Source organism: Halichoerus grypus, chromosome 3 (assembly GCF_964656455.1).
Source record: "Halichoerus grypus chromosome 3, mHalGry1.hap1.1, whole genome shotgun sequence".
In the NCBI taxonomy this organism is placed as follows: Eukaryota; Metazoa; Chordata; class Mammalia; order Carnivora; family Phocidae; genus Halichoerus; species Halichoerus grypus.
The window spans coordinates 2964086-3033643 of NC_135714.1; the positions used below are offsets into that span (position 1 = coordinate 2964086).

The following is a 69558-nucleotide window of genomic DNA, read 5'->3' on the forward strand; positions in this document are numbered from 1 at the left end:
AGGGAGACCAGCTTTGGTGATGAAGTTTCCGGGGACATCTTCCAATACTTCCGTCAGCCCATCTCCGTCCTTCTGTGGTGTGTCTGTCACCGACAGCACAGACCGTTCTCACCTGCCCTCGTGGTCACCGTGCATCCACATCTGTACCTGGCCCACGTGCGCCAATGTCTGCCCGCCAGTCCCTCTCCCCTCGCCTGGAGCTCCAGCGCCCGCCGGAGCCTCTCACCTTTTCCTCTCCTACTTCCTGACTTCTTCCTCCCACTTCCTCTGTCACCATCTCTGTGTGCTTTGCTCTGGGCAACATCTCTGCATCCCTTTTGCTTTTCACCAATTCCCTCCCTAGCTCTGTCCACTCTGCCAGTTCTGTTTTTCCAATTCTAGGTCTCACGTCTCCTATTTTCAGAATTTCGTTTTCGTTCATCAGTGTGGATCACTTCTCCCTGGTCACACATTCTACACCATCTTTCAGTTCTTTATATAAAACAAATTTATTCTCGGCCTGATGCCTCTGCTGTTGCAGTCTTCGTGGATCTGATTCTGCAGATTTTAAATGTAGCAGCTCGCCCTCGGGTATTATGTTTCCATTGTAATTTTATATTAATTGTAACTTACTATGAAGAACATTTCTGAGGCCTGGGTGTGCAGACTTGCTGTCCCTGCTGCGAGGTGGCGTCTGTCCCCGTGTCCCATTTCACAAGTGCTGGCTCACGTAGGGGTATCTGTCCCAACCTGTGACCCTGCGTGGGCCCTGAGTTTGCTTCTTGTCTTCCAGTTACATGGGGCCCCTCAAAGCTCATCTCTAGGATGCCCGAGATGGGCAGAGGTCTCCTGGGTGAGGCCCGCCTTCTGTGCTGCTTACTGTCATGGACTCACCATTTCTGGCCATGCAGCCTTTCACTTTTTTTTCCTACTAGCTCAGAAAAGCATCTTAAGAGATGAAGCACATTAAAAATGTCTACAATACCTATTTCGTTCATCCAGCATCTTAATTGTTCTGCACCAGGACATTTTCTCCAGACATCTAGATTGTTATATTGCCAGAGGGGGTCCTTTAATTTCGAGCAAAGAAACATTCACCAATGCATTGAACAGAAAGCATTCATTGAGCACATACTGTATACTGGGCACTGGGACTGATGCTGTACCAGTGAAGGGACACGCAGAAGGAGGACAAGCTCCCACAGGTAGCCCTGAGTCCCTGGGCCACAGCTTTTTCTTCCATCCAGGGCTGTGACAGCAGTGACAGGTGGATCGTGGGCAAGCCCCCTTGGAGAAGACTCAGCAGCTGGCTGCAGAAGGAGGCCCGCAGCTGAGCTGCGTGAAGAGCTGCCGGCCTCTGCCTCAGGTCAGGGGACTCTGGGTCATGCCCATGGCATTTGCTGGTGTATCCTGGAAGTTACAGCCATTGCTCACGGGGAGGTCTCCCTGCAGGAAAGCCCCGCTCTGCTGTAGAAGCCGACAGAAGGAGGGGCAGGGGTGCGGTCCATGGAAATCTGAGAAGTTTTCAAAAATTCTAATCTTCTAATTCACCCTCTGAGAACCGCAGGTGATTTATGGACCCTCGTTGAGCACGGCAATAACTGGAAGGGCCTGAAGTCATGACCAACAATTAAGAGGCTGCCACTGATCCCACGAAACAGCAAGTGGGCCCTTACAGGGCTCTTAAGATGGGTCGTGGGGGATCATCACCCTCTCTCTGGAGACCCTGGGCCCCCCACCAACCAGCAGGCAACACCGGGCTCGTGTGGGTGTGGCAGCAGGGTGGGCTGGTGGCGCCCGGGCTCCCAGGGGCGGGATTTGGGCGCAGACCCCCCAGCGGCCCTGGGCCAGGCCCAGAGCCTCTGCCTCCTCCAGGGTGGCCGGGAAGACCCTGGGAGTGATGCATGCACCTGGAAGGTGGCGGGCGCTCGACAGGTTGTAGCTCGGGTTACTGTTAAACAGATGATGGATGGGGGCATGGGGTGCCTATAAAGCACGGCCCACGGTTCCAACTCCGCTGATGGCATCATATCCCAGCACATCACATCCTATTATTATTATTAACGCGAACACAAGCTGCAGCCTGGACGAGGCGGAAACGAGCCAGAGGAAGACCGGCCGCCTCTCCTCGGCCTCGACAGCCCCGCTCGGCAGCCTGACGGGGAAGATAAAGCCCCGATGGCCTCGTGCTGGGCCGCCGGGGCCGGCTCCAGGCTTAGTTAACCTGTTTTTATCTCCCATAAATCCTCGTAAGCTACTTTAAGGCTCATCAGGCCTTCAATTGCCATTTAAGTGTTTTTTCTGCACTAACTGCTTCTTGTTAAATAGTTTGACATTTATGCGTCTAGACTTTGGTTGTTTGGATATTGATTTGGTCCAGAATGATAATGGAGGAGAAAGGCAGGGTTTGGCAGGAGCTGTATATCTCCGCGAGGCAGATTGCTTCTTTATTTGCCCGTGCTGGAAGCCGAGGAGGGGCACACCCTCCCGAAGGGCTCCCCACCTCTTCAGGACGGGGGAGCCGGCTAAGCACCAGAGCTGCAGGGGCAGCTCTGGGGGAGGGGGCGGGGGGGGGCTTCCTTCTCTCGGGAGGCCTCAGGTGCCAGAGTCACAGGTGGGATTGCGGCGGGCACCTCAAGGGAAGGTGAAACCAGCTTAGCTTGTTTGCAACCTCCTAAGCTTGCCAGGCCCCTTTCATGCCCTGTACCTTTGTCCATGCTGTACCCTCAGACTAGAGTGCCTTTCTTTCTTCCATCTTGTAAACTCCTACTCATCCCTCAAGACCCCAAGCAGACGCTCCCTTCTCAGCTGGGCTTCCCAGTGATGCACGTGGGGATGCACCGGTATAGACCTGCAGAGGCCTCCGAATTGTTGTTAGAGGTCAGCCAGACCCTGCTTGTCAGCATGTAGGTGAAGAGGGCCACTCAGGAGTTCTGGGATGCAGCTGGACCCGAGAGGAGGGTCTCCAGCTCCTGGCCAGACCTCTCCGCCACCATGTTCTCTGTACACCCCACATGCTTACACCAGGTGTGGCAATCCTCAAGATCCAAGCTCCTGCTGCAGAAACCACCCAGGGAGCTTGTGGCCAGAGAGTGAGTCTCCGATCAATACCCAGGAACCGCATGGAGCCACCAGCCGGGCGGCCTGGGTGAGTCATGGCTCCAGGAGGGTGAGGGAAGCCCCAGCGCCTTGGCAGGCTGGCCCCTTGCCCCTTCCCCTCTTCCCCACCTCTGCCCGCGTCCCTGATGTCCTCATTCCTGCTGTAACTCTTTTGAAAAAATTTTTAAACACAGAAGGCAAGGGAAAAAAATTCCAGCCATGTTCCCAACTCCCAGAATCCACCAATGTTCCCGTTTTATCATTTTTATTTAGACTGATTGAAATCAAGGGGATAAGAGCCACAGACGAAGCTTGCGCGTCTCCTGCCCATGGTGCACCCCGCACTCCGTGGCCTCTCTCCCCCAAGTTCACCTTCTTCTTCTCCGTTACAGGCATTTGTAAGCAGTTTACCGTGTTACATCATGTGTTTAAAAATGTACGTAAAATGTTGAACGTGTTTTTACCGTTCTATAGCATTTCATCATATGAATGCGCCTCCGTTCTGTCTGTCCATTCCATATGATGGGCGTACAGGCTGCTCCAAGCGAGGCCACCACAAGGTGTGTGGGTCCCAGCCTCTCGGGGCGATCCCCAGAAGGGAGGCTGGGACCCCGCTCCTCCTTGGGTTCCCGGGGGAACTGATCTAACAGACGCCTGGACATCTTTGTCACTAAATACATGGATTTCCTCTTCGCCGTGTATCTTCTGCCTATTTTCTTCTGGTCGTTCGCCTTTCTCCTCCCTGAGTTAGGCAGTAATTTATGTGTCCTGGATATTAGTCTTCTGTCTGATGGATACGCTACAGATGTCTTCTTCTGTCTGCTGCCTGATTTTTATCTTTGTTTCTGTGTCTTTGTCCGACAGTTAATTTAAATCTTGATGGAAGCCAACCTACCACTGTTGCGTTTACCAGTAGTTCTACTTGTCTCCAGCTCGGGATTTTCCTGCCCTGGGGTCCTGAGCCTCGTCCGCCTCCCTCAAGTCCCTGCGTTTCCCACACTAAGACTTTTGATCCAGCTAGAAGTTTTGCATCAGGCATGGCTCTAATTTTTGCTAAAACCACTTTACATTTCTAGGACAAATCTTGCTGGATTTACTTTGCTAATTCTCCATGTGAGGTTTTGGGCACGGATGTATAAATTTGGCCAGTAGTTACCTGCTTTTGTATAGACTGTTGGTACGTTTGGCATCAGGGAGTATCAGCCTGCAAACGGGGCTGTGGCTTCTGTTTTTCCTCTCCAAGTCTGCCTGAGGTAGAGACTTTCTGCTCCTTGAAGGTGTGTTAAAGCTCACATTTGAAGGTCCAGGGGCTACTCAGCCTTTTCCCCGCTGAAGGTTTTCTGTTTCCCCTAAAATAAAATTTGGCAGCATGTTTTTCTGGAAAAAGCCATTCCTACAGATTTTTCAAATATATTCGTATAAAGTTGTTTCTAACATTTTCTTAGGACTTCACAGTAGCTCTTGCACGTATGGTAATATCTTCTCCTTTCCACGATGTTTATCTGTGCCCTCTCTCCTTTTTCTCGTAAGCAATCTTGGTCAAGATGGGTTTAAATTTCCAAAGAATCATATTTTAGATTTTGACGCTATTTACATGACCTCTGATTTTTAATTGTTTTATTCTTGCTGTTGGCAGAGCAGTGTCGTGGTCAGGGCCCTGGGTTCTGGACTGAAGGCAGCTCTTCTACTTCTGCCGCTGTGTGACCTTCATCAGATCACTGAACCTCTCTGTGCTGCATCCGTAGAGTCAGGAAAACAGTGCCCACGTCACAGGCTATTGTGAAAAAATAAATGAAGTAATATGTGTAAAGGGCTAGAAGTATTCTGTCAACATTTAAAAACCTTCGCAAATTAAGACGAGGGCATTTCCTGAACCAACATTGATTATCTACAAAATCCATGCAAACAGCACACTCGGGATGAGCTGTTTTAAATGTCCTCCTTAACATCAGGAACGAGGCAAGAGTGTTTACCCAAGTCAGCACGATTTGCAGGTCCCAGTAGCTCAGGAAGGCAAGACAAAATATAGATGATACAACTGGGGCAGCGAGGGCGTGGGGGTGCGGGGGGATTCCAGGTTGTCACTATGGTCATTGGACATGACTGTTCTCTACAGAAAGTCCCAAATAATCTATGGATACATTATTAGAATAAATAAGAGATTAGCAAAGTTTCTGAATATGAGATTAATCTATTTTTAAATGCATTACTTTAAGGCAGGAGCAAACAAATAGTCTAATTTTTATAATAGCAACAGCAAAAACAGAACACCTAGCAATAAATCCTAAAAAGGACAGGAAAGACCCCTGCAGAAAAAGTCACTAAACATTACTGACAGAACTTGGGAAAACCTAAGTAAATGGGGAGGTGCACCATATTCATGGAGACAAAAACTCGTGAACCTCAAGATGTCAGTTCTCCCTAAACTGATGGACAGACTGTGATTCCAACCACATTTCTCTGGGTCTGTGTGCCTTAATAAACTGATTCTAAGGTGTTTGTGGAAAAGCAGCATCCAAGAATAGCCAAGGCGCTCTCCTGAAGAACCTCAGAGAGAGAGACTTGCCCTGCAGATATCAGAAAATGTTATAAAGTTACAGTAATCAAACCCTCCGAGCATTTGCCCCAGAGAACTGAAAACAAACATTGTGTACAGAAAGTTGTATGTGAATGGTCTTCGCAACATTCTTCATGTTGGCCAAACACACATCAACAGGGATGGGTGAACGAGATGCGTTCATGCGCACAACGGAATCTTACTCAGCCATAGAAAGGAGGGAGCTCTGACACCTGCTACCATTTGGACAACCCCGCAAACAGGATGCCGAGGGAGGGAAGCGGGTCCCGGAGGCCACCTGCACGACTGCGTTGACGGAATTGTCCACAACAGGCCGGTGCACGGAGGCGGCAAGTAAATTTGGGCTGCCAGGGGTTGGAGGTGGGGCAGGAATGGGGAGTGAGCGCTAATGGGTTCAGGGTTTCTTTTGGGGATGATCAACTGTTCTGAAATTGATCGTGGTGATGGTCAGATTACTCTGAGAGTATACTAAAAGCCATTGGATCACATATCTTAAATGGGCGAATTTTATGGTACGTGTGTTATATCCGCATTCTTTGGAAAAAGGCCCTATTGGTACGGAATTAGGCAAACGGACCAGAGCAGGCTCCGGAGGGCAGGTCCTTGAAGGACTCACTCACCAGGCAGCGTGCTCACACCTGGGCCTGGTGATGCAACAGATGTTCGTTGAATGAATGCATGTGTGTACACCTGTGTGAATGAATGAAGGAGCAAGGCCAGAGTTGTTTAGCGTCTGCGCATCCAGCCAGTGGGTACGTGGAGAAGCTGGAGTTTGAGTTCTGGTCACTCTGGCCTCTCAAGCCCACCCCCTCCAGACCCACCGAGGAGGGGGGAGAGCAGGTGAGGGAGGGGGGAGGGAGGAGGCGAGGGGCCGGTCTGGGAAGATGGTGATGGCGGAAGCTCACCCACGGTGATGCCAGAGGGGCCGGACTCGAGACTGGATGGCGAGGGGACCCAGAGTGGATGGTCTCACACCAGCGCCAGCAGCAGACGTGCAGGTGGCCCTTGGAAGCAGCTGGGACACGATGGGGACAGTGGGACTACCTCCTGCGGTGACGGTCAGGCTGGGGCTTCTGGGGTTTACTGAACCTCCCCTCCGCTTCCCCCCAAGCCGCCCCCCAGACAAAGAGCCCCCAGAACACATGACGTCAGAGCTCGGGGGGCCTCGGGGAGCAGCAGTTCTGACCTGATATGCAGTAAGGTGAGAGCCTTGAGGCAACCTGTAATGAAACCGTTCTTCCCTCACCCCTCCCTGCCGGGGACCCTCTGCGCCAGGTCTCCTTCGTTAGCAAACCACAAGGGAAAGATCGGTGGTGGTATCTGGCTTCCTCCATTGGTGGGAGGGAGCAGTGCTCAGGAAGGCCCGGGGACGCGGTCGCATGATTTAGGAGGATGGAGCATTTATGCTTCTGATGCAGGGGGGCCCTCCCCACACAGCCTGAAAACGAGTTATTTTTGGCAGGTGCCAGGAAAAGCACTGGGGAGGCCCTGCGGTTCGCCTCCGGGGGCAGATGGGCCCAAGCGCTACCTCTCACCCTCCAGAGACCTTGGCTGGTTCTCTTGACCCCTGTGCCTCAGTTTCCCTATCCTGGGCTCGTGCAGCCCCAACTCCTGCCCAGGTCTCCCTCCAGTTGGCCAGGCCACCTCTGGGGTGTGATTTTCCCAGTGGATTTTCACCTGGCAGCCCCGTGTGCCGAGGTCCTGCTGTGGGGGGTGTGTGGGGCTGCGGATGGATTTGACTCTGGAACATCTCCACGTGGAAGCTGGAGAGAGGCGGAATTACGTCGATGGCCACACGTGCAGCACCCGCCCCTCCCCCACGCCCACTCTATGCTCCCTGTGCAGCCACTGTCAGGGCAGGTGTCCCCTTTTGGAAGGGACTTGTCACATTAGAATCACAGCATCCTGGGACCTCTCGGACACTCTGTATCAACGTCCTCATGTAGCGAGAGGAATCTGCTCTGGGTCTGCCTCACACCTGGACCCTGCAGTCTGCACCAGCCTCCCCGGGCTGCCCCCTCCCACTTCCCCTGGCTCTTGCCCTGCGCCCAGCCCCCGCTGTGTCTCCCAGCACCACATCTCCATGGTGGGCTCGAGTCTGATCCAATCATAGGATCATCAATAAATCTTCTCTGACCCCCGTAGATCCCTCCCTGGTAAACACGCCTTACCAAGAGCAGGCCCACTCGGGAGTCCACCCGGAGGGATGCGTTCCTCTGGCCGCTCACTTTGGTAGGTTCGTTCAGCACTAACTAAGCAGCGGGCCTGCCCCAGGAAGCGAGGACACAGAGAATGCAGCACTCCCTACCTCCTACCGCTGTGCGCCACGGTGCATGCAGAGGGCGCTACCCGCCACGGCACCATGAAACATGCTGCACACGAGCCTGCGTGACGAGGAGCTAGCCCGCAATGCCACACAGAGAGCCTGGCCGGAGGGGATGTTTAGGTGGGTGGGAGTTTGACGGATGTGTAGGAGTTCGTTAGAAGTACCCGAAAAATAAGGAACCGCATGAGGAATGGCAGGAAAATGCCCTGCATCCTGTATGAACTCCCTGCGGCCGCTGTAACAAACACCAACAAACACCAACAAACCTGGTGTCTTCAAACAACGCAGATTTATTATCTCGAAGTTCTGGAGGTTAGAAGCCTGAAATGGTCTCACGGGGCTACAGAGTGTCGGCAGGGCTGGTTCCTTCTCCTGAGGAGAAATCACTCCTGTCTCTTCACCTTCCCATCATCATCGGTGCTCTGTGACGTGAGGGAAGTCGGGGTTCCCATGTCAGCTGGCCAGCAATGGGGACCCCCCACCCCGGGTCACTCTCCCTTTCCTGGGCACTCCAGCCACCCACAAATGCTCACCCAGCTCCTGGCTCAGCCCACCGCAGCCTGGGGACCATGTTTCCTCTCTCCCCCCACCACCCCCCGGGCTCAGCCTCTTCACCCCAAACTCCACCAGCAGCAGGCAAGCAGAGAGCTGTCGGATTTGACCCAGCCCTTACCTGCCTCCTCCCAGCTTCCCTGAGCCTCGGCCTCCCTTTCCTGCCAAGCCCTACAGTCCAATGAAACCCCTGTGCACGGTCCTACCCGGGACCCCCAGCAGGGCTGGGCATGAGCTCCTGCTCACCGGACGCTCCTCTCTGGGCCTGGGCTTCCTGCTGGCCTTTCCTTAACCTGCACATGTGCGCGCCGGCGCCCAGGAGGTGCTCAGCAAACACCTGCCGGGGCAGGAGGAGAAGCAGGAAGGGGAGAATTGGGGAGGGGAGAAGCAGGGAGGGCCCTGGGGCCGGCGCCCTTGGCTCCGGGGAGGAATAGGCACTGCCGTGGTCCTCCCGTCTGGGACCGAGTCCCCACTGAGTTCGGAGGTGAAGGAGGCCCATCCCATTTCCCTGTTGCCTGGGGACCTTTGTGCTCCCTCACCCCAGAGGGAGCAGCAGTTTGGGGCACCCCAAGGCCCCAGCACCCCAACGTGTGTGGGTGGGGCCCTGCCCTCTGACGAACACTGTGTGGACAGGCCCCACGTGGCTGTCTGCCGTGGTGTTCTCGCGCTGATGGCTCTCCACAGGCCGGAGTGCGCTGCGCTGGGGTCTGCTCTCCTGTGACATCCGGACGCCTCCCCCTGCCCAAGAGGGAGGTGGGGGTGGGCGTGTGGGGTGTGAGGAGCCCAGAGGGGGGCGAGGGAGGCTCGTGGCAGGGGGTGGCCGGGGTGCTGGAGGCCTGGCGCTCCCACACTGTGGGGTCACAGCACCCTCCTTCTCTGCAGGTGGGGAACACTTACTGCCACACCCGCCACAGCTGAATGGAGCATCCCCCCGAATGCTCGTGGCCATCCCCATTCGGAGGCTGTTCAGGGTCAGGGACTCTTGCTCGACCTTGTAGGTTGGCCATGGGCGAGCACGAAGCCGAGAGCCTTCACCACTGTTCCTTCCTGACACACTGGGTTCCCACCTCCTGCTCCCAAAGGGCTCGTCCCGCAGAGGGGGGCCCATCCCACAAGGCCTCCTGCTCCCCCACAGCCCAAAGCCAGCTCTGTGGGTGTAGTTAGCACCTGACCACCACACTGCCCTCAGATAACACTCCCTTCTGTCCTTTGCCCCCGGAGGGGTCAAGCTCTCTGACGCCTGTGTTGTTGGCTGTCAGGTTGGGGACAACAAGGCCCCTCCTCCTAATCAGGGCAGGAGCAACCATCTACTAGTGTGGGGCTCCGGCCTCATATACATATTCCCTCGTTAACCCTCACGGTGCAAGGAAGGAGCTGAGCCACTCCCCTGAGGTCCCACAGAGCTAGGAAGTGGGCAGCTGAGGAGCCGACTCGTGGATTCTCAGGCCCATGGGTTGAAGGACGGTCGCCCAGGGGACAATCCAGGCACTGACCCATGCGATCAGCAGGGAGAAGGGGTGGCAGACCTAAGTGTGGGGGTGAGACGTCCCCTCCCCGCCAAGGCCAGACCCTGGGGTCTATGGAGCCCACCCAGAGCCTCTGTCCCTGGCCCATGAGAGACCTGCCAAAGCCCGCATGCTCTTCTCCATCCAGACCTCGTAAATGACATTGCCCCATGTCCCACTGTCCCCACCTTGCTCACCTTCCAGACGGTGGCTCCTCGTGTGCTCAGGGGTGTGCGGACACAAGAGCTGGGACAGGCGGTGAGGGGTGGCTCTGGGCTGGCGCAGGCTGGGTCCCCGGAGAAAGGCTGCATTCGTCCTACCTGCCAAGACATGGTCTCTTCTGATATCTCCATGAGAAAACAGCCTTTGCATGGCTACCATCTGGGGCTGCTCCAGCTTGGTGAGTCCACGAGGCAGAGCCTCAGGCCCCAGGGGAGGGTCCCCGCAGGGTGCACGCTGCGGAGGGGAGCTGGCTTCTCTCGCCCCAGAGATGGCCTGTGCATAAAGCTCCCTGCCGCCCACGCTCTGTCCCCTGCTGACAGCCTGCGGCGGGTAGAAGTGATTCTGGATGCCTCCTACGCCGGACCCCAGGAGCGGCCGTTCTCCAGCGGGCCTGGGCAGGTGCCGTCTAGCAGTAGGAAGGGTGCCCAGCCCCACCCTCCCCCTTGGGGTGGTCTACGGAGCAGCGCTCTGCCTCAGATGGGAGATGTAGCTTGTGTATTTTGTTTTCCAAAACATCACTGCAGCGTCCTCTCTGGTGCTCTGGAGTCGGAGCCCCCGCCCGAGGGGCCGCCCAGGGACCCCAACTCTGGCCACCATTTCCTTTCTCCAGCAGCAAGGACAAGCGCCCAGATGGTGGCAGATAGCACCATCCCGGGACGGCAGCGCCAGGGGCTCCAGAAGTTTGGGAGCCCCTTAATTTACTGAAACAGCCGTGGACAAAAATCTGCAGGTGCTCCGAGTAGAGCTCGTCTGCTTTCTGGAGAACCGGGGTTACTCGCCACCTGCCCACGGGGTCTCCCAGACATGTGGTCGTCCAGGCACCCTCCGGGGGCATCCCAGGCTGACATCAGCCCTCTCTGACAGGTACAGGCGCCACCCGGCCCACTTTACAGGACAGGACACTCAGGTGCAGAGACGCCAAGTGACCATGCAGCTAGCAGACGTGGGGGAACCGGGCCGAGCCAGGTGGGCGGGTGGGCAGCAGGGGCAGGGGTGTGGCTCTCTCTGTCACCCTCCACCGGCCTCCTCCTCCTCGAGGCACTGAGATGATGCTTGAGACACAGGTTCTCTCCACGTCCTGGCCGAGGGGTGTTCAAGCAGGGGCTCAGCTAACGGCCTGAGGTCCAAGCCTCCTGCCCCTTTAGAATGAGGACACAGAGTCTCAGAAAGCATGGGAGCGAGAGGGAGGGTGGGCTGGGCCTGATCCAGACGCTCTTGGCAGAGACAGACTCAAGTGATGATTCCAGAAGGCCTGGCCTGAGGATTCCAGAAGCTCCCCAGCTCTGAGTCAGGCCTGCTTCCCTGATTCCAAGACTCCAGGGCTGTGGAGAGTACTTTGGGTTCCAAAGCCCAGATCTTGTCTCTTTCCCCAATATGTGGCCTGCAGAAAGTGAGCTGGTCTCCCTGACCTCGATTTCCCCATCTGTAAGGTGGGAATTGCCCACCGCAGGTTAATGAGTGCCTGGCTCCTGGGAAAGGGCCCACGCACCTGGCACCCAGCTCCAGGGAGGCCTTGGGGCCACATCCCCTGCTTTAGCAGTGTCCCCTCCCACGGGCCTCTGCCCCAGACCCGCATGCCGCCTGCTGGTGCCCTAAGAATTAGGCACCCCTTCCTGCCTCCATGTTCTTGGGAGGCAGGGTTTTATTTAAGTCTTTGTTCCCCAAGAGTTGCCCTTTCAGGTTTTAATCCAGTAGATCTGGGCGTGCAGAGGAAGTCTGCTTCCTATTTTGAGAGCCGTGGTGCAGGCTGGAGGCCGGGGAGCGTTCTGGTCAGTGGTCAGGAGGCATTCCTGCTCTGCCGCTCATGGCCGGTAGGCAGCTGGTTTTGAAGTGTGTGGGGAGGGCCAGGAGACAGGGCATAGGGCCCCAGGCACTGCTGGGGGTAAGCACCAGGCATGATTCCCGGCCACCTCTTGCCCCGGGCCGGACTCCATGCCTCTCTGAGACCAATGACAGGGGCCAGGGACACACTCAGGTCTCAGCGTGTCCAGGTACCAGCTCAGCCTCCTCACAGGGCCCCCATTCCTCTCTGCAGTCCCCAGAGAGTCACAGGAGCTCAGCCGGGTTGGCACAGCTGGTGAGCGTCCAAGCAGGTGTGCAAACCCTCCACAAGTCCCGTGCTTTCCCGCACCCCGCTGCTGGGGACAGTGATCTGCCGAATGCCCATCTCCCGGGGTTCCCTCTGTGGTGTGCAAGAAGGGGTTCCGTGGTCAGTGGGCAGAGATCACTGGGTTGGAGGGAGCTGGTTTCCTTACTGCAGGACTTCTCAGAGCCTTTAACAGAATAAGGTGCACCGGGAATCTCTGAGATAATATCCCAAACTTCCTTGACCAAGGGCCCCTTTGCTCCACAGGGCACCTCAGAGGCCGGCTCCTCCACGGCACATGGCACATGCTTCGGGAATGAAGGGAGAAAACCCAGCCCTGCAGGCTGAGCCAGGCAGATCCATTTTCTTCTGGAAGATGCTGCCCCTTCCTCTCAGCCTGGGCCTCCACAGACTGCATTTCACACCTCGGCAACTTCTCCCCAGGGCCCTTCCCCACTTGTCCCTGGTGGGCTCTGCGGTGCCTTCAATAACCACGCTGTGCCTCCTCCTCTGGGAAGCCCTCCTTGAATCCCCCACCCCAGTCCAGGCCTAGAGGCTCACACCCTCTTTTGTCTGGTGCCTTCATCTCATACTGACATTGGTCGCAGCGCCTTTCCCCTGTCCTTCCTGGTGACCACCCTGTCCTCCCATCTTAATGGTCACCTTGTCCTCAGCTTCCAGCATGACACTGGGAACCACAGGCTTGCAAATGAGCTGGGAGAGGACAGCCAGAGGGATGTTTAGAGGCACGCTGAAGTCACACAGGTGGGAGACCCACCGCCAGGTGTCCAGGAGGGAGCCCGGGCGGGTTTTTCTCTGTCACCGCCCCTGGGGGTACGTTCCTTGGTGAAAACACTGAAATGGTTCATCCCTTAAAATACTTCCTTTGGGGGCACCTGGGTGGCTCAGTCGTTAAGCGTCTGCCTTCAGCTCAGGTCGTGATCCGGGGGTCCTGGGATCGAGCCCCACATCGGGCTCTCTGCTCAGCGGGAAGCCTGCTTCTCCCTCTCCCACTCCCCCTGCTTGTGTTCCCTCTCTCGCTGTGTCTCTGTCAAATAAATAAATAAAATCTTAAAAAAAAAAAAAATACTTCCTTTGCCTTGTCTCTTTCTAGGTGAAATGAGTCCCCACCTCACGCTGAGCACACAGGCCTGCTGCCGACTTCTGTCTCCCAAGTGTTTCAAGAGCCCCGGGAGCAAAAGGAGCCACGCCGGCCACGAGTATTGTAAACGGCCGTTATTATAGGAACTGCCCCAAGGCCGAGGCGAAGATGAGAAATCGGAGTAATTTACGTTCTGTACACATTGAGAGTCAAGAGGAGAGGTCCCACGGGGTTCCTTCCTGCCCCCCGCCAGGGGAGCCCGGCTGCACACTCATCATCGCAGACCAGGGAGCAGGACCCCAACGCAGGTGGCGTGACCAAGGCCCTCCACTGTGAACTGGGAATAGACACCCCGGCCCAGCCCTGTCCAGTCGCAGCAGAGGCCTGGGGCTCTGGCCACATGTGGGAAAGGGGCTTTCTCAAAGGGGAAATCATGAAAACCCAGGGTGCCACAGACGGTCAGCACTCTCCAAAATGCCCTGTGAAGTAGTGAGCTCCCCGTGGCAGGCTGGGGGGCCACCTGTCAAGGACGTGGCAGCACCCTGCCCCTCCACCCACCGGCGACCGGGCCTCCTTCTCCCCTGGAATTGTGGCGGCGCCGGAGCCGGTGGGTCGGGAAGCAGCGGGGCCCCGGGGCCCTGGGGGCCCCGGGCGCGGGCTGACGCTGATGTGCTCGGGCAGCCGAGAACAGCGGCAGACAACTTTCTCGGCCTTTCCGAGTAATGAGTCCGCTCTGACGGCTCCACCTCCCCCAAGTGCAGCCCCCAAGCCGCCCGCCTCGGGGGGGCCAGTGGTCAGCCTGTCTGGCTGCACATATTTGACCCCGGTCCTCCCTAAACCTTTTCTCACACCTCCAGAGCAGACCTCTGACCCACGCCTGGAGAATTTCATCAGTGCCTCCACGGGCTGTTTATCTTACATATTAATTCTGGCAACGTGGGCTTGGCCTGGAGACCCCCTGACCCCTGATTCTGGGGCGACAGCGGCCACCGCGCTCTCTGTTCAAGCTTCTCTGCCATCACTCACTGGGGAGGCTTCTCCGCCAAGCCGCACGGGCCGTAACCAGCGGTGGGGGCTCCCTGCCTTCCTTCTGTCTGGGGGTGCCTGCTCGGGGCCGGGCCGTGTGCCAGGAGCCCTGCTGTAAGAAATTCTGCACATCTGGGCTGGTGGACCGAAGGCTCTGAAACCTGCCGGTTCCTCCTGCTACATTTTATGCTTGAATTGAGCTGGACCAGGGTGCTGTTTGATTCTGGGTCGAATCTGAGTGCCCTCCATCCCAAATGCCTCTTCGAAACTCTGAGCAGCATCGGATGCAGTTGGATCCGATGGGGCCGAGAGAGGCAGGGAAAGCTTCACCGGGAGCCCCTCCCCTGGTTATGGGGGCTGAGACGGAGCCCCGGCAGCAGGATGAAGCTGCACCCAGCCCACACTCACCGAGTGTCTTAGAGCAGGTCACACGTCAGCTGTAAGGGGGGTGGGGTGGTGGTGTCTACGGGTAGGACCATTGTTGGGGGCGAGCAGCCTCTGACGTGAGCCACACCTGGATCGAGAAGCCCTCCCCACCTGCAGATCATGCTCATCACCTTGTCCCCAACACCGGGCACATAGTAGGTCCTCAATAGACATTTGCTGAATGCAGTCATTAACCACCTACTTTCCCTTTCACCCATTTCTCTGGCCCCAGTGAGAGGTCACCCTGCTTTTCCTCTGAATAATTGATGTTTGAAATCTTGTAGGCACCGTGAATCACACAACAGCCCTATTTTCATCTTTGGTTTGAAGTCCAGGCTGGAATTTCCAACACGCGTCACACGAGTGTCCTGGGGCTCCTGGGGGGCATTCCGTGCCTTATCCTTACCTCTGACTTCATGTCGTGTTTCTCTTCTATTTTCCCTTTGCCCAGATTCCCTCACTTTTAATTCTATCCTGCCTTATGACTGTGTCTCTCTAAGCTATCTCGGATGCTCTGGGATATGGGATAGGATATTTTTTCAATACCCCATGAACAAATTCTCAAGAGCGACTGCATCTCAATTATAACCTCATAATAAAGGAAAAATAAATGTAAGCCGGGGTTGCCGAGGTGTGCATGCTATCTTCTCTCAGCCTCAGAAGGCTGCGGCAGAACCTGCCCCATGTGGGACATCACACCCTTGGGGTCCAGCACGTTCCTAGCTCACTGGAGGGCCTACTGCGTGCCAGACCCTCAGTGACCATTTGATTGGGTGGATACGATGCCAATTGGATGAAGGAAGAAACGGAGACTTGGAGAATTCAAAGGTGACCCCCCATGGGATGGAGGGGTTGGGATTTGACCCGGAATCTCATCCAGGCCTGAACCCTTGCTCCTGCGCCATAGTTTCCGAGCGTAGTGGGCGCCCAGGTCCGGAGCCCGGCACCAGCGCCACGTTGGCCTGGATCTTCTAAGTCTCCGTCTAGGCTTTTCGTGTGATGCGTTCCTGCTCCGTCACCCTCAGACAGGCCCGATGAAAGGGTGTCCTGCTGCGCTTGACCACAGAGACAGACCCGCTGGTGCAGAGGGGAGGTGGCTCCGAGCCTGGCCTGCCCAGAGAGCAGGTGACTCTGCACAGCCCCGCGCGGCCACTTCACATTTTTGCCGTTGTCTTCCTTTGCTGGACGTTGGGTTTGGGAGTTTTTTAAGCTGTTTTTTGTTATTTGCTAAACAATGCCCTGCTGTCCCCACCGCCATCGAGCGGTCCTCATGCTACGTTTTGGGCACCACCGTGGGGTCTGTTCTGGGTCCTGCGGCTCCCCAGGGCCGTCGCTCGGAGATACCCAGCAAACAGGTGCGCAGCCGGGCCCCGAGTGTCCAGCCAGAGGCTTGAGGAGGCAGCAGCTCCGGAGCAAGGCCTCGGAGCCGTGTTGTGCCCCTGAAAGGGCCTACCTGGGCACATCCCCCATCCCACCACTGGCTGTGCCCCCAAAGCCCTGCCTACACCCGGCAAATCCTGTCCTCTAACGAGACAGCTGCCCCCCAGTGACAGCCCATTTCCATGTACAAATCAATTTGTCTCCACTGAGGGGAGAGAATTGCAAAGCAAACAAATTATGCACGCCCACCGCGCTCCGGGCACGCGGGCTGGGGGCTGAGGTCGGAGGGATTTTCCTTCCGCCCCTTCCCTCACAAAGCACCCCCCACCGCCCCCCTGGTGGCGCGATGCGATGCTCCTTAGCTCCCGAGGGATAACCCCCAAATTCTTTTTCCCTCAAACCATCTGCGGCCATGGAAGTGGGACGGAAGACAGGCCGCTCGGCACTTGGTAGGGGTCTGTGCTCGTGTCCTGTGGTGGCTGCAACAGATTACCATCGACTGAAATGCCTCATTCCCGGCCCGGAGGTCAGGAGCCCAAAATCAAGGTGTGGACAGGGCCTCCTTGCTCCCCCTGACAGCTCCAGGGAGAAACTGTCCATGCATCCTGCAGCTTCCGGCTGAGCTGGCGTCCTCCGTTTCCTGATGGCCACATCACTGGGTCCCTGCCTCCAGTGTCCCACGGCCTCCCTCCCCACCACGTATGTGTGTCTTGTCCTCTTCCTAGAAGGACCCCAGTCATTGGATTCGGGCCCAGCCTACTCCAGTGGGACCTCATCTTAGCTTGACTACATCTGCAAAGACCTTATTCTAAATAAGGCCATATTCACAGGTCCCAGGGCTTTTGGGAGGGCATGATTCAGCCCACAATAAGATCCAACTGCAGTCACCATCACCGCAGACCCCCTTCGTGGAGACTCAGTGGGTGCTGGCACCTGCCAGGGCTCCCAGGCACCGTCCCATCTGGGTCCCCAAGGAGGGAGCACTGGCACACACAGATGAGGGAACATGCCAGGAGTGAGCTCGGCCCTGCCTCCGTCCAGAACTGGACGTCTGCTGGCGTGCCGTGATGAGAACTCAGACTGCACGGTGTCGGTCCGGCCCCACCCAGGTCCTGGGGGAGAGGATGCGCTCACACAGGGCAGCTGGCCCCCAGTACCCCCAGCTCATTGTCGAAAGGCCGCAGGGGCTGTCCACACTTTCCCTCACTTAACCCAGAGAAGGAGAATTTTCTCATCATCCCATTTTCCAGATGAGTAACTGGAGGCTGGAGAGAGTTTAAGTAACTTGCCCCAGGTGCTTGAGGAGGAGGCGAGGAAGCTGGACTCCCACTCAGGCATCTGAATCAGAGGGGGATGCATCCTCCATGCATCAAAGGGCCTCTCATTCAGCGGGACCCCTGGAGCCCCGCAAGCCCCTCCACCCTGACATTGCATAGCAGTGTCCGGCTGCTTCATTGGGTGTTTCTCTCCCTGCAGTGTGCCGGCATCCTTGGGAACTGCCCAGAGAAGCCTCCGTCTCGGGGTTAAAGCGGACTGACAATGAGGTGCAGAAGTCCCACACAGAATAGGGGGAGAAGCCATGTCTGCTGTCATTCCACATTGGGATTGTCCTTTGCCGAAGTTCCAAGAAGAACAAGGAGGAAAACCCAGGTGACACCCGAGGACAGAAGCAGAAGTGAGAGGTACCAATGAGGGGCTCGTTTCCAGTAGGGGCCACACACAGTAACTGCTCTGGAAGGGCAGCCAGATGATGGTGTGGGTTGAATTGTGTCCCCCCTACCCCCCACCCCCCCGCCAAATGCTGTAGTCCTAACCCCTAGGACTTGTGCTTGTGACCTTCTTTGGCAGTAGGATTCTGCAGGTATAGTTAGGATGAGGTCACACCGGAGCAGGGTGGGCTCTGAGTCTCTAAGAAGAGACACACAGAAAGAAGGCCACGAGGGGCCATGAGGGCCACCAGGAGCTGGAAGAGGCAGGGAGGATCCTCCCCTAGAGTCTTTGGGAGGGAATGCAGCCCTGCCCACCCTTGATCTCAGGCTTTCAGCCTCCAGACTGTGAGAGTGTCGTTAAGCCCCCGGTTGATGGTGCTTTGTTGTGGCAGCCATGGGAAACTAATACAGACCCCACGACCTGACAGATCTCTTTGGCATTGTGTGATACTTAACTTTCTGTCTTTCAGCATCCCAAACGTCCTGATTCTGAAATTGCCAGTGTTGAGTCTGGGTTGACGCCTCACTTACCCCCCCACCCCCACCACTGCTCACACCCTATTCCCAGCCCTGCTGGGAGCCACAGAGACCCCCAGCCTAAGGAAGGGGGCCAAGCAGGTCAGATTGGGGGAAGCTCCAATGAATCAAGGGGGGCTGTGCTTCCCTTCACAAGCTGGTCACAGTCTGCATGGCACGGTGAGGGGCCAAGGACCGGGGTCGGTGGGTGACTCCGTCAGGCTGGGATTTCCCATGGTGCTCGCTCGAGGTTCTCTGGCAGACAGTGACGATTTGAGTGTGGGCTCCTGCAAATGCACAGCAAACGTCCACACACCTGCCTGTCGCTTATGGCGCAAGTTGAACGCAGAAAACTGCCGTACACAGAAACCATGAGCCGTGGCCGGCAGCACCAGACCCCCTCGGCTTCACCTCCCCTTGTCACCACAGGATCCCTGGAGTGGCAAAGGCAGGGGTGTGGTGTGGGGTCTGCTGCAGCCCATCACCAAGGACCCCACGGGGCATGTCCTCCTCTGCCTCCAAGATGCCCCCAGGCCCCCAATCTCTGTGGGGTCACTGATCTGGTGGGATCCCTCATTTTCTTATCTATAGACAGGTGTTCACCATCCCTCCTTTCTCTTTATGGGACCAGGGGAATGGGGAGGTAAATGTTTAGAAACGTCTTTTGAGGAAGTGAGCCCTCTCCAGGGGGAGCTGCAAAGTCAGCTTCCTAGAGGTGAGTCTCCCAGGGCCCTGACAGAGAAGGACAGCCTCAGCCTCTGGACCCAGAACAAGGCTAAAGACAGCGTCCACTGTTTCTCTAATGGTCTCTGCTGAGAATCAGATGCCCCCTCAGACTTTCTCATATGTTTCATAGTAGCTTCTCATGACAACTAGTTGGGGTAAGAACCCAAGAGTTGACTCAATAACTCAACCTTCTCCTAACCACTAGAACTCCTAAGTGCCCCACACGGAGCGCTGAGGATTCGGGGGTGCGGCCGAGGCAGAGGTCCGAGCGTGTGTGTGCCCAGGTGCTCACGCTGGTGTGCAGTGTTCCCCTTGTTAGTCCTAAAAGGATTTAGGACAGCACCTGGCACGGGGACACCAGAGCAGGAACAAAGGCTTGCATCAAGGCAAGGTCAGCCCACGTGGGTTCCTAACACCCACAGCCCAGGAGGGAGGGTGAAGAAGCCTTCACGGCTGGCGGGGCTCCTCCACGTGACACTCGTAGCCTTGGGGGTGATGTTCCCTCCAGGGAGAGGGGAGAGAAGTGTGCTGAGTCCCAGCACAGAAGAGTCGATGAGAAGAAGAAAGATCACAAAGGAGAGAGAGAAGCAGCAGAGAGGTTGTCGGGAAGATGGTGCCCAGAGGCCCCTGGGGAGGCTGACCCAAGCAGGCTTCGCCATGCAAGACCAGCAGGACAACGCTGGCGCATTTCCACCTGGCTGGCAACGAGGAGCTCTGTGACTCGATGAGCAGGAAAGCCCGGGTGGGGATGCCAGGTTGCAGGGGTGGGGGATGGGCGGGCCCTGAGCAGCCCTGCCCTTCTTGCTGAGTCCACGAGGACTGCAACACGCTGGCCTCTGTACCCAGGCCACATCTCAGCGTGTGTGTTTGCAGCCAGCAGCCTTGGGGGATGCGGTGACATGTCCCCCGGGGGAGCATAGAGCAGTAGGTTCCTAGCCCGGCATTCCTGGTCAGCGATGCAAACCCACTGTGGGCGTGGTGTCCACCTCCCAGTCACCCCAAGGACACAGGGACAAGAGAACCACTGCCAGCGTCATGCTTAGCGTTTGCTGGGCCGGGAGTTGGGAACTTCCTTGTCTCTGACCCGGGAGTCTCGTGTCTCGTGCCAGCATCCAGGAAACAGTAGTGAGCTAAGGTGTTACTCTGTAATAAGGCAAACTCCCAGACCCTGCTCCGTGGGAGGTAAGAAGGCGGCGCAGTGCCTGAGGACGCCTCCTGCCATGGGCGCCACGCCTCCCAGCCCCCCGCTGTGACAGGAGCAGAGCAGAGGTGCCTGGAGGCTGGCACCACCCCCCAAGCTACTTAAGACGATGGCTGCAGGTTCTTTTTCCTCTTCTTCCTGCTCCTCCATTCCTTGTCTCTCACGTGGGTTAAAGAACAATCAGCTACATTCTATGGATCAGTGGGGAAGACAGACTAATTCTGACTGGGATGCGGTGAAGCTATGGGACAGGACAGAACGTGCATGGGGCCCTGAAGGACAGGTCGAGGCTTCAAAGGACTGCTCTTCCTACCAAATATTCTCCAGGAGTCCTGCCCTTGGGGCGCATGTGACCTGCCTGCAGACTGCTCCCCAGCTTCCCCCACTCCGGGTCTACCCTCCGTCCTACACCCCAGGACACGAGAGGCCCTGGTAAGCACCAGAGTGCCACCTGGTCGAGCGTGATCGGGTTCTCAGGGACCTGCTCTGCTGGTCGTGGAGAGAGGAAAACTCTGGGGGGGCACCCGTGGCCCAGACTCCCCACGCACAGCGAGGCCGTTGGTGGCCCGGACTCCCTGCACACACACTCCCTGCCCTGCTGGAAGCCATCCGCCGCCCTGCCATCTTGGTTAGACAGTGTGGTTAGGTCTCAGCTGAGAGAGACGCAGACCGGCTGAAACAGGCCCCGGTTCTCTTTATTGAATTGGGCAGGCAATATTGGATTTATGGGACTCAACTTTCTGATGACAAAAATGATCTGTGTGGCCAAATAAAGATGAACGAAGCTCAGAGCCAACTCAAAAGGCAATTTTGGCCACTAATCCACCTCCCGGGCTGCTTATCGCACCCTGGGATGGTGTCATCTTGTAGTGTTGGGATATAAAGTGCCCTTTTGGATTTTTCTTAAGCCGACATTAGAAAATTGTGTATAAATTTAATCTCAGCTAAAAGGTAAAGATAGTCTACAGCCAAAGGGCAAGGCCACCATCATGCAGCAACCGCTGTGCTTTATGTCCAATCAGACGCAAAATACGAGGAGAAAATATGGTCCTCTCGACTAATCAATTACATTTGAGTAATTGATCGTATATTATTATTGATGAAAGCCCATAAGATGTGAGTTAGAAGGGACTAGGTTCTCAAAAGATTAGATTTGTATACGAAAATGGAAGGAAAAACACGACTCTCATAAAATCATTTGAGAGTGGTTTATGGTTTAATGCGTGGTGGGACGCAGAGGCCGGGCCCGAACGGCTTCTGTCATCTGCCTGTGTGCGGGTGTGGCTGGGCCGCAGGGGAAGAAGGACTGCAGAGGCTCAGCGGAGAGGGCCGTCATGAGCCCACGGGAGCTGTGGTGGGGAAGGGAGAGGCGTGGCAGGGTGGCCTCAGAGGGCCACAGCCGCGGGACAGTTGAAGGAAGGCAGGTGCCCCGTTTAAGGAAGCGCTTTCTCACAAAGGGAAGTATCTAGACAGTCATGGCTTTCGGTGGGCAGCCAGGGACACGCTCATCCCCTGCCCCACCCGCCACTCAGCACGCACTCTCGACCTTGACGAGGCTGTCACTTGCACAACACCCAAATCAGAGGCCCGCTGCACTCATCCCCCTACTCATCATTCACTCTTACTCGCTCACGGAGCATTGAGGACTTGCAAGGAGCTGTGTGCAGTGTGGTGGCAAGCTGGGTGGACGCCGGGCCCCCCAGGGGCCACAGATGAGAGGAGGCTGAGCCCAGGCAAGTGTGACACCACTGAGGACGGATGAGGGGCTCCGGGCACTCACAACCCCTCACCCGTAGCCTGTAAGTCCTCTCGGCCCTGAGGTCCCCTCAGACCAGCACCTGGGGTCACTCACACCTCAGCCGTGGGCGCTCTTTCCACCAAGCCTTCTCCCTGACCTGTTTTTTTTTTTTTAATTGAGATAAAATTCACATAACATTAAATTCACCATTTTAAGCATCTTGAAGTACATAATTCATCGGGTTCTAGTAGACTCACAGAGCCATGCAGCCACCACCACTGTCTGATTCCAGAATATTCCCACCACCGGAAGGACCCTCCCGTCAGCAGTCACCCACTGCCCTCCCTCTACTTGGCGAAAGCAGCACATCTGTCCTGGGGCATGAGATCTCTCCAAGTAAGCAGCTTCCTCCGGGTTTAATTTTCATCATTTACATTTTTCTATCTTATATATTGAATTTATATTTTTCTGGGAAACCACCTCTTTTCCTCTAGGCCTTCAATTTTATGGCCATAGAATTCATTTAAAATTCTTTTAAAGATATTTTTAAATCTCCAGTTTTTCAGTTGGGTGTCTTTTCTCATTTTTTTTTTTTAAAGATTTTATTTATTTATTTGACAGAGAGAGACACAGTAAGAGAGGGAACACAAGCAGGGGGAGTGGGGGAGGGAGAAGCAGGCTTCCCGCGGAGCAGGGAGCCCGATGCAGGGCTTGATCCCAGGATCCTGGGATCATGACCTGAGCCGAAGGCAGACACTTAACGACTGAGCCACCCAGGCGCCCCTTTTCTCATTTTTAAGAGTATTCTGTGTGCTTTCTTTGTTTACTAATCAGGTTTATGAGAGATTTGTCTCTTTTGTTGATTTTTTTAAAGAACCAGCTCTGGGGGCGCCTGGGTAGCTCAGTCGGTGAAGTGTCTGCCTTCGGCTCAGGTCATGATCCCGGGGTCCTGGGATCGAGCCCCACATCGGGCTCCCTGCTCAGCAGGAAGCCTGCTTCTCCCTCTGTGTGCTGCTCCCCCCTGCTTGTGTGCTCTCTCTCTCTCTCTGACAAATAAATAAATAAAATCTGTTAAAAAAAATAGTCAGCTTTGGGGCTTATTAATACTTTTACTGTTTTGGTCTGTTTGCTATTTATGGAATTATGTCTTTTGTCTCTAATTTTCTCCTCTTCTTATCTTGTGGATTTTATAAAAGGTGATGGGTCAGTTCCTTGGCTCTCCGGCCCCCCGTCAGTGACGGTGCACCTGCTTTACCTGCTTCTGGGCACCAGCCACCACGGGCCACAGAGGAGCTGTCCTCATCTCCTCTCCCCCGGTAGCTTCTTCCCGCAGTCCCCTTTCCTTTCCACTCCAGCAATGTCGTGCAGAGTCTCAACGTCTTCCAAAATCCATCCTCCCCTTTTGCTATGGTAACTTAGGGAGCCCCCCATTTTTTATGGAGCCCCCTCCCACCCAAGATAAAAACTACAACTCCCAGCATTCTTTGAGGCAGGCCTGCCCGTGACTGAGTTCTGGCCAATGAGATGTGAGCAGAAGTGATGGCATAGAGGGGAAGCCTCACCCCAGGATGATGGAACAGCAATGGATGCAGCCTGGGGTCTCATAAAACATCCCGCTGTCTGGCCACCGCCTAGCCCAGACTTCTGTCCTGGAAACTAACTTCCACAGTGTTAATCCATCCCGTGTTGGTTCTCTGCCATGCAGCTAAATCCAAATGGTAAAGGGTTTTTTTTACCCTTAATTATTTCTAATTTGTCTAGGCTATGGCTGGAGATAATCTCCACCTTTTAAATTTTGCTTAAGGTGTTCTTTGAGATGACGCATATTATCAATTTTACAAATGCTCAATGGGTGTTGGGAGGAACGTGCACTCTCCACCTGAAGTAAGCAATGCCTCGCACACATTCGTTAAACTCAGTTTGCTGGTTCCGTGCGTGACTCTGTTTCTCTAAAACCCGGCTGACTGACTGAGCCACTGGACTGGTCTGATTCCCAAAATGACACATTGCAGTTCCTACAGGAATTCTGCTTGTATTTTTAAATGACTTGGCTTTACATCGTTAGCCACTAAGTTGGTTAGTGTATAATGCAGATTTATTATTTTATCTTAGTCATAAATTGTTCAATCCTCCAACGTCTTTCTCTCCCATTTACTGTGTTTGATCCCCAGTCCCACCTCCTCTGCTACCGATGAAGCCCATCGTCGTCCGGGTGTCTGCATTTCTTGGCTTCTCTTCGCGTCCTGTATCACTTGCTTTCAAGCATGCTTCCTTGAAGTACACACTGCCTTTTTTTTTTTTTTTTTTGGTAACTCAAATTGGTGGTCTCTGCTTTCTTAGTGGAGGATTCAGCTCATGCACATTTCTGGTGGTCTGCATTTTATTCCTTCTGTGTTCTTGTGCATTCATTCTATTTTCCTTACTGTGAGATTTTTTGCCTTTTCCTCACTTCTGCTGTGGCTCATGATGCTGTTCACCCTCCTGTTCTCCTCGGCGGCGTCTAAGAGTGATGCTGGGCCACCTTCCCTTTCCCTACCTCCAGATTCAACTGCCAGCTCTTTTGTAAGGACGCCCACCAGCAGCGACACCCTGGAGCGTGCACGCTCCCTTTGGAACCCCCTCCCACCAGCGTGCAGAGAGCCGGCCCCCTGGAGGAGAGCTAACCCGGCTCCCACAGCCAGAGCTGCCCTGTGGGCCCTGGGGGGCTCCCTGCTTCTCACTGAATCCCGAGGTCCCCCCCGTTCTGACATCCCCTTCAGTCTCACGGTGAGCACAGCAGGTGGATCTTAGCTTCTAGCCTCCTCCATGTGTGGCTCTGTCCTAAATTCTATCAAAAGAAAAGATCATAGGAGCCACCAAAATGGTCCCCTGTTGGCCAGAAATAGGGAGCCCAACCTGTCCCTACTTGACCCTCCCACTGCCATGGCCCACTGCCCACAGCCACCCCCACACCGCTCAGGCCATCTCTCTCCTCATCCTGGCCATCCCCATCCTCACCCCCTCACCGGGGCCTAGGCCTCAGCTCCTGGAACGAACAGGGGCCCCGCTGAGCTCTTGGCCTTCGTGCCCACTCCGATGGGCTCTTCTCCAGACAGCTGTGGACAGCAGGAGCCTCACACAGTCGCCCTGCAGGAGGCAGCAAGCTGCCAGCAACACGCTCCGAGGTCCCGGGCAAGCGGTGCAAGCTCTCTGGGCTGCACCCACACCAGTAAATCGGGAAGAGCGGTCTGCTCCACACGGACCTGGTACACAGTAGAGCCAAATACATGATGACCTTCAGAACCACTGGACACAGGGGTGAAGGTAGGGTCGAGAGCCCCGAAGGATGTCTGACAAACACTCCAGATCATGACCGATGTACACATGCTCGCTTTGTGAGCCGCTGTGTCCCGGCCAGACTGAGGACGTGAGCACGCCCGCGCCCCCGCTCCGCAGAGACCCCACCCCCTGGTGCTGCGAGCGCACCTGCTCCTCTCAGCTTGCCCGAAGCCTTCTGAGATGGCAGAGGCCAGGGCCAGCCGTCAGACCGTGCTGATGTGCCGGTAGGGGTCATGGTGGGGGTCAGCTGGGGTCAAGGCACTGCTCACATGGGATCCCCCTCTGGGTGGGGGCCCCAGTGGCACAGCCGGGAGCAGCCGGGAAGCTGCCGCGTTGCAGACGATCCTTCTATGATGTGTTGAACTGCGTTCCCCCAGAAGGTATATGTTGAATCCCTCACCCCCAGTATCTGTGAACCTGACTGTATTTGGAGATGGGGGTCTTCCTAGAAGTGATCAAACTAAGATGAGGCCTTTGGGGTAGCCCTAATCCAATATGACTGGTGTCCTTATAAGCGGGAAAGTGGGAAAGAAAGGCAGACAAGCATTGACAGAAGATGGCCCGCGGATGCGGGGAGAAGCCAGCTGTCTATGAGCCAAGGACACAGGGCTGGCGCGCATCCTTCCCTCGTGGCCTCAGAGGGCACCACCCCTGTCTACACCTTGACCTTGGGCGTCCAGCTTCCAGGACGGTGAGAAAACAAATCCCTGTGGCTCGAGCCCCCAGCCTGTGGGATGTTGTTACACAGCCCTAGCTCACTGGCACACCTTCTTTGCCAGTGTTCTCTGATGGGCCGCATGTCTCCCTGCCTCAGGGATCCTAGGACCCACTGACCTGCCTGACTATAGAGAGATAGGCCAGGAGGAGTCTTGTGGGGAGTTTGAGGCCTGGGGGTGGGTCTCTGGACCTGCGTTGGTGCCATCATAAGGTTGAGAAAGGAGCCAAGGGAGATGCTTCGTGTTGGAGGTAGGGCCCCATCAAAGCCCGGGAGCCTCCAAGTGTGACCCTTGGGTGATGCTATGGTCCCTGAGCTCACACCAGCTCTCCTGCCCTTGAGGTCACCTGCTGCCCACCCCCCCACTCCTCCCAGCCAGGCTCTCCTGAAAACTTTCTCCTTTGCATCCTACCTCCACACACTCCCAGAGTCTCTGCTCCCGGCTGGCCCTGCACCTCCCTCCCCATGTGTCACCTCCCCGGGAGCCTCAGTGTCCCCATCTGTAAGGTAGAGGGCCCCTCTTGCTTTGGGGCCTCAGGGTCCACCCCACAGCTGGCTGCCCATGGGACCACCTGCCCTGGGGCCATCCGGGTGGACAAGGCCGGCGTGCCTCATGCCCAGAGCCTCTCACCATGGCCGACAGTAAATAAAATGACTTTAATAAAACAGAAACAGCTTTACAGGGTGTCTTCCGAAGACAAAATCAAGAGCCTGGAGCCTCTGGGCCAGAGGGTGGGGGGAGGCTAGTACTTGAGCAGCCAGCGCGGCTTGTGCTGACTCAGGGACGTGAAGTAGGACCACCACCACGGCTTGCTCCCGCCCGCAGAGGGCTGCCTCCGTCCCTCGAGGGGCTCCCAGCCCGGCTCCTCGGGCTCCCCATATGGGCTGGCACCTCCCGGCGGGTCTCGGGGCCCAGACCCATTTCTCCGTAGCCCGAGGAGAAGCTTCTTGGGTCCGGTGCCCAGAGGCTGGAGAATGAAGTCCACACGGCCAGCCCTCTTCATCCGGGCAGGGATGGTGACCTTCTTGATGACCTTGGAGTAGCCGGGGGCCTGAGCTATGACGATGTGGGACCCTGAAGGTAGCAGTCTCCAGTAGTCGCCATCTGGGGCTGTGAACAAACAGAACACAAGTGATTCTCAGACCTAGGCTCACATTCGGGCTTGAGGTGCCGAGACGTGGGGGCCCGAGGGGCATCAGCCTGGAGGGCAAGCACCCGCCTCTGTACTGGCCTGGAGCACCCTTCCCACTGCTTCCTCAGCCCAACTCCTAGTCATCCCTCAAAACCCGTGGAGGATGAGTGGAGCAGCCCCTCGGGGCACCGGGCCGAGTGACCGCTTGCGGGAGCCAGCCACCACGACTCAGGCCCCAGGAAGGTGCTCACCTGTGGTGATGTCATGGCGGATGCCCTTGACCAAAATCCGGGCGTTTTTGACTGGCTTGCCAAATTTGTCCATCACCACACCTTTGATGCCACGGTGCACCTGAAGAGAGGGAGAGAGAGGGCGTGGATATGGTGCATGCTCTCCAGAAGACGGGCGGCCTAGCCCAGCCAGCTCCTGTTTGTCTATCCTCAGAGCCCCCCTCTGGGCTTGCGCATGACCCTGCAGTTCTGCTCGAGGGTCCACCCAACCGTCTCTCCTGGGCCAGGGGTGCTGAGCAGAAAACCCCGGAGCTCATCTCAGCTCCCCCTTCATATGTAGAGCGGGTCGGTGTGGCTGCTCTTCCCTGAGCGTGGGCACTGGGAGGACACGGACCCAGGGTTTGGACCCTCGTGTCAGTCCCAGCCGAGGCATCAACCACTCTCTGGTCTTGGACAAGCTACCCTGCATCTCAGCACATCTCCCATCTGTAAAATGGGCCTCGGGTGTTGCTGGAGAATGGCCCACAGCAGAGCTGGGACTCAAGGCAGGTCCCAGTCTAGATGCTGCCCGCTCCGAGTGGATACCTTCAGGTGAGGAAGCTGCATCCCAAGCAGGGCCCCCTCAGAACTGCTTGGCCCTGTTCACACTCCTTCTCCTAAAAATGTCAACAATAAACAAGCCAACCCGCCCTTGCTCTATCAGACTGCAAACAACTTGGGGCCCACAGGTCATGTCAAACGAGGCCAAGGTGACTGGGTGGGAGGGGAGACAGTGCAGAGAGACTCTTCTCTCCCGGGAGGCTGTCCCCCACACCTGCAGTGCTGCCCCAGACCTCCGACCCCCCATCCTGCCCCTGCTCTGCTCAGAACCAACCAATTCCTCTCCCCCACACTCCTCTTCCTCCAGGAAGCCCTCCTTGATGACCAGCCACATCAGGGTCCTCCTCCGGGGTCCCCAGTGCTGGGCTTCCACACTCCCAGCCCTGATCTCACCGTAATGTCACCGTCTGCCCTCCTCCCCACAACCTAGGGGAGAGACCAGACACATAGTAGGGTCTCATTTCATGTCAGCTTGCACAGGCTAAACTTTGTTCTGCCCTTGCTTTCGGGCTGAGGAATCACCTTCCTGCAGACCCGGGATGTGCAGCTCTCCGGCAGGGAAGGAGACGTGCTGCGCAAGCCCCTCCCTTCCCAGCCCGGGGAGATGCAGACACCCACCCAAAGTCTGGTCAGCATCACTGTGAAGAAGGCCTCCATGGGCCATGACAGACTCGATCCTTATCAGAAGCCCCAGCATGGCCTTCCTGGGGCCTCGTCCTCAGGGGCCAGCCACACCGGCTTCACGACTCGCCTGCCACCCTTCCGTGCTCACTATTAAATCTTTATACCCCAAGACCTCATATACAATATCCACAGAGCAATCCCAGCCCCATTTAAGGCTCCTTAAAACTAATTTTCACCAGACAGCCGTAAAATGAAATGAGCGAGGGGTCTGGCCCAGACCCATTACTGAATGATGACCTGCCCCACACAGCAAGAGGTCGCGGGCACAGCCATAAAATAGAAGCTCGAACAACACTAACAACGTCCCGCTCTTATCTGGGCTTTGCTTTTTATCCGACAACGGCAGCTGCTGACCCGGGAGGCTCTGCTTGGTTCTTGCCTGGAGGAAGGTTCCTGATCTTTCTAGAAAGGATTCATTGACAGAACTGAGGTTTGGGGCAGGCAGATCAGAGTGTGAGCTCTGAGCTCTGGGCAGTCACCGGGCGACACGGGGCAGGCCCTGTCACTATCTGACCCTCTGTCTCCTCCTCTGGTTTTCTCGTGGCTGCTGAGAGCCAGGCCTGGGAGCCCACGAGTGACCCAGCAGCCCAGGCCAGCACCGTCCTTCCCTGGCACCTGTCCCTCGACCCACAAAATGGGGCAGCCCCTTCTAACAGCCAGGACTGGTGTCAAGATTGAATGCCATAGGTGGGGGGTGCCAACTGTAACGTGCTACGCACATACATCCCCTCACTGTCCCCTTCGGGCCATCCTGTCCCTCCCTCAGGGCCTGCTTCTTCCGGGGACATGTGCCAATGTGTGAGTCACCTGAGTCTCGAAAATGCTCAGGAGAAAAGTCACCAGGGCGTCTGCAGGGCCATGCTAGGTTCCGCCTCACCCCTTGCGTGCCTGTCCCATGGGGTTACTGCCCTCAGACCACCTCTGTGAGCCACACTGGCAGGTAGGACTGGGAGACGCACGGGCCGCGGTCACCACGCTGCTGGGGGACCACTCCCGGGGTCCACTGACGATTGTTCTAGACACGTCCCCAGTGGCTTCTGCTCAGCACCACCACCTGTTTCTGGGTGACCGTGGCCCCAGGACAGCAGTTACCCCTCAGTCCGGCTGCCCCACCCCTCCCCCAGCAGCCAGTACCCTGCCCTCTGAGCCCGAGGGGCAGACATGCTCCAGGCCCCACCACCCAGAGCATCACCCTGAGGCCTCCCCCCACCCAGTGCCCAGTCCATTCCCGCATCCACGCTCCTCACTGTGGCCTGGGGACCCTCCCAGGCCGTCCCCACTGCCTGAGCTCTCCCATTGCCTGGTTCCTCCCACTTCTTCACAATGCAGCCCGGGGGCCACCTCCTCTACCACCTCCATGGTCTCCAAGGCTGAGTCAGGTGCCATCCCTCGGCCGCCTTGGTCCCTGCATCCTCCCTGTTCCGTGGTGCCCCTTTAGGCCCTGAGAGCCTCGCTATCCTGGGGGGCCCAATGCATGCCCCCTGCTGTCCCAAGCGCCCCCAGGGCTGGCCGACAGGAGGTGGCCAGTGAACGGATGGACGGCTAGCCAACACACAAGTCGGGGGCAGCCGCGCACCCGGTCCGCCCCACAGCGCCGGCCAGGCCGGCAGAGCGAAGCCGCAGGGGGCTCACCATCTCCACGAAGTTCAGGAGGGGCTCCTTGTTGTGCTGCCAGATCGTGTAGAGGGCCTCCTCCGGGGGGAACTTGACGCAGCCCAGCTCCACCGTGATCTCGAAGCAGTTGCTGTGCAGGTAGTTGAAGTCGGACATGCCTGAGGTGCAGGGGAGCGGCCTGAGCGCGTGCCCACGCTCCACACCCGCGTGCCCGCGCTGGGCACCCGCCCCCGCCCCCGCACTCGACCCTCACCTGCCCCACTCGACACCTGCGCGCCCGCGCTCGACACGCCCCTCGCCTCCCCACACTCGACACCTGCGCACCCGCCCACGCTGGACACCCACCCCCACCCTGGCCGGCGGGGCGGGGCCGCCGGGCAGTCGTGAGTAGCTACTGCCCCATCCCCACTTTACGATGAGCAGCCCGAGGCGCGGGGCGCTGGTGGCCTGACCCAGGTCCCACCGGGGGAAGGGACGGAGCTGCACTTTGAACCCAGGTGTTCTGGCACCCAAGTCCTTGGGCTTATGCTCCGTCCTGTGGGCCCCTCGGTGGGTAAGGATTGAGCCGATTTCCAGTAGAGACACGTGCGCCCCTGGAGGCCAAGCCTCTGGCCCGCTCCTGGCCTGGACCCCGGGACAACAGCGTCCGTGTACCTAGCCAGACCCAAGAACGGCCCCGGGAGGAAGGTCCTCTAGCCCCCACTTCCAGGGAGAACACAGGCTGCGCAATCCAGCGGCAGAGAGAGGCTTCGAGAAAATCGGGCTGCTGGCCACCCACGCACTCCTGCCCTCTGCCCCACCGGCTTTCAGAGTTTCTTGTCCAGTAGAAGCTGCACCTGGTCCCCAGGGCAGGCTTCCTGCACGGCCGGGGCAGCCTGTGTCGGGAGCCGAGGTGGCCCCTGCCCTTCAGAAGTCAGCAGCCCCTGCTACCGACGTGACCTTCACGGCCTGCGGGCCTTTCCCGGGGCCACGGGGCAGCTTCTGTCCCTCAGAGCCCAGGTGCGGGGTCCCTGACTCCGAGTCTTGAGCAGGACCCCATGTCCAGGGTCTGCAAGGGACCCACAGGGTCGGTCTGAGCCTGGGAGAGGGAGCCGGGCTCACTGCCACAGGGGCACAGACCCAAGGACAACACGGGGCCAGTGGCCAAGGACAGAGGGCCCCATGCTCCCGGGAAAGGCCCGCCGGAGCCATTTGGGGGTGGCAGGGGCAAGGTTGCCGAGCAGGGCTGTGAACTGGCTTCAGCGCAGGAGCCGAAGGGGCTGATCCGCCCACAGCTCCACCCCCTTGGCATGGACGCCAGCAGGCCCTTCTCTTGCCCGAGCCCGATGTCCTCATCTGCCAAATCTCCCAAATACTAAGTGTCGTGCCGGGGTGGAGGGGAGGCAGGCAGAGTGCAGGAGCACGAGAGCCCGGCCCAGCAGGTGCCTCTCAGGGCACACAGGGTCCCGCGCACCCCGCTTTGCTCTGTGTGATGTCCACCTGGACACCCAGTTAACATGGAACTTCAGAAAAACAATGAATAAAGTTTAGTGTAAGTATATCCCATGCAGTATTGGGACATACTTATACAGTACTAAAAATGCTTCATTATTTCTCTGAAATTCAAGTTTCACTGGAGTCCTTTATTCCCTAGGGCACCCCTCCTGTCCCCCAAGAGGCAGAAAAGAATTGGTCACAGGTGGGGTCACTCAAGGTCAACGCTCACGAAGTCCCCCCACAGAACCGGCGGGGGGGGCGTGGAGTATGGCCCTGCCACACCTGTCACCGGGAAGGTCCTCAAGACAGCAGCTAGAACGGAAGCCACATCACACCCACACAGGCCGGGATGCACGTGCTGCTGCTCCCCCACATCCCAGAAGTTCCAGAATCCAGTTCCCACAAAGAGCTGCCGGGAGGAGATGTTGGCCGCCCCCCCTTCCAGCCCCTCCCCCACCTCCCCCTCCTCCTCACACCTTCCTGAAGCCCTCCCCTCCCCACCCCCTCCCCGTCCCCCGCCCCAGCCCAGCCCCCCCTCCGCCCGTACCTCCAGTGAAGCTGTACCAGTCCGCCCCATTGATGATGCTGCCCCTCTTCAGGAAGTTGCCGCCACACCTGTTCTCCGACCTGTCCATCATCATGGGGTGGACATCAGCATAGGCCCTGGCCAGCAGCTTGAACATCTGGAAAGGAGACCAAGGGACAGGTTTCTTGTGAGGCCAAGGCCAGGAGGTGGGGCACCCTGCAGGACGCTCTCAGCGCTGGGGGCAATGGGGTGAGGAGGGGTCTGCAGCACAGATAGGAGGGGGGAATGGTGTCCACGCAGACGGCACAGCACGTGCAAAGGCCCGGAGGTGGGAGAGCCAGAGCTCAAGGCACCTGTGGTGGGAACCTGGCACCCTGTGGAGCCCCTGCACACCTGGCTAGGGAGGGTGGGCTTTCTCCCAAGAAGGGGGTTCACTGAGGAGACGCTGGCAGGGCTCCCCAAGGTCAGCTCTGCAATTTCCCAGGCACTTCCTGCAGAGGGCAGGCCTCGGGAGAGGCGGGAGGCTGGGGTGGGCCTTATTTGCACTGACTTCCCCGCTGACTCCTCTATGATAACCGTCACCCCATGTTCTCCGGGGACAACCTGTGCCTTTGGGAGCCCCCCACCTGCTGCCACACACGTGCGGTTTCCACTGTGGTGGGTGGAGGGACACGGGACCCGGGGCCTGCACCCCTGGGGGCAGCCTTAGGGGCGGGCACGTCTGAGTGTGTCCACAGCCCCTGCCCCCAGCGCAGCACTCCCCGCCCCCATGCTGCCCTCACACCAGGCAGGCGCGCAGGTCCTCCCGTGCCTGTGTCCCAGCAAAGGACAGGGGTCTGCTCAGGGTGGAAGCTCCCAAGCTGGGGTCATGTGGATAACGGGGCCCAGGGCACTACGCTTGTCAGAGCCGCATGGCCCTGGGAGAAGCCTGTCCCTGCGAGGGGACCCCTCTGCAAAAAGGGGGAGGCTGGGCACGTGGAGTCAGGCCAGAGTGAGGGTCTCTCCGGTGGGGGTCATGGCGACTCCAGAACCTGGGCTTTGGGGAAGGGTGGGTCCAGTGTCTCTGGGGTAGGGCCGTGCGATTTCAGCTCCGTCCCTCAGACACAAGCCAAGCACCCAGAATACAAGCCCATGCATGTCCTACAGTCACTGAGGTCGGCAGATCCTCCAGCAGCCGTCCTCAGCCAGGAGTCCCAGGGGCCTAAGGAAAGGGCCCTCTGCCCACAGGTGCTGACGGGGTTGTCTCGAGAACTCTGCCTGGGTTCCCACCTCTCTGGCCCTCCCCTGTCTGCCTGCAAAGCAGCGCCTGGTCTGGTGAGGCAGGCTCCCCACCCATCCTGCCTCGGTCTCCCCCCCGGCACCCATCAGTCAGCCCCACCGCCATACCACCTGCCCTCGGGAGAGCAGGGAAAGTCATCGTCAGTCCCCAAAGCCCAGGGACACACAAGCCACAGGCCTGCAGGGAACAGGCCCGACCTGGGGGGGCAGGCACAGGACAAGGACATCAGGAGGCCAGCCGGCTGTAAATGAACAAGGTGGTGCAGGGAAGTGGGGGGGTGCTCTGCAGGAGCTCAGGCCAGGGGCTACCCAGCTATGCCGCCTGGGACCCTCTTGCTGGGGGTGGGCTGGGTTGGGGAGGGTTTGAGGAGCAGGACAGAGCTTGAGCCGAGCTTGGGAGAAAGATTGTGGCTGAAGGGACAGGTATAGGGGGACAGATGGCCTGGAATGGCACTAAGAGGTGCTGGCTCTCGTCCACGGGGCACCACGGGAGTTTGGGGGAGGTGACGTGGGACACCCTGGCCAGCCTCTCTTCGCACTCTCCCACCCCCCAGCGCCTCTCCTGGGACCCTGGTTTCCACAGAGACCACTGCTGGCTGTGGGCCTGAGCATGATCGATCCATGATGGATGGTTGGTGGGGAAGACTCTCAGTTTTCTGACTCTGGTGGGACTCGTTGAGGTGAACTTCCCCCCCAGGGACATCCTCATACATCTACCTCTGGACTCAGACACTGGGCTTGGCACTGAGGGCTCCGGCCGCCGAGGGGACCCAGGCCTTGTCCCGCTGTTGACCCCGCCCTCTGACAACCCCGGGGGTCAGGGGCTGGTCCTGCTTGAGGCAGACCAGCGCACAACATCGGGGGACTGGGGGGGGGAGGCTGGGGGAGGCTGAGCTGATCTGCGTGGCCAAGGGAGGGGAATGGGCAGGGAGCTACGGACAGCTGTCCACGCAGCCCCCACTCCCCGCTCCCTGCCCTGCCCCAAAGCAGAGGGCAGGCCTGGCTCCCCACCGCCCCTGGTCCACCGGGAGCCCTGCTGGGTGACTGAGCAGAGAGCTGGGACCTTTCCAAGCCCCCAGGCTGGCCAAGGCCAGAGCGTCCAGCTTTGTCATCCCCAGAGGAGATGGGAAGGAGCCCAGGGACTGGCCTTGGTGGGAGAGGGGTCACTGGGGACAGTGTGGGCAGCTCCTTCAGTGAGCTCGTCTATGGGCCCTGGACCACACAGATCACTCCCTTCGCCTCCAAAACATGGAAAGTGATGGACTCCCACCTCCCAGACCAGCCTGCATGAGCTCCGGGACCAGGCCTGGGAAGGAGCCCCATTAGGGCGAGGAGACCACCCGCAGCCAGTCCTTAAGGGAAGAGGGGGTGGAGAGGGTTCTGGCCATCATCACGTCCTCCCCAGCTGGCCTGACCAGTGAGGGAAACTGAGGCCTGAACAGGGGAAAGGCCTCTACAGACCCAAGGGAACTCCAGGACCAGAATTCCTCCTCTGATCCCGCTGCTTCCCCGGAGCCGGCCCAGGGGACCCTCAGCAAACCTGCAAGGCCCAGGAGAAGCAGGGAGGCGGCCAAGGTCGGGCGGGCGCCATGCGCACTGCAGCACTGCCCTCTGCTGGCATCGCCTGGAACCCCACCCTCTCCTGCGGCCAGGCAGGGAGGACGCTGGCTACAGTTCCCATCCCAGGGGCTCCCCGCTGGGGACACTGATGGGAGGTGGGGTGTGGCCAGAGGAAGCATGGGCTGCTTCCAGCTGGCTGGAAGGCTTCCTGGAGGAAGGGCCTTTAGAGCTGGGCCTGGAAAGCTCCTACTGTTCCTGGGACTGCGTGGGTCTCACTGAGCTCAGAACAGGAACAAGGTCAGGCCAGCCCCGAGGGCGCTACCCCCAAGGCAGCCTTCCCTGCACACACAGTAGGCCCGCCCCCTCTCACCTTCTCATCGGGCGTGGGAGAAAACATCTTCTCTTCCTGGGGGTGCTTGGAGAAGTCGAAGGGGTAAGACACCACCAGGTCGCCCCCGTGGAGGCTGGCCGAGAGCACGAACGGGGTGGTCCGCATCCACTTCATTATCGCCTTGGTCTCGGGGGCCACCTGCCCAGCACGGACGAGGCCGTCTTCAGGACCAGGCACAGCCCTGCTGGCCGCCCCGGCCATGCCCACAGCCTCCTCCAGCCGTCTCTGGGCCCTCCGAACCTGCCCGCCCCGCCCCAAGGCCCTGGCCCGGCCCCCGCCCGGCCCTCAAGATTCCCTTCAGGTGCCACCAGGCTCTCCCACCTGCCCACACCCCTGCCTGAAACTCATTTTCCCACCTCCTGGGGCCATCACTTCCTCCAGGCAGCCTGCCTGGGAGCTGTCACTGAGTACCTGCCAGGCCCAGGGTGTTTTCCATACGTGTTCCCTGAACCCCAACAACCCAGTGAAGAGTTACCCCCTGTCCCAGGCAGGAAACAGAGACTCAGAGGCTCAGGCTGCTAATCGCCAGGCTCTCCTGCCCTGGGGAGACAGCACCTGCAGTCCCAGAATAACCAGAGACCCTCCAAATGCATGACTGTGCACGGGGTGGTCGGGGGCAGCTCCTACCTTACCCCACCAGTAGTGCTGTGGGATGGGGATGTGGTCACCGCGCACGCTACGGGACTCGGCCAGGCGGTAGTACTCAGACGTCAGGTCAGGGAAGTTGCGGTTCAGATCCAAGTTCTGTGCATTCTGCCTCCCGCTTGTCCACCCGTTGTAGCCGGCGCCCTGAAAACACAGGCCACCCCCACCTAGGGGTTAGCACACCCCACCCCGACTCCTTCTGCAGGGAGGCCATGGGGCTGGGCTGAGTCAGAGGCGAGGGTCGCCGTTTCTCCCTGGCTTTGTGTGATGAACTTGGGAGCATGTCCAGCCAAGCTGTCCTTGACCTCCTCTCCCATCTGTCCGGCTCCTCCCGCCCGACCTCCTTGCTGAGCCTCCAAACTCAGGGCCTTGCGCTGGCTGCTCCCCTGCCTGAATCCCCCCAACTTTTATGTGCACTGCTTGCTCCCCACCTCCGCTGGGGCCCCGCTCAAAGTCACATCAGAGAGCCCCGGCCCTCCAGCTACCGTGAGATCTCGCCCTGCCCCCCCTTTCCCTCAGATTTCTCTACAGAGCACATCTTCTTTTTCACACACCGCAGAATTATCGGTGTCTGCCCCCACCCCAAGTAGGACCTTGCTGATGTTGATGCCTGCTGGATGCCCATCACCAGAACGGCGGGTGCACACAGACCCCCAGTCACTGCTAGTGGATGAACAGATGGGAGGGCGTCAAAGGTAGTGGCACTCACCTCGGCAGCCGCCACCTCGTACCCGTCGGGGTTCATGGAGGGCAGCAGGTGAATGCGGGTAGTGTTGAGCAGGCGCTGGATACGGGGACTGCCCAACAGGTACTCGGAGCACAGGTACTGGGCCAGGTAGATGAGCATCTCCCGCCCTGCCACCTCATTGCCATGGATGTTGCCGATGAGCTTCACCTCAGGCTCCACTTGGGGGAGATACAGTGACCTGAGGGTCGTCTCAAACCCTAGGGTCCCCGGAGACTTGAGGGCCCACATGGCAAGGCTGGCTGGATGCTTTGGGACCTATTCATACTTGTTTTGGCCCAAGCCATCGCTGTGACCAAGGAGGTCTCATCAAAGTCATGACTTACTGAGCTCATTTCTTAAGTTCGGTCACAATTATTAGCAAAACACATCAAGGATATTAATTAATAATATATGTTATCATTGCTCTGTGTGAATTTTATTCACGGCCACTTTCAATACTTGTGTAGTAAATTAAGGTGTACATTGGTGCTTAGATGGGAAGGCAGTTGGCCCTCAAATGGACGGATGGAAGGAAGGATAGAAAGAAGGATGGATGAATGGGTGAAAGAATAGAAGGATGGATAGAGGTTGGATAAGTGGATAGGTGGATGAATGTTTAGATATTTCAATAGAAGAATGGAAGGAAGGAAGGATGGATGGATAGATGTTTGGATATCTGAATAGAAAGATGGATGGGTGAAAAGATGGAAGGATGGATGGAGGGATAGAAGGATGGATGGATGGATGGATGGATGGATGGATGGATGGATAGATGGATGTTTGGATATTTGGATAGAAGGATGGATAGAAGGGTAGAAGGATGGATGGAAGGATGGATAGAAAGATGGAAGGATGGATGGATGGATGATAGATGGATGATGTTTGGATATTTGGATATTTGGATAGAAAGGTGGAAGGATGGATGGATGGATGGATGGATGGATGGATGGATGGATAGATGTTTGGAAATTTGAATAGAAAGATGGATGGGTGAAAAGATGGAAGGATGGATGGATGGATGGATGGATGGATGGTTTGGCTATTTGGATAGAAGGACGGATGGATGGATGGATGGATGGATGGATGGATGGATGGATGTTTGGATATCTGAATAGAAGGATGGATGGAAGGATAGAAGGATGGATGGAAGGATGGATAGAAAGATGGAAGGATAGATGGAAGGATAGAAGGATGGATGGATGGATGTTTGGATAGAAAGATGGATGGGTGAAAAGATGGAAGGATAGATAGAGGGATGGATGGATGGATGAAAGGATGGATAGAAAGATGGATGGGTAATGGATGGATGGATGGATAGATGGATAGGTAGATGGATGCTTGGATATCTGGATAGGATGGCTGCCTGGCTGGCTGGCTGGATGAATGAGTGGATTGTGGTTAGAAGATAAGAGTAGACCAGGGGCCTGGCAGCCTTACTAACTGTGTGACCTCAGGCAAGTCAACTTTCTTCTCTGAGCCTCACACTGCTCATCTGGAAAGTGGCATCTCCTTCCCTGGCTGTGCACAGCCCAAGGACCTGCAGCCATGGGAGCAAACACCCATGTCCCTCCTGCGTTCTGAGTGTATAAATGACCCTGAGGCTCCCCACAGTGGTCACTTCCTTTGGCCTTCTCACAAGGGACACCCCTCACCACATTCCAAAGCTGCACATCAATCTGAAATAGGAAGAATCCTATCTTCATGCCAGAGCATCCCACAGACTAGAGGGGTGGGAGACAGGGTGGGCCAAGGAGGCTGAGGTGGGGCCAAGTGACCTCTGACCCTTAACAGGAGACAGGGCTTTGGGCTCATGACATCCATGTTGCCCAAGCCACTAGGATGAAAACTGGGCTGAGTGTAGCCAACCCAGCAAAGGCACCAAAGCCACTTAACCTCAGATGGTTTATATTTCAGTAATTAAACAACCAAGGGTCCAATGGGAACGACTTCTGGATTGACCCCGTGTGCCTCCCATGATCACGGGGATAGACCAGCTGAGGGACGGAGCCAAGGAAGGGCTCCTGGCAGAGGCCAGAACTGGGGCCCTGTGCCCGGACGCCCTCAGTGCCCTGGAGGGGTTCATGGTGGTCTTCAGCTCACTGCACGGGACACCCATCCATCCTTCTATCCAAACATCTTTACTAGAATCTCTTGAATTCTTGAGTCAGCCCCCTGACCCCGCCCCCCCACCCCGAGATCTAGCTTCGTGGTGAGTTTTGTTCAGCGCCCCCACTATAGAGGGCAGTGAATCAGGGGCTGCAGTGGAGTCTGACCTCCTGCTTTGTCGGCACCGACTCAGCTCTGGAGAGACAATAAAACCTAGCATTTTCCACGTAGCTCTGCCCCATCTCAAAACAGGACCACCTAGCCTGATGAGCTGAAATGGACCTGGTTTTTGAAATGCAAGAAGTGCTTCCCTCAGATCATTCTGTGAGATTATGTTCACCAAGCAGCTCCAATGAGCCAATGAGAAGTGGCCAGGACCAAGCGCGCACATACCTGACTGGGTCCGAGTGTGCCAGGGAGAAGTTGCAAAAACGACAGAATGCACGGAGCACAGTTACATTTCCCCAGAGACGGACAAGGGCCCACATGCCTACAGCCACAGGAAACCCCTCACTTCTCTTCCCCCTGACTTGTGCAGGTGACACTCCCCAAGACGGTGCCCTCAGCTCGTATCTCCCCGTTGAGTCCCAGCAGGCCCTGCGGGATGTGGCCATGAGCCCCAGGGCACCAAGCCGAACACAAACCCTGCCTGCTCCCTGTCCCCCATCCCTGCCGTGACGAGGACCCCAGACCCAGGCTTGCGCACCCCAAGCCAAGTAGGCCCAGAGCCCTTTCCTGGGAGCTGGCCCACACCCAGACCTCTCCCTTGGGCCCCCGCCAGCAGCAGCGGCTTACTCAGCTCGTGCTGGCCAGGGCGGGCCGAGAACTCAATGACCAGCAGCTCCTTGCCGTTGAAGCTCCGGCCGATGCTGTAGGTCTTGGCGATGGGGGCGCAGCGGGCCGCCGTCCGCCTCAGCACGCGCACCATCTGGGCGTAGGAGTGGTGTGTGAAGCGAATGAAGGTCGGCGGCAGGCCAGAGGGCAGCGCCTCATCCACGTCCAGGCCTTCTGGGGAAGAATGGGGGTGTTGGGGGGGAGCCTCTAGCTGCCCTTGGTCGGCGCTCACCCACCAGCGCGGCTACCCACACCCCTCAATGGAGGTTCTGTCTGCCCCTGCCCAGCTCCCCTACAACCCCTGGGACCCTGGCCACCCCCAGCATCCTCACACCCCCTCCCCTGCCACACTCAGAAACTTGGGGGTCCTACTGGAATGGTTCCCCAGTCAACCTGTTTCTGTTTTTCATTAAAATCCCCTTTATACTACTTCATATCCACAGCTAATAATAGCACCCGATGGATGTACACAGCATCGCAGTTCCTGAAGTTAGGATGATGGAGAATTACACAGTGACTGTGGAGAACGAATAAAATACGAAGCAGTAGACTATAAAGGCGAGGACATGCCCACAGAAACCGGGGAAAGCCCGTTTGGCGGGCAGCCTCCTGACTGTGTGTGTTTTGTTTTCCGCTGACGCCTAGCTGCAATCATGGTGCTGATGCAGGTTCCTAATCTGTCTACACTGCTGCATGGTGGAGGCGGCTTCCATGCCTTGTCAGCCGGCACGCCCTGCTCTGAAGGGCTCCCTAGGGTCCAGCCCACCGCGGCCACGATGACACCAAGTGTTGGCTGTGATTACCAACACAGCAGTGAGGGTGCCGCACGGGGCGGGGCGGGGCCAGGGGGGAGGGAGGGATAGGGGAGCTGGGGGGAAGGGAAGGAGGAAGGAGGGGGAGGAGGAAGGAGAGGGAGGGAGAGAAGGGAATAGGAGGGGGAAGGAGAAAAGAGGAGGAGGGGAAGGGAGGGGAAGGAGGGGAGAGACAATGGGAGGTGGGGGAGGAGAAGGGAGGGGGAGGGGAAGGAGGGGAGAGACAGTGGGAGGTGGGGGAGGAGAAGGGAGAGGGAGGGGAAGAGGGGAAGGAGGGGAGAGACAGTGGGAGGTGGGGAGGAGAAGGGGGGAGAGAGGGGAGGGAGGGTGGAGGGAGAGGAGGGGAGACGAGGGAGGGAAGCCCTCGCCCGTACCCTAAAGGTCTCCTCTAAAAGGCCTCCTTCGGACAAGCCCTGATCTTCCAGGCCTGGCGCCATCCCCCCAACTAGGGCACACGCACCCGCCCCTCTCCGGTCTCGGACAGAAGACGCAGCTCCCGCAGGCTGGTGAACAGTTAATCCTTTTCCCTAAGCCTCTCACTTGCCCTGTGGTTTTCTTTCTGCTCAAAACGGTTTTGAGGGAGGAAGAAAGCAGACGGAACCAGCAATTTGGTGGCAGAATTGCCCAAAATAATCTCTCTCGGGCCACCTCCTAGGGCTTTCCCAGGGCAGGTGGGCTCGGCCCCACGGGGACGTCTGGTTCTCTTCCTCTGCACCCCTGCCCTCTCCCGGTGCGCCCGCGGCCCAGGCCCCCGCCTCTGCACGCACCCAGCTCCTGTCTGCCGGCAGAGTGCCGCCCATGGGCCCGCGGCACCTGCACACTGGCCTGTGGGTGGCAGAGTCCTCGGGCCCAGCGCCAGCTGCGGACCAGCCCCGAGCCGGGAGGCCAGCGCACACAGGTCCCAGAGCTCCGCTGCCCTCAGGGCCCCAGCACGGAGCCATGCCCACAGCAGGCGCTCAGCGGCTGTTTGCTGACCGCACAGACCGCTCGGTGGCCTGACTCTGCCAGGCAGACGCTGGCATTCCTGCTGCCGCTTGCCTTGCCAGAGCGTCCGCCCTGTCCTCTAACAGCTCCCATCCGCGGGGGGCGCCAGCACCAGATCACGGGGACCGGACCACGAGAGGCGTGACGCGAGTGCGGGCCACGCGGGGACCGTGCGGTGCTGCCCTGTCCGGGGCGGCCCACACCGGCCACGCGTGGCCCTCTGCAGTTAAGCTTCCACTCGTTAAAGTCACGGCTGGCCCAGGCACCAGCGCCGGAGGCCTCCACACGGGGGCACGTTTGCCCACCGTGACTCGGCGGTCCTCTCCGAACATCCAGGCACCAGTGCGGCCCCGGGGCCCCACGCACCTCGCAGCTTCTCCAGGGGGTCGTAGCAGCCCTCCTCCACGCTCGCGAAGTAGCGGCCGCAGTCGAGGAAGTAGGGCCAGGCCATGTCGATGGCGTCGAAGGCGGGCTGGCAGGCCGCCCGCAGCCCCTCGCACACGTGCCTGCAGGGCGTGCGCACCCGGCCACCCTCGCAGCGGGGGGCCAGCACGGCGCAGCCCAGCAGCCGCAGGTCGGGGTTGCATTGGCCCTCGAGCAGGTGGTGCAGGACGCTCAGCAGGATGTACTCGGAGCTGGACTCCACCGCCTCCCGGGACCGGTGCTCCAGCAGGGTGGGGAAGGTCGTCTGGTTGTAGGCCACGTCACTGCAGGTCCGGAGCTGCATGTCCACACACGTGGCTGGGGGCAGGTGGGGTCACCGGGTCACTCGCTGCCTCCGTGACCCACACGGTCATCCGTCCTGCCCCGTCAGAGCCCCACGGGGCCAGGGCCCACAGGGATGGGGTCCCGACCAGGGCTCCCGGGGAGGAAGCCAGAGCCCGCGGGGGACCAGACAAGGCTCCCGAGACTAACTAGGCTCCACTACGGCCTGGGGAGTGAGCCGGGGCAGGCCGTTCTGGGCCCCCACTGCAACAGCTGCAAAACGGGCGTGGGAAAGCCAGCCTCGCCGAGGGGCTGCCCCATCAGGGGACGTGAAGGAAGCCAGCAGACCCTGGTTTTGCAGAAGCAGGTGCGGACCCTCCCAAACTCACAGCCCCAAAGTAAACGAGTCCCCAAAGATGCACCCGGCTTGGAATGCCTCGTGTCTCCAGGAAAGTGGCAGATCGCGGAGTGCTTAGCTCAGGCTCAGGGCGTTGAGGACAGGGCTGATGAAGACAGCCACGGCTCAGCCCGGCCTGACCCAGCTCTGCACCTCACAAGGGTGGGTGTCCCGGGTACAGGGACTTTACTGTCACCGGGCATTTTCTGGTGTGATCGTTAACGCCTATCTCTCCAACCCAGTGCGGCGGGGGGGGCCCTTGCCTGCCCCACAGGCCTCTCCGGCACGGAGCCAAGTGCACGGTCGTCCCCAAGCTGCCCCTCTCTGTGCCCTCAGGTGCAACTCCCTCACGGTACAAGTGACAAGATGTTGCCACTTTCCAAAGTTTAAGAGGACAGGGTGATTTCTGCTCAGCATATCTCTGCTCAAAATATTTAATATGTGTCGTTGGCTTTTGCATTGAGAGAATATTCCCTGCTTTTCAAAAAAGTCCAGTCCCTCCACTTAGAACACACCAGATGCCCAAATCTGGCAGGAGGGGACTTGAGAAGAAGTACCTGCTTCTGAGCTCGTCAGACCTGTCAGAGCCCACCTAATCTTCACGCTCATCCCCTGAGATCAGCTTTCCCTGCCTCATGTTACAGAGGGGAAGGGGCTTGCCTGGCAGGTGCCCGCACACAGCCGAAACTCAGGGAGCTCACAGGAAAGGAGCGGACATGCCGTGTACACGCGGCCACGTTGGACCCCAACCAGCCATGGGGACGAGGGGAGCAGAGATGCTTGGAAGGAGCATTTCTGGGGGAGCCTGGGACAGAGCCAGGGTGGGAAGCCCAGGCTGCACAAATAGAGGGTCCTTCCTCTTTTGTTTTGTCTAATTTCCTGCTGTTTAAGAAGGGGTTTGGATTTGAGTATTGGGCCTTGTTACTAATCACCCCTTGGGAGCTGTGGGTTCAGCTCTCTAAAGAGCTCGACGGCGCGGAGGGACCGCATCACTCCCACAAAGCAAACGTGAGAGAAGTCCATGCATCGTACCACTGTGTGCAGCCCACGGCCCGTGGCATTCACCTGGGAAGAGAAAGGACAGTGCTGTTAGGGGTGTGGACCGCGGTCACCCCATCGTCCGGAGAACGCACACTAACGGTGGTGCGTGGCTGCTTCCGAGGGCAGCTCAGCACCTCCCGAGTGCTGGCCACGCACCCGGCCCTGGGCTAACACCCCACCAGCTCTGTCTCAGGGAGCTGCACCCCAACCCTCCGGCGTTGATGGAAGCCTTCTCCCCGCTCCGCAGGGGAGGAGCCTGGCTCCCGGAGAGGTGCCATGACTCGCCTAAGGAATGACAGCCAGAGCGCGGGGTGGATGCTCCGCATCCATCCGGCTCCAGAGTCTGGGGCCGCCCCGCCGTGTTTGCCAATCACCGTGGTGTAAACACCCATGCAGGGGCCTTTCCAAGCTTCTAGCAGTTGAACTAGTTCTGGCAAAATTCCCCAATATTTAACGAGCCTTTCTTGGAGCCTGTACCACTCTATCCCCACCAGTAACTCTGACCCCATGTTATTCAAAGTCCCTGGAGAGTCAGATGGGCCCCGGCTCCCCCCACCCCTTCCAGAATACTCTGCAAGAGTTGCGTTCCACCATCTCCTGAATCGGGGAGAAGAGGACCAACATGCAAAACTATCCTTGCAACCACGGGCTCCCAGGGCCCTCCTCGAGGCCCACGCAGGTAGACCCAACAGTGAGAGCCCTGGGAAAAGCCAGTAAAACCAGCCTTACTCAGTGCCACCCGGCAAGTTACCTTTCAGAAGGTCCGGGCGCTCTGGGAGCTCCAAGAAGGAGGAGCTGACTCAGAGGGACGGAAACCAGCATGAGGTTTAGAGCCTTGGCCCCAGCAGGAGTCCTGGGAGGACAGGCAGGCGGGGTGGCAGAAAGAGTGGGAAACAAGGGAGAAGGGGGTGCAGGGGGGAGCCCAGAAGAAGGCTGAAACAGAGGGAAAAGCCTGTGTTCTAATCCAGTCACCTCACACAAAACCCAGACCTGACCCACGAGCCCCAAGGGAGGGAGCTTCTGGCGATGCACCATGAGATCTGGGCGCTGTGAGAACTTTCCTGAGCAAACAAACAGGAGCCCCCAGAGTGGGAGTGGGCTCTGGTCCTGCAGGGCTGGCCAGGCAGCTCCCCCTTCCAGGACCCTCTGCACATGGTTTGCCCTCTGCAGACGAGGCAACCACAGCCCCCAATCCTGCAGCAGACTGGCTCCCAGCGCCCTCATGGGATGGGGACTACAAGGCACCCCCTCGCCGCCTGGTTTCCACTCTCAAAACTGGCAACCGAGAGATCCAGGCGAATGCTTGGCTGTGTGCAGACACTCTGCAGGAATAGGCTGCTGCCCTGGGACTCGCTCTCCCTCCTCGTCCAAATAATACGGTGAGGGAGCCCAGTGCGAGCCAAGGAAGATGCCCAGCACCGGACCTAGACAGCCCTTGGTCACTGCAGGGGGACTCTGTTTTCCCCATTGCATGTGGGGTTTACTATAATCACGTGGTGGGAATAATATGAAGGTTCGGTGGGACAACCCACATTCAGTGCCCAGCACAGGACGTGGCTCGGGGTAGATGGCCCATAAAATAGCTCTGTTACCGCTCCTGTTTTATAACACCCCTAAGACAATGAGCCAAGGGTTCCAGGCTGTCCTAAGTGGCTGGCACCACTTGGGAAAAGCAACAGGCAAGAGAATAATTATCCTTAAGTAATTTTCCTAAATAATTTTCCTAACTTTTGCTGGCTCTAATGCAGCAGAGGGCTGCAGGGTGCCCACCGTGCCCACTTCGCGTGCTGGGAACAGTGCACTGGCGGTGAGCGAGCTCGAGGACCCCGAGCAGCAAAAACCACCTGCTCCCCTCAGCAGGCAGGGGAGGGCATTTCTGGGCGCCCACCCGACACTCCAAAGTCTTCGTGGTCTAACGTGTTCCCTGACCCGTGCCCACCGCCGTCTGCAGAATGAGAGGCGTGACGGGCTGAACCAATACTTGAGGGAAAAAAGGAAAGAAGAGGAAACCGACCCGGGACCCTGCTGGGGACAGTGTGCTGTTATCTGGCTGTCTCTGTGGCTCACGGCACCGAGTTAGCACCAGGAGAACGGGTAAAAGCATCAGATCCGTGCAGGGTCCCGTGCACGACGCTGACTGCTGTACTCCAGGATGCGCGCCCGGCCGACTCCCTGCCCGTGTGAGCTCGCCCAGGGGCAGATGCCGTGACTCAGAAGGTCCGCTCAGGAGCCCGAGGCCTCACGGACCCTCAAGGGCCCCTGGCTCCTCTGCCCACGCCTGCACCCGTGTGCCCGGAGTGCACCCGCCATGTGCCTGCGCCGAGCGGCAGTGGGCGAGTCTGCAGACTTGTTCAGACTCTTGGCATGCACAGGGAGCGGAAGGGCTCCCGGGGCGCAGGACCCCCGCGGCCTCAGGAAAACACGCAGCGAGGAAACTGGGAGTGGACCAGCGAGCCCCACATCTGCCCCCACAAAGTTACCAGGTGCCACACAAGGGCGCTGGATTTTGAGTGGATGTGAAGGGATCCCTCCTGGTTTTGAGGGGCTTCGATCTGCAGAGGAAGAAACTGAAATTCGGGTCTCAGTTTCCTCTTCTGTGCAAAGGGGTGACAACAGAGCCCATCGTGTGGGGGGGCCCAGTAAGGGCTCCACAGGTGGTAGTTGGGTCACACGGGCAGAAGGAGGGCTGCCCATCGTGACTCCCGTGCTTGTGGGCGGGACGTGTGGGCGGCACCTGCTGGCCTGGGCGCGGGAGCCAGCCAGATGGGAGACGTGCTTCCTGGGGCCGCTATGACAAAGCTCCGCAAGCTGGCAGACAGACGCCGAACGTCCCACACCGCTGGTATCAGGGGCTGGCAGGCCGGACCCTTCCGCGGGACCTGGGCGAGGGTCCTCCCCGCCTCTCCCAGCCTCTGGGCTCCCGACAACCCTGGGCCTGTGGCTGCACCCCCACCGTCACATGCCCTTCCTGGTGGCTCTGTGTCCCAATTTGTTCCTCTCCTAAGCACACCCATCGCGGGATGTAGGGTGGCCCCGAGCCGGGGTGGCTCCCTCATGCTGACTGCCTACGAAGCCCCCTTCCCAGTAAAGTCACAGCCACAGGTGTGGGGACTCCAACATTTCTTTCTGGGGACACAATTCCTCCCATGACGAGAGGCCAGCCCCAGTGTGCACCTTCGGGGAGCTCAGGGCAGGGGTGGGGCCAAGGGAGGAGCGGGCCACTCTGGCCGCACTGAGCGCTCGAAGCGGCGAGTGCCTGCCCAATGCCTGCTGCCCATGCGACATCCTCCCCAGATCTCAGGCTTGGTATAAAAAAAGAACGTAAAATACCTCATTCGTAGTGTTTAGATGGATGACAACATGCTGAAACAAGGTATTGGCTTAAATAAAATTGGTTGTTCAGGTGAATTTCACCTGCGTCTCGTGTCCTCTTTAGTGTGCCCACTAGAAAATGCAAAATTATCACGGGGCAGGCGTCCTTGGGTGTAGACAGCGCCCATCCAAGGCTGCTCCTCGGCAGCCCGCACGTGCCCGTTCCACTAGGTGACCACAAGGTGTCAGCACGTCTTCAGCAAGGGACCCAGGCTGACCTGGGGCTGGCCGGCTCCCCCGCTCCCTCCCTCCCTCCCTCCCTCTTCAGCGGAGGTTAAGTTGTTGGTTCTGGGCAAGGACTCTTCTAACAGACAAGAAACCTGAATGAGGCCAGAGAGGTTGGGCCATCTGCCCAAGGCTACACAGCAGAGAAGGGGACTCAGGATTTGAACCCAGACCGGCCTGACCCCTCGGAGCATGGACACTGCCTCAGCCCACAGGCTCCCGTGGAGGCCTGGAATAAGGCAAGGGACAAGGGCGGAGGGGAGGGCCCAGGCTTGCTCCGAGGCTCCAGGACGGGCACAGTAGGGACACGGATATAGGCATCAGGTAGAGCAGCCTGGACGCAAACTGCCCGGTCCCCGCCCCGCGCCAGCCTGCCTTCTGGAAAAGCCATTCGGCTTCCAAGGACTGCACACATGGTCCTCTGTCCAGAGCGAAGATCGGACTGGAGCAAGGATTTCTCCTGGAAACAGTCACCGGTGCCGCCTCAGGGCTTCAGCCAGAGGTCCCCCTCACCTCCCCCCATTCCTCAAAGTGAGGAAGGAGTGGTCTGTGCCGGCATCCAGAGGAAGGCGCTGCACTTCTCCCTGGGAAAAGCACAGGTCAGGGAGGACTTCTTGGAGGAGGGGGCCATGGTCCCCGACAAGCCTATGATTCTAGACATTTCCTGGGGTCTCAGAGGTCCAGGGGACAGTCCAACCACGACACAGTGCAAGTCCTATCCACATCCTGCCTGTACACCTGTGCGCACGTTTGCACACACACATGCACACACTCTGCCTGGGCCTTTCTGCAGCAATGGAGAGGAGGAAGGGGTGAGGGCGAGGGCCAGAGGGGGGTGGCGAAAACCCAGACGGAGAGGGAAGACGAGGAAAGATTGGCATTGGCACATTTGAGGGGGCATTTTGCTCCTGGCACACGGACTTGGCTGTGCCAGCAACTTCTCGGGTATCCACACACCCGGCCCTCGAGAGATGCCCAGACTCCTGTGCCCAAGGGGACAGAGATGTCTGCCGCTGATAAGGACCCTGAGGACAGGGGACTAGACGCACCTCCAACTCTGAATATGAGGGGAAACTGAAGCCCGCTCCAGGAGGGTCCAGAGCCCAGGACCCCAGGTCCCTGCCTCCACCCCTCGCCCCACACTCGCAGGTGAGATCACACAGGCAGACGCACCCCTTCCCCCTGTCCCAGAGCCCTCCAGGCACACCCACTCCCTCCCCAGGCGACCACGCCCCCTCCCAGGGGACGTGCCCCTCCCAGGCCCTCAGAGCCCATTGCTGGAGATACTGTTGTCCACATCACTGGCCTGAGGTGGCAGGGAGGGGTCAAGCGTTTGCTGCCGCCCACAGGCTGCCCCCTTCCTGGGAGGAACAGGGACCCCGGACCGCCTGTCCCCTGCGAAGTCCTGGCACCTGCTCCCTCGGACCCCACCAGCAGGGCGCCCCACCCGCTGTGCCCTGCCCCGAGGAGGACTCCCCTGGGCAGGGCACGGTGCCCCTCTGCTGCCCAGCTACCTGCTGCGTTCCGCCCTGGGGTCCAGCCTCCCTGTACCCCGAGAGCCCAGTGCCCCCCTCCCAGCGGACCACGAGTTCCAAGGTCACTGGCGCGCACTTGGGGACGTGCTCCGGGGCCAGGGGTTGCTGGGGGGCGGGGGAGGGGGCCAGTTCCCGGCACGGGGCGCGCGGCGGTGGGCCTTACCGGCGGGTCCCCGGGCGAGCGGGCACCCCGGCCCGGCGGCGGCGGCGGCCAGCGCGGCGAGCAGCAGCAAGGGCGGCGGAGGGGGCCGCATGGTGGGCGGCGGGCGGGCGGCGGCGCAGTGATGTGGCACTCGGCACTCCGGCCGCGGGGCGAAGGCCGCTGGGCTCCCGCCCCCCAGGAGTGTGAGCGCGGAGTCAGGTTACAGCGCAGCCCAGACTCAGCGCGGAGGGGTGCGGGCGGGAGGGACCGAGCCGAGCTGCCCGCTTCCGGCCCAGGGCCCGCCCCCAGGGCCCGGCGCCCCCACTGGGGCTCGGTCTCCCTTCTGGCACCGAGGCCCCTGGGAGCTGACCTCCAAGTCCCCTGCTGATCCTGCCTAAAAACCCCTCTTCCTGGACAGGGCGGGTCTGGGGGCCAGGTGGGCCCTGGCCCTCGTGCTCACCCCAGCGGGCAGTGAACCGGGCCAAGTCACTCCTCTGTCCCAGGAGGGAGGAGGGAGTGACCCCATCCCCCCACGGAGCCAGGGCGTGGGTGTAGGAGAATTGTCTGTGGGGGATGTTTAGGTACCAGGAAGGGCAGGCGGCTCTGGATGTCCTTGGCGGCTCCTCACCTCTGAGCGTGGTGTCCCTCTGCGCCCCGAGGAGAAGCCCCCTCCTGGTTGCTCCCGCAGATCCGGGCAGGGAGCCTGGCGCCAGGGTCCTCAGTGAAATGTGGCAGGCCGTCACTCAGCTCATCAAAGGGGGCAACAGACCAACCCAGCGGTGACATAAAATATCGCAGGGGTGAGCCCCCCTCTTCTCTAGATGAGGGGGCAAAGGCAATGTGGGGGCAGGGGCGGGCAGTCCAGTGCAGACAGCCCCGCCTCCATGACCTGACTGCTGGGGGTGTGGGAGGACTCCTTCCCACTCTCCCCAGCCCCTGCCTGCATCGCCCACAGCCATCTGGGCAGGAATTCAAGGGGCCTGGGAGGAGGGAAGCCCAGGACCCTGGTCCCAAGGTGAGGGAAGTGTGGCCCCAGAGCCCCCCGCTCACTGTCTCACTGTCTGCCCAGAGCCTCTCTCTCTTCCCAGGACCAGGACTGTTTTGGGATTTAGCCAACGCCTTTGAAGCACCCCCTTCATGGAGCTCAGCAGGTGCTGACTCTGCCGTCCAGATGTGCACACATCTGCCTGCCAGCCACTTGTCACAGCCCCCAGCTGCAGTCCAGCCCCTGGTGTGCTCGCGCCCTGGGCCCTGGGGACAATGCCAGCTAGACACCTGGGTCCACATCCCAGCAGTCACCTGGGCCAGTCCCTCCCCTGCTAGGCCATCCACCCAGACGGTCTTTAGCATCCCTGTGCCTTTATGGGACTCCTTTACCAACTGTCCTGGGTGGTGGGGAGGACCGACCCTACAGCCAGATGCCACTCCGCCCTAAGACTTTGGACAAGCCCCTTAACCTGGGGTCTGGGATTATCGTGACAGTGTCTGCAGTGGGGTAAACATCGGCCAAGGGCCTCAATCCATTCCTGGCCCCGAGAATGAGCCGCTTACTCCAGCCCATTGACTCTAGCTGCCCTTTTCGGCATCCGATGTCCCATGCCGCCCTCTGTCCACCCAGACCGCAGCTAGTCCTTCCAGAAGTCTCTGGGCTTGCTCCAGCCCTGGCACTTCCCTTTGACTTTCCTGTCTGGGGTCTCCGCTCCAAGCTGGGAGGGCGAATTCAGACCCCACCCTTCCTGAGTGCCAGCTGATGGGTGCACATTCTCGGGGAGGTTTTCACCCTCCGCCCCGTGTGCCAGGGGAAACATGTGAGTCTCCTTGCTGTCCCCTCTTGCAGGCAGGTCAGGTTCTCACGGACACTGAGCCTGCAGCGCATACATGGCCAGATTTGTGTGGGCATCTCCTATTACAGCCTTCATTGTGGGTTTGTTTTTTTGTCTGAGTGGTATATGGAATAATGATACTGTTTCAAACCAGTGGCATCTAAGATTTGGGAAAGAGAAAGGGTCATGTTAGCTATTGCTATTTTTAAGGACCCAGTGGGTAGAATTTGGTAATCTGCTCTGGGACCTACCTCTTTCCTCCCCAATTAAGTTGGAAGGAACTGTCTCTAACCCAAGTCTTCTTGTCCAAGAGAGGATGAGGACACCCCACCAAGTGTTTTGGCAGGGGCAAGTCCAGGCAGGTTACCCTTTCCCAGGGCCAAGAGCCGTGTAAGTCCTCCCCCTTCCCTGCTCTGCCCAGCCGCCCATGGGATAATTGGCCAAGAGGGGCGGGGCAGCATGTGGCCAGACCTGGACCATCAGGATGGGACAAGGTGAACCAGCAGGATGCAGCCAGAGCCTGAGCCTGCAAGAGCTCGGATGCTCGGGCGGGCAGTGGAGGCACAGGACAAGCCACTGGGGGAGAAGCCTCGTGGTGTCACGGAGAGAACACAGACTCTGCCATCCCGTATGGGTCGCTTCACCAGGTGGCTCACCCTGAGCCAGTGTGGCTTACTTCAGTGAGCCTGGGGCCCTCCACTGAGAAGATGCTGTTGCCCATCTCAGGGCTCACGATGATGGGGGAAGGCCACCCCTCCTTTGGTGCCCAGCTGAAGGGTCAAGGCTCCTGGGCGCAGCACCCAGACCCCACCCCTCCCCAAGCTTCCTCTGAGACAACCCTCGCCTCCCTGAACTTAGCGGGTCTAACTCATCCAGAGAGCTCTCCGGAACCAGCTCGGTGCTGCCCCTGCTGGGCGCTGGGGAGACAGTCTCATCACGAAGTGAGTCGATGGAGTCGCCAGCCCTGCGCGGTGGGGAGTGGTTCCTGCTCTGTGGGGTCTCAGGTCCTCTGGGAACCAGATGGGAGCTAGGGAACCCCCGCCCCCCGGCAGAGCGTGTGCTGTGCTGCATGCCCTGGGAAAGCACGAAGTTTGCAGGAGGACTGAGCCCCGACGGGGCAAGTGTAGTCCCACTCTTCTCGGAAGCCCAGCAGGGACCCACTTCCCCGGTAGCTGGCTTCGGGCTGATGCAAAGGCAGCACCTTCTCCTTTGCAGAGAAACAAGAGACCTTTGAATAAAATGTTTATTGATTCTCGCAGCGCTTGGGACATGACACCATTTTGCAATACATTTAAGTGCACATGAAAAGGATCTTTCAAAATAAAAAAGACCACAAACCCAAGGCGAAAGATAACATAGCGAGTGAGAGAATGTTCTAGAATGCGCAGCATGGACACAACTAGTGGCATTCACCCGGGAGGCACCTGTGCCTGAGTGGTCTTCTAGAAAATTCCCTGGTGGCTTCAGGGAAGGCAGAACAGGAGAGAAGCGGTCACCGCCTGCGATGCATGTTGTCTCTTCCTAGCTGTGGCATTTTCCAGGGGACAGGATACACATATTTCCTCGCATGGATGTAAGGCTTCTTCCCCGCCCCCCCAAGAGAAGTTCCCAGGAAGGAGAGAGGGTTCAGCCTGCAAGTTCACAGCCTGGCTCTGAGTTTCATGCAAGACAATAGAGACGAAACTTCCTTTGCAAGCACGGGGGGTGCCCATGGGACCCCAGGCTCTAGGGCCACGTGGCGCCTGTGAACCCCCTCACACCTGCAACGGCCAGCCCAAAGCTGGAACGTGGCTTTCCTCGAACTGCCTGGATGGTTTTTCTGTTGTTTTTAACTTCTTCCCGACCGCAGATCTAGTTATTATCATTCCTAAAAATAATTTGTTTTCTTTGAATTGCGCTTTACAATTTATAAGCACTTAAATATATCCTGCTTGCGGGGAGACATTGGAGAATCAGCCCAAAGCCGCCAAATGACACCGCAGGGGTTGGGAAGAACCTGTCCAGCTGGCTCCAGCAGGCTGTAAACTGTCTCTGATGCCCTGATGGGCCCCAAGGAGCTCTGCGTTTGTGTATCTACAAGGAAGGGACTCAGGACCTCGGCTGGGGGGCCAGCACTGCGGGCTCTGCAGCTGCCCACGGGCGAGGCCCTCCCCAAGAGTCCATCCTACCACGTGCTGGGCCCCCATCCTGCAGCCCAGCCCCAGTTCCGCAGGGGACGGCTGGGGCCCGAAGAGGCGAGCAAACAGCAATGGAGAGGGAACTGTGTCCATTCACCCCTCACACAACACACCCCTACAGAGGGCTTACAACACGCTGCGCGCCATTCTAGTTTTGAACTGTGAACTATAACAGATGTGCACACGGGTCCCGGACGCTGCCCCGTGGGCCCATTTAGTGACCATAACCGGGAATGCCCCACCCCACTGCCAGCCCGAGGGAAACCCCAGCCTCTCTCGGCTCCCCGCAGTGCTGAGCAGAGTGGCTGCCGTGGGGGGCAGCCCCCACTCTCAGCAGCCGATTGGGATGCCGGCCAGGACCTGGGGGAAGTCCATGCAGGGGTCGGCCGCGGCCCAGCCGTAGCTCAGGTACTTGCTCAGGATGCCCCAGGGAGGGCTAACAGTGACGAAGGACACACACTTCACTAGCCTGTGGGGAGCTGAGCAGGTGGTTCAGCGGCGGTGACCACGCCCACGTACACGCCCGTGCCCTAGAGGTTTGGGAGGTTCTAGAAACACAGAGTACAGGCGACAGCCTTGCCGTTACTAGCTGAGTGGCCCTGTGCACGCTCTCCGAGCCTTAGGCTCGTGTCTCCAGTGAAGGGCATCGGGGGACTGAGCTTGGGAGCAGCACAGCCGGGTTAGTGTGTGGAAAGAGCCTGGCTGGTACCCCCCACGTCAGAAGCAGGAACGAAATCAGAGCCTCATGGCCACGTGCGTGGATGAGATTCTAATGTGGCGGGTGGTTAACCCGTAAGCATTCATATACGGAGGGGTGTGCTGTTCCTCCCGAAAGAGTCTCTCTCCCCCTGCAAGGTGGTGCATTTGTTCTGGTCATTTTGTAATTGCTACAGCTATGTTAGAGATCTTCTCTGGGGAATTGTTTTCAGAACTGTGATGCATTGTTAGATTCTTCTGTGGACACCTTGAAGGTGGATTTAACCTGCTTAGAAATATCACAGAGTCACCTTGAGCCCAGCAGTGGTGGTGTGGATGAAGAAGGTAAAGGAGCTGGGGACACGGTGATTTTCCCTTTCTGTTTCTTGGTTATCACCCTGGGGTTTTATTGATTCACATGCCAGAGTGGATTAAGGTCCCAGGTGTGCAACACACTCACCTGCAGGAGCGTGCAGTCTGGGGTGGGGATGGGGGTGCAGATGAACACAGAGCCAGGGTGCTGCTCCCAGATTCAATCCTTCAATACCCCTCCCTCACTGGAGACACCTGTCTGCCCCTGTTGACCTGCATCTTCTGCCATCAGGACAAAGAGCCCAGCGAGGCAGGACTCACCTGGAACCCGGCACAAAGCCCAGCACGCAGGAGGCGCTCAGCAAATGGTGAGTGAGCGAAGGAGATGCACCACCTCATGAGCACTCATGACAATCATAAGAGGCTCTACTTTATCTTATCCACAGTTCCCACAAAGGGTTTGGTGACGTGCGTCACAGAGAAGAGAGCGTGAGCAGTCTATGTCACCGAGTGCGCACAGTGGAAACTGGGCTGCCGATGTATGCACTAAGGCTCTGCTCTCCTGCCACACACGCGTGTGCATGCGTGTGCACACGCACGCTCACATATACACACACGGGTCCTTGCACACCTAAATGACATAAAAGTAAAAGCTAGCGATCAACATACTGTGGTTGAGTAACCCAGGCTCCCTCGCTATTCATTTACAATTTCAAAAGCAAATACTGAAGCTGGGTCACACGAGGGAGCTCTTGAAACTCCAGCACCCTCCCCTGCACACACACACACACACACTCACATGTGTACACGCATGTGTGCACAGACACCACACCGATGAGATTGCGGGTTCACGGGACAATGCCACGGTTGGCCCTGCCCATGACTGCACACATGCAGTTTAAGAACATGAGACACCGGCCAGGTTTCGTGTGAAGAAGCACGATGGTGCCTGTGATCCATGAGAAATCCACCCTGTCCCGGGGCCAGATAGGTGGGTGGCCAAGAGCCATGTGGCTCACATCCTGAGCGTGGATTCCAAAGGAGCTTGACAGGGTGGACAGAGCCCACTCCATCTGGCACACACGCTCCAGAAGCCTCCCCCAACCCTTGGGAACCATGAGTGCCCTCCCTATCACACTTAACAAACCAAATGACCCGAGGAGGTAGACAGCCTGAACAGACAAGTCGACCTCCCAGTGCATCCTAGAGCCTCCAGGAGATGCTTGCTGGAACAAACCCAGGAGCCTGGCACCCTGCCCAGTGCCCCCTCTGCCCCTTGGGTAGGCAGCCTGGGCCAGAGGCTGAGAACCATCAGCTCCTTCCAGGAGCCACTTACCTCAGGGTGTCCTTCTGTCTCGGCCCAAGATGGGATGTGGGGACCACCCAGGGAGGCTGACCACAGAATGAGAATCCCAGGAATCTCGGCGTCAGGAATACAGAGCCAGCTGCTCTCACCACAGGACTGTGACCGTGACAGCCACTGGGCCCCTTACATGTGGTCTCCCCCAGTCTCCTACCAGCTCCAGGCCAGGGTCTCCAGGGAAAGGGAGGAGAGGAAGAGCTCTGGGTGAGTGTGACAGTGGCCTTGGCCGGGACTGGCCACAGGATCCCCGAATCCATGCCCAAGGGATGCTGAGTCTGAGGCCTGGGTTGATCCCAGACCACCTAACTGGTTTTAAAGGCTTCCTAAGATTGGAAAGAGTCAGATGCCAGCTCAGACAGACCCCGCACCTGCCTGGCCCAGCCTGTCTCCCCGGACAGGGACAGCTTTCTCATTTATAGCAAGGGTGTGGGGCTGGTGCTGCGTCTGTCCCAGGGCCTTTGACAAGAGCTGGGGTGAGGCCCCAGCTGCCTCAGGTGTCGAGGAAGGACTTCTCTCCAGGTCCCCAGCAGGGAGACCTCAGAGGCCTGCCTGCCTGCCTGGCTGAGGCCAAGCCCACATCTCAGCAGCTCCCAGGACAGGGGTCTGAGGGCCAGGCCCACCTGGTCACAATGTATGCGGCTAAGCAGATGACAAAGGACCCGATGAAGATGCCGATCTGCCTGGCAGCCACCAGCCATGGTGCTTCTGCTCACTGAGGCAGTGTTGGGGGGACAGAACAGAGGACACAAGTCAGGGCACGTGAGGGGTGGGGACGAGCTCCTGGGGGCGGGGCAGAGGCAGATATCGGGGGAGGGGAGTTGGGAGGAGGGGCAACGGGTAGCAGTGACACCAGCTAGAGATTCCGGGGGCAAATGCATGCCAAGTCGGGAGCAGACAGAACCCGGCAGACCCTCCCCAAGACCTGAGACCTCAGATCAGGCAAGGGCACTGGGGGAGCAGGGCAGAAACTGGAAGGAGTGTTCAGATCCACACCACCTGCCCAGAAGAGGAGTGACTGACTCCTCCCACGGTGGGGGGGCACCGTTCTCCGGTGGCTCAGCCCTCACAGCTTGTGCAAAAGCTCACTGTGGGCACATACTCCACAGGCAAACGCAGACACTAAGAAGCACCTGGCCCTTCCAGTGTGCGGACTCACTGAGAGTACAAACAAGCAGATGCAGAAACCTGGGAGCTGCGTGCAGGGGAAGCCACGCAGCGAGGGAACCCCTGGGGCAGGAGCTGGTGCCTGCGGCTGGCTCAGGAACCAGCCGCCAGTGGGGAGCGCAGGAGTGGGTGCGGCCCCCTGGGCTGGGTGGGGACTCGCGGCCGACTACCCGGGATGCAGGTGCATGGCAGCACAAGCCCCTGCATGGTGTCGACATCAAAGTGCCGGCAGTGGCTCTGGGCCACCCACAGCATCTTGAGCCAGGGGAGGCCGAGCACAGGGAACAGCAGTGCAAAGCCAGCAGCGTGGAGCTCGGCGGGGCGCCGGCCGGGGGAGCAAGCAGGACCCGTAGGCTCCCCTGTAGAGGAGCCATGAGCAGGAGAGCGCTGAAGACCAATGACTGTCCCCACACCTAGGCCATCCGGGCAAACATGGTGGAGTGGGAAACCCACCGCCAGCCACCGGTCTGCATTCAGCGCCGCCGTGCTAAGTACAGAGTTGGACTCCAGGAAGGTGTCCAGGAAGCCTGCGGCCTGGTACACGCTGGGCCCAGATGGCGGCCGCCCGCGCAGCTTGCCCGAGCAACAGGAAGGGCATGTCTAGCGCCGCCGGCAGCGGGCAGCCCAGGGACAGGTTCCCCGGGAAAGCGCGCAAGGCGCGCGCGCGCCGCTCGGCTGTCCAGGCGCCGCAGAGCAGCCCCAGCGCGCTGGACAGCAGCGACACGGCCAGCAGCGCCTCTCCCGGGCCCATGGCGCTAGCGGCTGGCCATGCGCCCCGCGGAACAGCGGCGGCAGGGGCCCGCGCTCATGGTTCCGCTCCGGCCGCAGGCGGGGAAAGTGGCGCGGCGGCCGGGCGCGCTCTTGGAGTCCCGGAGGGCCAGAGCCGACGTCACGGCTCGGAGCGGCGCGCGGAAAGCGGTGGCGAGCTCTGGGTCCCCGGTGGCTGGCCAAGCGCGCTGCGCTGCGGAACTGGGAGCGGTCGCGGGCGGGCGGAGCGCAACGCGGCCGCACGGGTCACCGCCTGCGGCGCTGTCCAGGGTGCTGAACGCGCTCGCGGGCCCCGCGCCCCGCGCCAAGGCGTTTGCGGCACCGGCCGGCGGCTGAATCTTGGCGGGAGAGTGAGGGGAGCTGGAGTCACGGTGGTCTCTGCAGTCGCCTTGTCTTTTCTTCCCTCCACATGCAGCGGCTGGAAGGAGCTCCATGCCGTTCTGCCCCAGACCAGGACGGTCCTTACAATGGTCACACCTCCTACTCCAGAGCCTCCTGGCGGTGACTCACAGGCCGTGGGATGCTAAAAAGCTATCTGCTTCTCCCCGGTTGTGTTGACCCTTTCCGAGCACCTCCCCCTCTCCTGCGCTGGCACCAAACTGGAGTGACCCAGCGGTATGGGGGCGAGCAGAAGCAGGGAACCAGGAGACTGAGGGGCAGGGAGCTGTGCTGGATGGGCAGAGGGAGCTAGAGGAAGAAAGCATCGGGGCGCCTGGATGGCAGTCCTCTTCCCAGCCCCAGCTCAGGGCCAGGGAGTGGATCTATGTTTGTTGAACCAAGAAGGACAGCAAGAAGTGGAAATGAGGAGAAATGAGGGAAGGAAGGAGATGAAGAAGGAAAAGTAAAGAGGAAAGGAAGAAGAAGGGGTAAGGGAGAGAAAAGCAAAGAGGAAGAGAGAAGGAAAGAGGCAGAGGCTGAGAGGCGTGGTTCCCTGCTTGGTGCAATATGGAACTCCCTTTGGAGCTGAGCTCTGCCTCTCCAGGTGGCTCTTGGAGCCCCTGGGAAAGGGGGTCTGTCTCTCTCTCCTCCTCTCCTGCCCCCCGGGCTCCTGAACCTGTAGGAATCTTCCAATCCCTTCAGTGAACAGTTGTCAGGACAAGAATGGAGGGAGGGCAATTGGAAGCTGCCAGATTCCAGGAAGCTTTTTTTGGCACCTTCTCTTTTTGGCAGCCCCTACATAAAAGGAGCCAGAAGGCAGACCCTCACCCCATCTTTCCCCGGCCCCACTCACCCGCTCTCACTCAGAGGTCCTGCAAGCCTAGCCCTCTCCCGGGGACAGAGGATGGCTAGTGGGGAGGCGGCTCGCCTTCATGGGGGTCTCCCTGGTGCCAGTGCTAAAAGGACTGAAGAGAATGCAGGTGGCTGGGGGAATGAGGGGACAACCTGCACTGGTCCCACCACCCCAGCCACGTGGCCTTGGGCAAGTCACCTCTTGGGTCTCCTTTTCTACTATGTGTAACAGGGATATTAATAACTATCAATTGCACCTGCCTTATGTGGTTGCAATTAGGATTAAACTAATAAATATACATAGAGAGCTTCAAACAGTGCCCAGCACACAGTGAGTAGTCAGAGAGATGTCCGCCTTTATCATGACTCCATTTTATAGTTGGGGACAGGGCAACTCAGATAAGTCAAGTATCTCTTCCAAGGTCACAGAACTAGAAACCAGGGGCTCTGGGAATCAAACTCGGTCCTTCTGGCTCCCACCCAATGTCCTGTCAGCCCTCCACATGGCCTCCTACAGAGAGGCCAAGACCAGTCTCCATCCTCCAAATGCAGCGGCTTCCTCTCTCACTCTCCCTCCCACTAAATGCTTTCAGATCCAAGAGAAATTCTCATCAGATCAGACCTTGTCTGAAACCAGAACCGTAATGTCAAAGCCATCCCTCCTGACTTTCCAGAGAAGAGTAGGCAGCTCTACAACTCCAGGGGTCGGTGGACACAGTGAAGGTGGCCGGGACAGCATGGCCACAGGGGCTCCCCCAGTCCCGCCAAGGCTCCTGAGTGGCCATCTGTGGATCGGCGGATCAGTGGAAGCATTAGATGCTTCATGGGGAGACTTCAATCCAGCCAGTGACAGCAGCTCCTGAACCCCCTGAACGTCTCCACGGAGACAGATTCCAGGCAGGTCGCTTGGGGGGACAAGAGCATCATTCTAAGACGTGAGCACAGGAAAGCTTTGCCGGTCAGTGTTATGTAAAGACAGGCCATCTGTTCACCCACAAACAGTTCTCGTGCCCGGCATGCATAGGGGACTGTGCCAAACAGGACACAGACTGCAGAGACTAATAAGCTTTGATGCTCACACTCTGATGAGCAGAGAGAAGATCGGACAACATAAGATCTGAAACACAAGCGCACTGACCTCCTATAAGAAATAATGATCTTATTTTTTTTAAGATTTTACTTCTTTATTTGAGAGAGAGAGAGTGAGTGGGGGCAGAGGGAGAGGGTGAGGGATACAAGCAGACTCCCCGCTGAGCAGGGAGACTGACTCAGGGCTCGATCCCACAACCCTGAGATCATGGCCTGAGCCGAAATCAAGAGGCAGATGCTCAACCCACTGAGCCAGGTAGGTGCCCCAATGATCTGATTTTTTAAGACAAATGAATTGTATCAATTATAATGAAATACCGTCACTTGTGAACCAACTCATTTCCACAAACTTGCACTGGAAGTTTGTTATGTGCACTCAGGGAGGGGAAAAATATGTGTAAGGAGAGAAAAGAACAAGTATTAACTGAGTGTATTGAATTTTACTTAATTTTAAGCATATTTCATGATTGAGCTTATCTCATTTAACCGTATTTATTTCCCACCACAGCCCCCCGGGGATGAGTATTCCTGCCCCAATTTCTCCGACGAGGAGACAGTACAGAGCACTTGGCTCTGACTCAGCAGCAGAAGCAGCCTCATGCAAGCCCAGGACTGGACTGGGGCTGGAACAGCAGTCTCGGCGAGCGTGCTGAGGAAGAGGCCTTGGTCTCCAGGCTGACGGATCCAGGAAGCCCGAGGGGGCCGTGCGGAGCAGGTATTCCAGGCACATGGGTGTGGGCATCCGTGGTCACAGCGGCAGAAGGAGCCAGCACACGTGGCTGGGGCGGGATTTGGAAGGGCTTCCAGTGGGCATCCAGCGGCCAATGAAGAATTTGGGGGCAATGTGGCAGCCTTCAATGTTACTGAGCAGGGGCCAGACCTTCTGGAACCAGTGCTGAGCTTTGTCATGGAAATGCACATCCCAGCGAGAACGAGCAGGAGGGCCCTAGTGGGGGCCACACCCTTATTTTTGGGGTACTTTTTTAATGTGCTGAAAATATTTAACATTTTAATTTTTTTCCCCTAAGATTGGAAGATAAATGGATCAGACCCTGCATGCCACCCTGCAGAGGGTTTAAATTTTTCACCAGGGATGAGATTCAAAGGTAAGGATAGTAACTGGTATTCTATTGATGAGACCACAGGTTCTCAAACCCAGGGAGAGGGAGCCCAGCCAGCGAGATCTGAGACCAGAGGCTCGGGGGTGTGTACACAGCAAATGTGTACTCAGATCCACCAGGATGCTGCCTCCGGTCATCTGCTTTCCAGGCAAGCATCCCAAAGGAATAATGAGAAATATCAGCAAAAGTATTGGCTCATACACATGCAGGGAGAGGAAGGCGGGAAAGAGAGAGAAGTGGACGAGCCAGCGGACAGCAGGAAGCTGGTAAATCATTACTGTATCCCCACAGCAGAGCGGGATGCAGCCACTCACAGGCATCCGCGGGATTCCGCCTAGGGTGTGTTGTTCAGTGGAAACCACGGGAATCACGTGGCGATCTCGGCTCTAAGCGATGTCTGGAAAAGGCTGCATGCCACGCGCCAGACCACCATGGCGGTCAGCTGCGGGCAGCGGGATTATGAGCGCTTGGGGTTTCTTCTGTTTCTTTGCCCTTTCCGATAACTTCCGCATTTTCTGTAGGAGCATGAGTGCGTGAAAATCAGGAAACCGCTCAGGAAGAAAGATCCAGTTGAAATCCTCCGTCAAAACTCTGAGCAGTGCTGTGCTTTTCCCACCTCAAGCTCCGCCCCCCACGACTGACTGGTTAGTCTGCTTTGGAGCATCTTGGTCTTGTAGAACCCTGAGCTTCCCGCCAACCTGTCCAGGAGCGGGACGAAGGGAGCAGAGAGAAGAAAAGATGGGTGAAAATTCCTCAGGCTTGCGGAGGGGTGGCAGGTGCTAAGGCGGTGACCGTACGGGCTTGCCTCCGACACCACACTCATCGTCGTCAACAAGACCTTCCAGTCTGTTCCTTAGTGAAGCACAGAGAGTCTCCAAAGCACTGGGGGCCCGGCATCCGTGCATGCAGGACAGAGACAGGAGAAGCCAGAAGCTGGACGTGACCCTGGTGGGACAGAGGCTGTGGCAGAGGGAGGCCCAGGGCTCCGGGGCCCCCCAGGTGGCTCCTGACCCGACCTGGGTCTCCCCAGAGTCGGGACGACAAGAGTCAGGCCAAGAAGGGGCAAGTACGAGATAATTGGATAGTGCGGACAGGTTGGCAGGAAGCTCGAGGCTGTGGACTGGGACAGGGATAGGCGTGAGGAAAGCTCAATGGCAGGCTGTGTAGCCAGGTTTGTCCCGAAGGCTGTGGGGTGGCAGCCAAGGGCTGTGGCCGGCACGGCAGGGGCTATTTGGATCCTGCGGTCTGGCGGCCCTGGAGGCCTTTGGGGTCTTGCCCTGTGCAGCCTGGGCTCCTCTGCCGAGAGCTCTGGGAGGGAGAGAGCCCCACCCTGCGTGAAGAACCCCTCGAGATGGAGCAAGGGGGTCTCAGAGTGGTCCTGCAGGCAGCCTGGGGCCCCCGCCTACCTGGGCTGCCTCCATTGGTCCAGCGACCCCACAGCCTTCAGACCACACCACATCCTTCACCTGGTTTTCCCACTGAAGCACTTGAAACTCAGGGCCACCTGCTCGGGATGCCCGCTGCTCTCCCACCCCACCCTTCCTCCAGCAAGAGGCAAAAGGAGACCCCAGAGCCTCCTCCTTCGTAAAACACAGGAACAGAAAGATTTCCCATGGGGCTGGCAACCCATCTCAGGGTCAATGGGTGCAAGTTTGTCTTCAGACAGTGGGGGAAGGCACGGGGGTGAGGAGAATGTTTCTGGTTTGGAGCCATTTGAGCCCGGGCTCAGATCCCAGCTCTTGGCCCCTTCTGAGCAGCGTGGACTTAGACTCTCTGAGCCTCAGTCTCCTCATCTGTGAAACGGGAACATGACTGCCACACTCTGAATGTTCGCGTCCCCAAAATTCGTATGCGGAAGCCCTAACGCCCAGTGTGATGGCCTCCGGAAGGGGGCCTCTGGGAGGTGCTCCGGTCGTGAGGGCGGGGCCTCCACTGTACTGTACAGCATCATTGTAGGAGTGCTAATCCCGCTCACTGGGCTCGTCTCCCAAGGCCCCGCCTCCTGAGGCCATCACACAGGTGGTAGGGTTTCCACACGTGACTTTTGGGGACACGAACGTTCGGAACTGTGTTCCCAGTTTATAGATGAGGGGACTGAGACTCAGAAAGGCTCAGCTTCTACTGCTCAGAAGGGACCGAGCCGGGATCTGAGCACAGGTGACGTGCTGCCCCAGGCCCGGGCAGAGCCCACCTTCACATACCTTCGCAGGCATCACAGGGAACCACAGCCCCGCCCCCAGCCCCCCTTCTGATGGTAACGGTGGCAGCGAGTGCTCACGGCAGCTCTGTCCACGCTCTTCCTGGCGATCCAGGGAGGTGAGGGTCCCATGCCCACGCTCCCTCTGCCCACACCTGTTCCCGAAGGGCCTGCACGCAGTCAGCAGGTGAAGGTGCAACAGAAATCTCTTTAAAAAATCGCTAATGCAGGTTGCAGACAACAGAAGGGTTTTATGTTCCTTATTTTGGCACTGGAGAAATCTAGCCCCAGAGAGGCCAGGGCACTGGCCTCGGGCCACACAGCTGAGAGGGTCCCAAGCACTGGACCCTGTGGTCATTAGTTGGGCGTGGGGGCCCCGACACTGCTCCGTGCCTGATGGCCAGACTTGGGGAATTCTACTTGCCGCACTGTCCAAAGCTTTGCCCCCAGGAGAGAACTCAAATTCCCTGTCACTTTGTACAGCATGCATCCGCGACTGAGCATCACCTGAAATCCTGAATCCCAGGCAACAGCCCCTGTCGGTAACTGAGTCGGGCACAGGTCACGAACCCCCAGAGCGTGACGAGCGGAGGTGTCAGCAATCAGGGCTGCAGACTCGGGGCTGCCTGTGGGGAATGACGCTTGGTCCTGCATGGCCTCGGACAGAAGGAACAACGGGATAAAACTAATAGAAGCGCAGGACTGGTGCTTCCTGACTGTGGGTGCCCCGTTCCCTCCCCAAGCCCTGCGGGCAAGCACAGGGAGAGGTCACCAGCACATCTGGGGTGGCTTGCACTGCCGGTGAGGTGGCGGGGAGGGCGGGCCCCCCACGCGGAAGGATCATCAGTGGCCTGTGGACCACTGCAACCAGAAGGGCCGGCTCCTGCCCACTGGCCCTGTCGCTGCCCTGTCCATGGGGCCCAGCTGCCGGCGTCCAGGAGGGGCAGCTAACAGACCCCCATGCACAGTGAGGCCAGGGTGGGAGAGGAGCAAATCGGGGTCCCTCAAGCTCTTAGAGGGAGTGACGTCTAAGCCGAGAGCTGTGCTCAGGGGGTTAGCCAGGTGAAGCCTGCAGAGCGTTCTCTGCGGTCGGGACAGTGTGCGTGCAGGAAACCAAGAGGCTCCATACCTGGTAAGGACCTGGGCTTGGTTCCCCAAGTGGGCTGGGGTGTGGGTCTTGTGGTGGGCTCCTTGTGCTGGTGGGGTACAGGGGAGCCCCCGAGCTACCCCACTTGGCCCAGTGAAAAGACAGCAGGGCCCCAGCCTGGGACCCAGCAGGGAAGGAAGGTCATGAATCCCATTTCACAGATAGAAAGACTGAGGCCAGCAGTGGCCTCCTCCTTCCCAGCGTGGCTTCCTTTGGATTGTATTGACTTTGCGGCAAGTCATTTTTCACACCAAGAAGAACCCTCTTCAGACTAAAATTCCTTCCAGGAGCCCCGCTTTCTGCTTCCTCAAGGATCCTGGGCTGGCCGCCTCCATGCTGAGAAGGGACCCTGAGGGCCTCGACCCCTCTTGTGAGTGCTCCTTATCGCTGCCCCCTGCACTACACGCTCACCCCGGCCCTCGCCCCCCGCCCTTTCGACCAGCCTGGCAGGGAGGAACCCTCACAGGTGCTCCAAAGGAGAGAAAAGTGGTGGCAGGGAGCTGAGTTCACGAGAGGGGGAGGCGGGGGCTGCGAATATACCGAGGGCAGCCATCAGACGCTGTAAGGCGTTGTCCCAACCTCCCAGTGATCAAGATTACACAGGGGAAGAGAGACACTGAGTGCTGCACCCTCAGCTGGGAACGCTGCTCCCCAGAGAGGGAGGATGATGGGCACGGTGTGCCCTGCACCTGTCTGGTCGTGGGCACTAAAACAGGCTGATCCTTTAGCATAGAGATGTAAAAGTCCACCCGACAGGTATTTATTTAAGGCCTATGGCACCTGACGACTGTTCATCTGGCATTTAGCACCAAGCAGGTGATCACATGCAAGCCGAGGTGTGGGCACACGGAGGTCCAGGGTCACGTGTCACAAAGCCTGGAGACAGTCGGTCCCCGCTACACACAAGGAAATGCTGGGGCCTGGGGAGCCCACGGGGCAGGTCTGGCTCTATGCGCATGGGAACCTGTCCAGGCTTCTTACTGAGCTAACAAAAGGAGAAGTCGCATGAGATGGCGTAGCCCATGTTACATAGGGTCCTACCGCAAACCCGTATATGTGTGCACACGTGTGCATGCGTGTGCTGGTAGGTCCGGGTGTGAGTGCAGGTGGGTATGGAGGTGAGCATGTGTGTGTGGGGGGGGTGACTTGTGTGTACCCAGAGAAAACCCTGACATGACGTTCACCAAAAGTTCAAAATCGATTTCTCTAGGAACAGGATTTGGTCTGATTCTTAAACATTTTTGTGATCTCCTGCCTATTTCTTTTTACTTTTTATGACATGCGTATCCCATTTAAAAAAACAAAAAATGCTATTTTCCAGAGAATCCTCCATAAAGTCACCTTCAGAGGAGCCGAGGAAACCCACATCAGCTGTTTTAGGTGTCTGTCTGTCTGTCTGGAAGAGCAGCTGAGGTCTCATCCTCCGCGGTCTGGGTGGTGGGGCTGGAGTACCCTCCCCCGCAGCCTCCTTCCTGGGGGCAGCCCGCCCCGGGGTCCCAGTGACTCCCTACACGGGGCGATTCTGAGGAACACATTAAAAATTCATAATTCAGCCCATACTGCGGGAGACCCTTGGGCTGGGAGCGGGGGTGGTCTCTCCGAGGAGGGGCCGGGGGACTTCACTGGGTGCAGAAGGGGAGCAGGGCACGCTCTGCAGGAAAGCGAGTGACATGGAGGGTGAGGGGCCTCGGGGGCTCGCGGAGGAGCTGCAAGCCCAGACGGTGGCCTTCCTTATGTGTTCTTGTCTATGTTGCTGAACAGACGACCCCGTAACGACATCATTTACCGTCTGTGTCTCTGTGGGTCGGAAGTTGGGCAGGGTTCATGGTCTGACGTGGCGGGGCTGCGACCCACCTGGAGCCCGGGACCTCAGCACCTGGGGTCACTCTCAGGCCCTTCCATGGGACCCTCTGCCTCCAGGGCTTGTTCCCATGAACAAGCCCTCGGGCGGCGGGACGGCCCTGATCAGGTCAGGCCCATCAGGATGTCCCCTTCCTTAAAGTCAGGTTCCCGGGCTCGCCCTCATCCCAGGCGAGCCGATGATCCCGGCGCGCATGCAGGGGCAGGACCATCTCCGAATGCCGCCTCTCACACCAGGGCAGCCTGCACCCCTCTCCTGGCGCTGTCCTAAGCACTTAGCACAAATTAGCAGGGCTGTGGTCAGTAGTCTCAACGTCCACCTCTGGCCAGGCCCAGCCCTACAGCATCGACCGCTACCCTGTCTGCCGTACAGGGCCAGCCCGGCCAGGCCTGCCAGAGCCCGAGGGCGGCCAGCCCAGAGGTCACCAGGGTGCATGGTTGCAAAGCCGTTGGCCTCCACCACGGCCCCGTACCCTCGCTGCTGGCCACCTGCAGCCAGGATATGCATGCCTGGAAACTTCTGGGCCGTCTCTTTGCCACCCTTCCAGCGCTGGAGGCCCTCCTGGGAGGGGCGGCTAATGTGGGAAACAGCTGGTGTAGAGGCTCAGCCACCCTGGGCGTGGCCGCTGGGGTGGCGGCCTGGCTCTGGGCTGTGGGGCTCAGCCCTGGCCCTGCTGCCTGGGATCCGGGCCAGGCCCCAGCTCTGCGATCCTGGGATGCCACGGCATGCCCTGGGCCACGCTGGATCCTGTCACTCCTTTCACAGATGAGAAACTGGGGCCCCGAGGGCTCTAGACTTCCCGTGCATTTCTCATTCAGTCCTCACGTCTACCCTGGAAGGAAAGGGGTAGCATCTGCTTGCAAAGCTGAGGAAGCCGAGCCTCCACTAGAAGAGCCAGCCGCCAAGGCCACAGGCGAGTTAGGACGAGCTTCTGGGTCCCTGTCGCATTCATTCCACACACGTGTCCTGGGGACTGGCTCTGGGTTGGCCCCGGCTGGGCCTGGGGGCATGGATGCAGAGGTGCCCCGGTCCCTGACCTCCACGGCCCACGGCAGTGACGTGGGCACAGTGGGGAGACGCTGGAGGGCTGGGGTGAGCCCCTCGACCAGCTGCAGCTCTGCCGAGAAGGAGGATTTTGTTCGACACTTGGGAATCTCTCCACCGGGTCGGGGGGGTGAGGACGCCCCCAGGCCACACACATCCTATTGCCTGTAGGCCACACACAGACCACGCCCTGCGAGTTTCCTGGGGACCCCGGGGATCCTCTTCTCGCACCCCCTCCAGTGTGGACCTGCCAGGGGTCTGTTTGGTGGGGGCTTGACTCTGATGGGTCGCACAGCTCGGTCACCCATGCCCCCAACATCCCTCGTCCCCCTGCAGGGATCCTCCTCAGTCACGCTCACTGGGGTGGCTCCCCCTCCTCCTGCTCAGCACAGATGCAGGGCCTGTCTATCTCCTTGGACGTCAGCCTTCACTTGGATACCTCCAGGAATGGGGAGCTCACTTACTTGCAAGGTCACCCATCCCCTACTCTAATGTTTTGGACGTTCTTCCTCTTAACCTCAGGTCTTTGTACAGACTGTTCCCTCTGGCCAGAGTATTGTCCCCGCTCCACCCCGTGTCCACTGCTCACACTGGCTCTGACCCTCCTTCAGGTCTTCCTCTAGGAAATCTCAAACCCTTCCTCAGTCTGAGGACCTGTCCTGCAGGGACCCCAACAGTCCCATGCCCTGTTATGTCACCACTACGTAATGTGAGTTACCTGCTCACATTTGGGGCACCCCTCTAAACTCTGGGGGCCAAGGACTACATCGTGGCACCACCATGCCCCCATGCCAGGCCTTAAGCCGACCCCTGAAGTCCCCATTACTAATTCACATTCTCCCCGAGAGAGCCACACAGAAAGTCATTATTTTCAGTCGGAAGAGAGTCAGCTTCCCTGGCTGCACACTCGCATCCCCTCCCCAGAGGAGTGGGCATCGGTAAGCCAGGGGCTAGGCAGACGTTGGCCACCAGCAATGCTGTCCTCCCAGTCAGTGTACTGAACAATCGTTTATCAGCCCAGTTTTATAGATAGGGGACTTGAGTCTCAGGTTTTTAGTTGATAATGAAAATCAAGACAGCAATCAGGATTTGGCTCAGCTAAATGGGAGAGAAAACCCAAATGAGCAGAGAAATAACGTAGAAGTTTTGTCTCTCCTGTAGGAAAGTCCAGAGGAGGGACATCCAGGGCAGAGGCAATGGGCAGTCACATGATCATCCAGGACCCTAGCTCTGTCCTTTTGTTCTGCCCTCTTACAGAGTGGCTTACATCTTCAAGGTCACCTCTTGGTCCAAAACTGCTGCGGGAGCTCCAGCCATCACATCCAAATTTCAGGCAGAAAGGAGAAGGAAGAGGAAGGGAGGGAGAAAGGATATATACAAATAACCCAATCCCTTTGAACATTTCGTGGTAGCCCATTCAGCAACTCCCATTACCTCTCTTTGACCACCCTGGATTACAAGGGAAGCTGGGACATGGAGTCTTTCAATGAGCACAGTGTCACTGTGCTGATCACTTGCCGTTTTGCTCTCAGCCTCATTCCTGCTCCATGTGATGGGGACATGTCTCAGGCTCCCAGGCCAAGTGGCCTTCAGTTAGGCTCCAGCGGTGGGAGATGTGGCTGGGGGAGAGGAGAAGCAGACTCTCTGCTCTTTCCAGGTTCACACAGCCTCTCTAGACACCTGTGGTAACAGAAGTGACAGCCTCGGTGGTGGTCCCAGCTGGCCACGGCCACAGAACTCCACCAGCAGGCACAGACATGGGCTCAGCCCGCCGGCGTGGGAAGCCCTGATCTCGGGGCATCACCCTCCTATCACTTGCTCCTCCAGCCTTTCCAACACTCTGTGACCAGCACCTTGTATTAAATCCCCTCCGAAGTCCCTGAATGGGTTTCTGTTTTCCAGACCGACAGTGGCATGGGATGAAATCGGGTTGTATCAGAAAGAAATTGAGGGAGCAGGCAATGAATGGACAGCTCAAAATCTCCCCTAGCCCCACTGGGGAAACAAAGGCCCCAGGCCCACCTCCCTGCAGTCCCCATTCTGACTCACTCTCTTATTAGGACGGGAGGCTGCACTTTGCATTTAGCTTTGCTCAATTTATGGCTGAACCTAAAACATGGAATTTCCCTACCATCGCAATCTCTGGTGTTCTGTGCACTCACAGAATGTCAGGCCACTGCCCCTGGTCGTGAAAAATGAGACCAGAAAAAGAAAGGCTTTCCCCATGCCCATCGGCAGAGAAGGTGGCTCGGGCATGGGAATGTCATCCCCGGAGTGAATTGACCAAGAATAAAGAAGTTAATTTCTTCAAAAAAGATGCCAGCTCTGTGTCATCAAGCTCTAGG

General features: G+C 58.4%; 2 protein-coding genes across 5 annotated transcripts; both read right to left on the reverse strand.

Moving 5' to 3' along the window:
• Nucleotides 1–26842: 26842 nt before the first annotated feature.
• Nucleotides 26843–49983, reverse strand: CPZ (carboxypeptidase Z). Of its 4 annotated transcripts, none has more exons than XM_036085690.2 (11): nt 49243–49406; nt 43939–43971; nt 42171–42545; nt 39970–40179; nt 37051–37247; nt 36324–36485; nt 35676–35834; nt 32489–32624; nt 30484–30623; nt 27589–27688; nt 26843–27315 (listed from the first exon to the last, which is right to left on the reverse strand). In XM_036085690.2, exons 1-11 carry the CDS (start codon nt 49331–49333, stop codon nt 26948–26950), a joined length of 1971 nt encoding a protein of 656 aa, XP_035941583.1. In that variant the 5' UTR covers nt 49334–49406; the 3' UTR covers nt 26843–26947. The 4 variants fall into 4 exon arrangements, with proteins under 4 accessions (XP_035941583.1, XP_035941582.1, XP_035941585.1 ...); XM_036085689.2 differs by having other exon boundaries at nt 39970–40182; XM_036085692.2 differs by lacking the exon at nt 49243–49406 and adding an exon at nt 44699–44829 and having other exon boundaries at nt 39970–40182.
• Nucleotides 49984–53551: 3568 nt separating this feature from the next.
• On the reverse strand, nt 53552–57507 carry GPR78 (G protein-coupled receptor 78). The gene is given in 4 exon segments (XM_078068170.1): nt 53552–53690; nt 56213–56297; nt 56927–57335; nt 57337–57507. Coding segments are annotated over 4 exon segments (804 nt in total).
• Between the last annotated feature and the right edge of the window lie 12051 nt (nt 57508–69558).

Coding starts and splice junctions, on each gene's coding strand:
- CPZ (XM_036085689.2), bottom strand. CDS start 49,333: ATGCGGCCCCCTCCGCCGCCCTTGCTGCTGCTCGCCGCGCTGGCCGCC. Junction 42,546..43,938: donor GCCGTGGGCTGCACACAGTG/GTACGATGCATG, acceptor ACCTGCCCCCAG/CCACGTGTGTGGACATGCAG. Junction 35,835..36,323: donor AGCACTACTGGTGGGGTAAG/GTAGGAGCTGCC, acceptor CGTGCTGGGCAG/GTGGCCCCCGAGACCAAGGC.